The 71,617-nt window shown below is 40.4% G+C and overlaps 8 protein-coding genes across 8 annotated transcripts; 5 read left to right on the forward strand and 3 right to left on the reverse strand.

Annotated features, from left to right (window-relative positions):
• The first annotated feature begins 5,294 nt into the window (after positions 1 to 5,294).
• LOC114583063 (olfactory receptor 14A16-like) lies at positions 5,295 to 6,263 on the forward strand. Its single transcript, XM_028704410.2, has one exon. It carries the CDS (start codon positions 5,295 to 5,297, stop codon positions 6,261 to 6,263), a length of 969 nt encoding a protein of 322 aa, XP_028560243.2.
• Positions 6,264 to 11,464: 5,201 nt separating this feature from the next.
• On the forward strand, positions 11,465 to 12,454 carry LOC114583059 (olfactory receptor 14A16-like). The gene has a single exon (XM_028704406.2). It carries the CDS (start codon positions 11,465 to 11,467, stop codon positions 12,452 to 12,454), a length of 990 nt encoding a protein of 329 aa, XP_028560239.2.
• A 6,416-nt stretch (positions 12,455 to 18,870) lies between these two features.
• LOC114583061 (olfactory receptor 14A16-like) lies at positions 18,871 to 19,836 on the forward strand. The gene has a single exon (XM_028704409.2). It carries the CDS (start codon positions 18,880 to 18,882, stop codon positions 19,834 to 19,836), a length of 957 nt encoding a protein of 318 aa, XP_028560242.2. The 5' UTR covers positions 18,871 to 18,879.
• Positions 19,837 to 28,494: 8,658 nt separating this feature from the next.
• On the forward strand, positions 28,495 to 29,463 carry LOC114583058 (olfactory receptor 14A16-like). Its single transcript, XM_028704405.2, has one exon. It carries the CDS (start codon positions 28,495 to 28,497, stop codon positions 29,461 to 29,463), a length of 969 nt encoding a protein of 322 aa, XP_028560238.2.
• A 6,208-nt stretch (positions 29,464 to 35,671) lies between these two features.
• LOC114583057 (olfactory receptor 14I1-like) lies at positions 35,672 to 37,648 on the reverse strand. Its single transcript, XM_028704404.2, has 2 exons — positions 36,720 to 37,648; positions 35,672 to 35,699 (listed from the first exon to the last, which is right to left on the reverse strand). The coding sequence occupies exons 1-2, from the start codon at positions 37,646 to 37,648 to the stop codon at positions 35,672 to 35,674; spliced, it is 957 nt and encodes a 318-aa protein (XP_028560237.2).
• A 6,117-nt stretch (positions 37,649 to 43,765) lies between these two features.
• Positions 43,766 to 47,461, reverse strand: LOC114583056 (olfactory receptor 14A16-like). The gene is made up of 3 exons (XM_028704403.2): positions 47,368 to 47,461; positions 45,732 to 45,947; positions 43,766 to 44,739 (listed from the first exon to the last, which is right to left on the reverse strand). Exons 1-3 carry the CDS (start codon positions 47,459 to 47,461, stop codon positions 43,766 to 43,768), a joined length of 1,284 nt encoding a protein of 427 aa, XP_028560236.2.
• An 860-nt stretch (positions 47,462 to 48,321) lies between these two features.
• Positions 48,322 to 49,251, reverse strand: LOC114583055 (olfactory receptor 14A16-like). Its single transcript, XM_028704402.2, has one exon. The coding sequence runs from the start codon at positions 49,249 to 49,251 to the stop codon at positions 48,322 to 48,324; it is 930 nt and encodes a 309-aa protein (XP_028560235.2).
• A 6,885-nt stretch (positions 49,252 to 56,136) lies between these two features.
• Positions 56,137 to 57,090, forward strand: LOC114589701 (olfactory receptor 14J1-like). Its single transcript, XM_028716141.2, has one exon. The coding sequence runs from the start codon at positions 56,137 to 56,139 to the stop codon at positions 57,088 to 57,090; it is 954 nt and encodes a 317-aa protein (XP_028571974.2).
• The last annotated feature ends 14,527 nt before the right edge of the window (positions 57,091 to 71,617 follow it).

Here is a 71,617-nt window from a genome sequence, read left to right on the forward strand (position 1 = left end):
AAAGAAAGAAAGAAAGGAAGGAAGGAAGGAAGGAAGGAAGGAAGGAAGGAAGGAAGGAAGGAAGGAAAGGAAGAAAGAAAGAAAGAAAAAAAGAGAGTCCTTTTTGTTTTAGGGCAGAAGTACTGGGATTTAAATTCCTACAATTCTTACCAATAAGGCCCAAAAGAGCTAGGAATCTGACCAGGGGCACCGACTTGCTCCCCATCGAGGGGGTGAGGCTACGTGACATGTCACGTGACTCTACCCAGCTTGCCCAGCAGGATGCACGGAGGGCGATCTTCATGTTTGTTTGTCCCAACTGCTGCCCGGCTCCTGTGCTTCTAGGCTGCTGGGCAGAGGCTGGGGTGCACGGAAGGTGTGCAGCGGTGGCAGAGGTTGGTGGCAGCCCTCCCCCCCCCAATATTGTGGGGCACTGCCCCCTGCTGAAAAATAGTGGGGGAGCTGAAGCCTCCTCTGCCCCTTATACCCGGTGCGCCTGGATCTGACTATCTGAAATACCACTTCCTATTACACATGCCTTCACATGAAGTGCTCTTCCATCAGACACCAGTTATGTGGTGTTTGGTGTGAGGAAGATTCCATGCTTGTTGCACTTCTTGGTTTAAATACTTTCCCCAGAAAAGCTAATCTTTCACCATACTTACATTGTTTCAGCACCACTGAAAAGGCTTGGTTATTTGTAAACAAGGTTGGTTTACATTTTCTATTGACATTCAGAAACACCATATGTGTTCGTATGTGTTTGTCCATTTATTTAATTAATTACATTTATGAATCACTTTCCATAAAATATCTCAAAGTAATTTCACAATAAGAACATAAACAATAAAGAGATTTAAAAACAGGCTGCCATGAACCTGAATAATTGCACCCCCAGCCTCTGAAGATTGGGGGCTCAAATTGGACATAATGGGAGATAGTAGAGGCTAGCTTCCCCCTTAATTCCCCCAATGAATTTGGGGGGTGCCTTGAACCCACAGACACCTTCTGCTGTCAGAGTTGGAAGACTTCACCAAGAATGGAGGGACAGGGTGCTGTGTTATGCTGTGACTCCATTTTGAAGAAAGCCTTGATCAACTACCTAGTTCACTGTGGATCCCCTTCTATTTTGGATAATTGGGTTAAGTAAAAGGTACCCCAGCTGGCCTGATGTTGACAAAAGCAGCTGGCCTGATGTTGACAAAAGCTGATAACAATTTGACAGCTAATTTGCAGGTTAAATTGCTGCTGGGATGGGACTTTGAAAAAAGAGGGGTAGAACCTTTGACCACCATTTACTTACCTCCATGTACTTCTGAATCCTATCTGTCAGAAATGATGGGAGCCATGTCAATGAAGTACCCTCCTAACTCCCATTCCCTCAGGATGATCCATGGTTGACAATACAGGAAAACCAATGGGGCAACATTTCCCCTTCCAGCTCCTGGCCCAAAGCAGCTTCCATGCTGAAGGCTGGCCAGAAGCCAGAATGGAAAGGATCTCAATTATCAATTTCATATAGAAACATTTGGAACTATGTCAAACAAACAAACAAGCAAACCAACCAACCAACAAACAAACAAATCACTTGTTCACACAACTTGTTCAAAAAGGGGGTGTTGGACACAAAATGACAGTTCTTCAAATTGGAGGAGTCTGATTATGTTTTCGTTTTCAAAAGAGGCCATATTATCACCTCATTTAGTACTTCCCCTGAGATAAGTGTTTATAACTTTGCTAGCCCAAGTGCAGAAGTCTAAACATCCTGATTTCAATGACCAGGATGAGAATACAAGCAATTAGCTACACTTCTCCCAAGAGCCTGTCCACATTTGAAGGTCAACCAAGTACAGTAGAAGGTATTCAAGAAGAGAGTGAGGGGGCAGGGTAAGACAACATCAGGGCCTATCAGAATGACCCCCTCTTAATGCTAAAGGACACCATCTGCCCTGTGAGAAATGAGAACAGAGTGATATATGCAGGCAAGCAATTTCAGGTCCTCCAGTTGAACTGTCCTCTACCACTACCCCAATTCACCTTTATATTTTATATCATTTTATCATTTTAAAATTGTAAATGGTCTTGGCCTCAGCAGAAAGGTAGTATAGCTATATGTAACAACCCCCCCCCCTCGAAAACATAGCCTCCTCCAGAATAGCTACTGAAAAACCAAAATACAATCAAAATGGATCTCAGCAATGCTGTCTGCAAAGTGCTTTGCAAGCATGTGTCAGTGGGCCTCAGTGTCATCATCTATTTTCTCTTGAGAAGATAGCTACTGTCTCAAAGGCCTTTCGTAATATGGAGCAGCTCCTTGCAGCATAGAATCCCTGTACTCTAGAGTCTGAACCTGGACCTGAAGCTATGAGAATGAATTACTGACATAGGTCTAGCTCCCATGAGTTGAACAGTCCCATTAGCTTATCAGTGCCAATTATCTAGGCTAGGGTAAGGGAAATAATAATAAAGGCAAAAGATGAAGTAGTAACAAACTTTTCTGATTAGCTGCACTGAGCTCCTGGGAACACGTCTCCAAGAAACCAAAGACAGACATATAAATTCCTTTCCACAACTGAAAAACTGAAAAGCTACACTGAAAGACACAGAGTCTTAATTCAAATGAAGAATGGAAGTGATGCAATGAAGAGACAAATGCAAACACTTCACTGATCCAGCTGGAAGACAAATTGCATCTATTGTTGATAATACACAGTGCTTTTTCTGGGGCATGCAGTCCTGAAACTCATTCCCCCCCCAATGTTTCAAGTGTGGTACTTACTGTAGCAACCTCATGGTGAGTACCAGTACCATTTTTTCTTTAAAAAAGCACTGATAATATGTATGAGGAAAAGTAAATAAACAGTTTCTTATTCCCACCCCCTTTCTTCTTACCATCCTCATCCCCATTCTCTTGTCTCCATGCCCATTCATCTTCCAAGCACAATTTCTCCATTTTTACTTTTCCCTCAGATGCTCAGGGCAGACTGAAGACACACAATGAACAGAATGAGTTAGCTGAGATATATACGGGGAGAGAAAGAGAGAGAGAGAAGAATAGAATAGAATAGAATAGAAAATAGATAGATAAATAAATAGCCCAACTTTCTTGAAACCAAATGTGCTTGCTTGCTGTGTTTGTGAGACACTTTGTAGACAGGTTTTTAGAGTGACAAACTTTCCTGGAATGAGCAATTAAAGTAAATTAAAATGTTGTTTTCTAACTATGCAAAAGACCCCATTTGCACTTGTAACAGTGTGGGGGTCTTTGAAGACCAGGTTGTGTCTCAGCAGCACTTCCTGGAATGACCCTGTCACATCATCATTTCAGGAAAACCTGCCAGGCTAGAAGCCAGTTCTGAAATAGCCCAATGTCACTGTGTGTACGGCCAGGGCATGTGAAACACGTTTTGACCTTTTTTAAAAAAAGGAATCTCAGCCACCTCATTACATTAAAAAGGAAGTAACTGCAAAATACTCATAAATAGCATTTATATGAAGGTCTTACATTCCTAGCAATAGAGACAGAAAAAAATATGGAATGTTGCAGGGAGGTTTTTTGGGAGGGTGGGGAGAGGGGGGAGAAAGCAGGCTTTGATACAGCACAGCATGGTGTTTAGATCATGTAACAGCATTGCCAGAATAGCCAAGGGGAGAGTTGTCATCTGAATTGACCACAGGGCCTATATCCTGTGTCCATATCTCTGTACTGTGGCTTGTTGTTGCTGGTTATAGGTTGGGATGCTGGTCTTAGAAAGCAGACCCTCCAAGTGTCCCTTTTTTCCAGGGATGCCCCTGATTTAGAGAAGCCGTCCCAGTTTCTGATGTGATCCTGAAATGTCTCGCTTGTCCTTATGGTGTTCTTATTTTCATTGGAGAAATGTTGGAGGGTATGGTAGGATCTCCCTTTTTCATTTGTGAAATGTTTGAGAGTTTGGAGTTATCCAACCCCTGAGCCATCTGAAGGCAATCCTGTATAGGGAAGTTGTTGTTTTTTAAAAAAATGTTAAAAGTTTTATTATGTTTTTATATATGTGGGAAGCTGTCCAAAGTGCTGGGGCCACCCAGTAGGATATGTGGGGTATAAATATCAAAATTATCATTATGGAGTGGGGTGTCCCAATTTTGATCGGAGAAATGTTGGTGAAAGTAATGTGTGAGTACTATCAGCTGGGAAGTAAAAGTGAAATCAAGATATAGCACCTGTATAAGTCAGTAGGTTTCCTATAAAGTGGGGGGTTCCCATATATCTCCAGTATGTTGTTGCACTGTATTCTCCAAAAAGTGAATGTCTTCCATGGATTGGTCTAGGCTCGGGTTGTTGGTGGGTGTAATTGCTGTTGGAATAGCCTACATAACCCAGGTGTCAAAGGTCTCATCAAAGCAGAGGAGAGACTCTGGTGGGCAGAAGCTGAGAAAGTGATGTTCTAAGCCACTCATGAGGATGCTAACCTACTGCATGAAAATGCATCATCATCATCATCTAAGGTCCCAGGGTAGTAAACAACACTATAAAAATGCAATATTAAAATCACTTAAAACAATTTCAGTTTGGAAAAAGAGGTGTAACCCAAGATATGTGTATGTGTGTGTGTGTGAATATGTTTGTATTTGTGGTGTCAAGAAATAGGGTGAAGATATCTGCCTTCGGTATGTGGTGTAAACTCTATAATGAAAGTGTAAAATTCACCTTTTTTGAAAATGGTTTGTACAAAAAAAATACCCTATCCAAGAAAAGTCCCATGAACTTCTAAGGAGGCTGGAGCTACCAAGAGGGACACCTCTGCCATTCTTGACACAAGGCAGAGTCTTGTAGAGAAGGAGGTAATATAAGATATTAGGAGGCCAATTCACTTAGCATTCTAAATAGTAATATGAGTAGTTTAATTGTGCCCAGAAACTAATTTGTAAACCACTGAAGGTGATTTGTGAGTTCAGAATTGAACCCTAGTCAGTAATAAGACTGCTGCATTGTGAAGCAGCTGGAATTTCTGAGATATCTACATATTCTTCTCAAGGCTAAATAAGTTATATAGAATTTTCTCCTGTGCCTCAAAGCTTATCATCCATTCAAATGCGTATATGACATCCACTTTGTTGTACTATTCGGAAAATGTTGCAGCGGCAACAGGATTAGCATAGTCCTCCCTAGATAAAGCACAAATTTCATGGTGGATTGCAGCACTGCCCAAAACATTATTAATTGTGAATTTAAATTATCTGCATACAAACATTAAATAAAATGGAGAATCAGTTCTGATATTTGATGGGATTTTCTCTCACTCACAGGTAGCTCAAAATTTTGTGTGACGTGCAAAATGAATAATCTCACTTTCACATCTGGATTTCTACTTCTAGAATTTTCTCAGATCCGAGAACTACAGATATTACACTTCCTTGTGTTCCTAGGACTATACTTGATAACTGTAATTGGGAATCTTTTGATCATCTTTGTAATAGCCCTTGACCATCACCTGCATGCACCAATGTACTTCTTCCTCATGAACTTGGCCATTTCTGATATTGGCTCAGTTTCTGTCATTCAACCCAAATCCATGGTTAATTCAATCATGAATAACAGGCCCATTTCTTATGGTGAATGTGTCTCTCAAGTTTTTTTCTTTTTTCTTTTTGGATGCGCTGATATTACTGTGTTAACCATAATGGCACATGACAGGTATGTTGCCATCTGTAATCCACTGCAATATGAAGCAGTTATGAACAAAGGGGCCTGCATTCAGATGATTATCATTACATGGATCACCAGTATTCTCTATGCTGTCTTACACACTTCAGGCACATTTTCCATTACCTTCTGTTCCAATCGTGTTGATCAATTCTTCTGTGAAGTCCCAAAGCTACTAAAATTGTCCTGTTCTGACTTATACCTAGTTGAAGTTGGACTTCTTGTATTTAGCTGGATTTCTGTTTTTGGATGCTTTGTCTTCATCATTGTAACTTATGTGTGGATCTTGACTGCAGTCCTCAAAATGCCTTCTGAACAGGGACGGCATAAGGCCCTCTCCACCTGCCTGCCCCACCTCCTGGTTGTCTCTCTGCTTATGTTCACTGGACTTTTTGCCTACATCGGACCAGCTATTAATAGCTCATCTGGGATGGATGTAGTCTTTACTGTGATATATACAATACTTCCCCCTATGCTCAACCCATTCATCTACAGCATGAGAAACAAAGAGATCCAAACAGCATTGAGGAAGCTATTGAGCCTTAAACACTTTTGTGACACTGTTCCCAGATATATCCAGAAATCCTTGGGATTTCCTTGAATATTCCTGCCCAGGAGCTGAAAGTGTTGAGATCTGCTAAGGAAGTCCCATCTTTGGAGACAGATAAAGGACAGGAGTGGTCCTTCCCTGCGATGGCGCCCTGGCTTTGGACTTCTCTCCCCTTTGAAATTCCGTAGGATAGCAGCAGAAGTGAGGATGCTGCTGCTACCTAGAAATTCATGATTGTAGACTTGGTGGGTAGGGCTTGGTGTCTCTTTTGTATTTATGGATTTGTGGTCTCCTAGTTGTTTTCATACTAGAGACTAGGGCCCTGCAGGACCTGACATCTTTCCACAGGGCCTGCAAGACAGAGCTGTTCCACCTGGCCTTTGATCAGGGCACAGCCTGACCCCCTCCTCTGGCAATCTGCACAGAATGTTGCTTAATGGTTGCCATTAATTTGATTTTAATTAATTTTATAATGAAATGTTGGATTATTTTGATTGTTGTTAGCCGCCCTGAGCCCAGCTTCGGCTGGGGAGGGCGGGATATAAATAAAAAATTATTATTATTATTATTATTATTATTATTATTATTATTATTATTATTAGCTACTACATATTATCTCTTTTCGTTTATATTGATCTTTTAAGAATATATCTTATCTATTTGCTTTGTTTCGCTTTGTTTCTATGCTGAGGTGATTTCTTTATTATTGATGATGTATGTTGATGGTGGTATATTTTAGGCTCATTGATGTACAGTCTGAGATCTCTGCGTTAAGCATAGATGTAAATATTTTGCCTCCTATGTTTAACTATGTTTGCTTGCACCATTTTAGCTTTTCAGCACATGTATGTGCAATCTCCCTGCATTCCATGCATGCTTTTCTGGAGTCTTTAAGAAAGAAGGATTGTAGGATTAACTTCCTGTTTTTCTATTAATGTGTGATGTTGATGCCTGGTATTAATGGTGTATTTTCCTCAAAAGTCTTATGGGGGAACAGTTGAGCTAATGCCATTACTTTTCAAAACTGCAAGTCAATCGACCATACCAGCTATATTGTACCAATATTTCTGTGAAATCCAAAACTACTAAAATTGTCTTGCTCTGCCTTGTTCCTATTTGAAGTTGGATTTCTTTTATTTAGCGCTATCATAACATTAGGGTGATTTATCTTCAGTTTTATAACTTCAGCGTGGATCTTAACTGCTGTCTTCAAAATCCATTCAACAGTGGAATAATATTAATATTAATATTAATATTAATATTAATATTAATAATGTCACAAGGCCCTCTCCATTTTCCTGCTCCTCTGCCTTGTTTTCTCTGTGCTCCTGTTCACTGGACTCTTTACTCATGCAGGACCTCCTGGCAATAGCTCATCTGATCTGGATCTTGTCTTTGCTGTGATTTATGCTAACTAGAAATAAATAAATGCACAGGATGGTTATTAGAAGTAAGAAGCTGCACAGCTATCCAAGTCAAATTGTGTGTGTGTGTGTGTGTGTGGGTGGGTGTAGATGGACATACTGATACAGACTAATATTGTTGTAGGATTAAAGGATTTGCTTTGAATATTTGGGTCCTCTTTAAGCCCATTATGTTGTATTTCCATGAATGGACTCCGTGGGAGAAGGCACTGCAGTCCATTGAGTTGCCATAAAGAGACAGTGATTCATGCTTGCAGAAGGAGGCAGGAGGCTCTCCCTCTTCAGCTGAATGCCACATCATCCTAGTGGTAGGAAAACTACAGGCCAGAATAGGCTCTGGCCCAACATTTTTATGACTGGCAGGCACCTTCCTGAAAGGTAATGGTAAGGGTCACGCCAAATCACCTCCAGGAGGCTCTGCCTGCAGCCATGGGAAGCAGTGGTGAAGGAAGTTGCAAAGGTACAAGGGGGGAGGGAGGAAATAGGTGAGTGACAAGGGGCAGTGGCAGGGTAGTGGTGGTTGTGGGGGCATGATACATACCGGCTCTTATTTTTCTTTAAGACCAAACCAAAAAAAACACTTAATACAACAATGCTATATCTTTTTCTCATGTTATATTGCAATATTTTAATTAGTAAACAAAATGCAAAAAGCTAAGGTGGTTCAATGATTTTTCTCTGCAAGGGAAAACCAGTGCTCTGTTACAAAAGCCACCTTGTAGTTATTTTTGTCATGTTCCTGAAAAGGAATAACAGTCAGCACTCAAGGAACTACCATCAAAAGAGTGTCACCTTGTGCTTATTGCAATCTTTCAAGTGCTTGAAAAATAATAATAATAAAAGATTCACCACCCTTTTCTATTTTGCGTTTCTTTTAAATTTTGAATTGGAAGATTAGATGGAATCTGAAGATTCATGCTGTTCTCCCACAAAGCACTATAGAAAATGCAATGCCTAACTTTCTTTTTGAGAGCCAGTATAGATAGGAATGGCTTCAGATTTATGATTATGCCACAGTGACAACACAGCTGATTTTGTATCTCTAAGACTGGAGTTTGTATTGGGAAGCTTTTTGTTTGGTTGAGGGGAGGTTGTGGCCTCACCTGCCCCTCCTCAATAAGGGTATCCTGTTAGAGGGATCCGGGGTGTGATTTTTTTCTGGAGCCTTCGCATGGGCTAAGGCCATGTCACAGTTCCCTACGGGAACCCCTGGTGGTGTTACTATCTGACTTAAGTTATAGGGCATTCCCTAATGGTGGTTTACCCTTCCGTGGACTCCCTGCAGACAGGCAGGAGTCAAGATATAGTCTGGCTTCACCCAAAGCCTAAGCCAAACCACTCACATCTGTAACCAATAAAGCATGTGTGAATCCATGAACCATCATATTCTGCGTCAGTGTGATTTATTGTTCTCCTGGGAACTTTGTGGCTCAGCTGCCTTGGGATGCAAGGAACTGCTGAAGTGGTCAAAGCAGTCTCTTTGGTAATGGCCCTAGTCAGCTTGCTAAGTATACATTTAAAATGTCTTAAGTATCAAAAAGGAGAATTATTTTAGGGGTTTTTTTGGAATATCCCATACTTGTTTTTATAATATTCAGTACTTCTGTCCAGAAATTCTTAATTTTCAGTATTATTAAGGGTCCCTGAATGGATTCCCAGCAAAGTACTTTCACAGTGAAAATGACACAAAGCAAACATAAAACAGCAGTAAATTCATTCATTCATTTTATATGAATGATAAAATTTACATAAGTGTCATAAAATAAATAAAAAAGAGAACTGTCATTGTGAAGTTCTGTGTTTCAGGTTGTGTCACCACCAAACCCCTTTGCTGAAGCTTGGTCTTTATGCTGACTCAGCTCCTCAACAGTTCTGTCAGACAGATTAACATTTGGGAATCAAATTATAAAACCCTATGTAACATAGAAACAACCAACTGCATCTGCAAAATGCTTTGTTGAGCCAGCCTCTCAACAATGTTCTATTTTCCCTGGAGGGAACAGCTGTAAAAGGCAATAAGGAACAACTCTTTGCAGGTATAGTACTTGTACTGGAACATCAAGGGGGGGGAATAGAATTAGACATAGACATTCCTATTGCCTTATTGGTGCCAATCATCTATTTAGGATAGTGTGGGAACAAACAAAGAGAAGGTAAAGGGGGGGGGGAATCAACACCACTTTCCTGATCAGGTGCACTGGGCTCCTGAGAGCATGTCTCAAAGAAGTCAGAGAAAACAGAACTATAAATTCCCACAGCAGAAAAACCTCAGTGTTAGCAGATACATACAGAGGATCAATTTTAAAAGGAAGAATTAAGGAAGTTCAAAGGACTGGGTGAACTACGTCCCTTGTCTGCCCATTGAAACATTGTTGAGACAAGATAAAGTTCAATCTACACATACATGCAACATAATACTTCAAAGTCTTCTTCCTGAGCAACTGGAATATCTCTTTTGAAAACTGCTGCATTTGAGTTGATAGGAGACTTCTGCATGGAACCAGTGATGATAACTTTAAGAATGAAAGTGAGTACATCCATTTTCAATCATTTAATGATAAAACTCTATGCTCAAAGTATGTCTCATTAAATTTAGTGGGACTTACTCTCAGCTAAGTGTTCACAGTATTGCAGCCTACATTACTAAAATGTATATATGATCTGTTATGGCAAAAACAAAAGTTTTCTTGAGGACTAACAAATTTATTGTGCAGGGAATTTTCATATATAATACATATTGATCTCTCAAGAAGTCAAAGGCCAAAAAGAAGAATTAAAACAACAACCCTATACAAACTTACCATAACTTTTTGACTTCATGGTTAGTGCACAAACAACCGGACAAAATCGAAGATGCCATTGTAGGTTTGTCGTCACATTCCTGAACAGTATCAATAGTCTGTTGGTGCCTGAAAAACGTACACATTTATTATGGCTTTTTGGGAACAAAGGTCCACGAAGCATTATCTTGAGTATACATGTGGCTGTGGTTAGCTTTTGTGGCAGGGGATGGAGAGTGTAAACAGTGAATCGCTAAAAGTACAGAGACAGTGAAAAATAGACAATTAACTAAGTAGCTGGATTGGTAAACCATTTAATACATGTTTAGTTATTAAATAAATATATTGGAACAGTTCAATTTAGATGTTATAACACTATACCTCTTGCAATTTAGTAGTTTCATGGTGCAATCTCCTTTTGCAGTTTCTTTTTTTCAAGTGCAACCATATTAAGCTCAAAAAATACTCTCTCCAAGTTCGGTCGAATGAATTTCTATGGGTGCTGGAACTACTAAGAGGGAATCTTTTCCAATCTTAACACAAGACAGAGTCTGTCGGGAAAGAGGCAATCTCAGATAATAGGAGACCAATTCACTTAGCATTCTAATATGTAATATGAGTAGTATAAGTGTGCCCAGAAACCACTGCAGGTGTTTTGTGAGTTCAAAATTGAACCCTGGTCAATAATTACCTGACCCTGCATTTTGAACCAGCTGAAATTTCTGAGATATCTACCTATTTTTCTGAAGGATAAAGTAATTGTGCAGATTTCCTCCTGTACCCCAAAGATTATCATCTACTCAAGATGCATTTATGACATCCACTTTGTTGTACTATGAGGAAAATATTGAAGGGGCAATAGGAATATCACAGTCCTCCCTACGCGAACACACATTTCATGGTGGATACAGCACTGCCCATAATATTAATATATATGAATTTACATTGTCTGCATAAAGGCATTAAATGAAATGCAGAATCAGTTCTGATATTTCGGTGGGATTTTCTCTCCTTCACAGATAGCAGGCATTCTTTTGTGACATACAAAATGCATAATGTGACTTCCACATCTGGATTTCTACTTCTAGAATTTTCACAGATCCGAGAACTACAGATACTACACTTCCTTGTGTTCCTAGGACTATACTTGATAACAGTAATTGGGAATCTTTTGATCATCTTTGTAATAGCCCTTGACCATCACCTGCATACACCAATGTACTTCTTCCTCATGAACTTGGCCATTTCTGATATTGGCTCAGTTTCTGCCATTCAGCCCAAATCCATGGTTAATTCAATCATGAACAACAGGCAAATTTCTTATGGTGAATGTGTGTCTCAAGTTTTTTTCCTTCTCCTCTTTGGGTGCTCTGATTTTACCCTGTTAACCATAATGGCACATGACAGGTATGTTGCCATCTGTAATCCATTGCAATATGAAGTTGTTATGAACAAAGGAGCCTGCATTCAGATGATTACCATTGCATGGATCACCAGTATTCTCTATGCTGTCTTACACACTGCAGGCACATTTTCCATTACCTTCTGTTCCAATCGTGTTGATCAATTCTTCTGTGAAGTCCCAAAGCTACTAAAATTGTCCTGTTCTGACTTATACCTAGTTGAAGTTGGACTTCTTGCTTTTAGCTGTATTTCTGTTTTTGGATGCTTTGTCTTCATTATTGTAACTTATGTGTATATCATGACTGCAGTCCTCAAAATGCCTTATGAACAGGGACGGCATAAGGCCCTCTCCACCTGCCTGCCCCATCTCATGGTTGTCTCTCTGCTTATGTCCACTGGACTCTTTGCCTACATCAGACCACCTAGCAACAGCTCATCTGGCCTGGATCTAGTCTTTGCTGTGATATATACTATTTATCCACCTATGCTGAACCCATTCATCTATAGCATGAGAAACAAAGAGATCCAGACTGCATTGTGGAAACAATTGAATCTTAAGCAATTTCCTGACACTATTCCCAGGTTTATTCTGAAATGTTTGGGATTTCCTTTTATAGCCCTTCCTAGGAGTTGAGATCTACTGGGGTTGCCCTTCTTAGGGAGCAATCCAATATTCAAAAACAGGCATGAAAAGTATGCAGCAGATTCATCTGGTAGACACATTTGTTGTTGCTCTGTACCCCATAGATATTATTTCGTTGAGTTTTGAAAAATTAAACCATTATTACTGTTCATAGTAGTGTCACCCAGATACACTGTGAACAGGGTAATTATTCTATTGCAGCAATCCCTACCCTGGACCTTTCCATATTTTGTTGGTATCCAACTACTATCAGCTAGGACCACTTTATCATCCTGTTTTGGGTTGAAGGGAGATGGAGTCCAACAAAATAGTAAAGGCCATTGGTCCTCACTCACTAGACTACTGGAGTGCTACTTAAATGGCTTGGTTTTGTATTGTCATCTAAAAACAATGAATAGTATTAAAGTAACAGCATTTATTTTTCCCGTGTTGTTTTTTGTGTTGTTATTGGGTAAGGGTAAACGAAATGGAAAGGTATCAACTCTTTTGCTATATGGAGAGGAGTTATAGCTCAATACATCTGGAAGGTTGATCTTTAGTGATTCTTCCTCAATTCCAAGTTCACCCCTTCTTCCTAAATGAGTGATCAAGGTTGACCTTTGTGACTCTAGATTCACCCCTGACAACATTCCAATGTGATGTAGGCTACTGTGTCAATTTCACTAGCAAAGTCCCATGGCAGTTTAGCCAACCTCTGTGCTCAGGGTTTTCCTTTGGAGTTCACTGAGGAAACTACATGAAGCCCAGGATGTTCATCTCTTATGAGAGAAAGAGATTGCTGATTTTAGGTTGATTTAGGCCTGAAGAATGTAGTAGATGCTACCTGCCTATATTAAGTTTAGAAAGTAGGAGCTACATTTTATTTTACTTTTAAGTTCTGTTTATTTTGCAGATATAGGAAGGGTATCTTCAGGCATCATTTATGTAAACAAGCAAAATGGTGTTCTCAATTATATATGCAATATCATTTTCAACAGGTAGCAATGTGCTCTGTTCTGCGGGTCCAAATATAGACTAGGGCGATGGATTGACTGAGCCCTTAAAAGTCCCAGTTGCAGAGATTCCAAAGGAAGATTCACAAAACACCTGAGTGATCAGTTCCACTGCTTTATCATAAAGTTATATGAAGAGACTTACATACAGCAATGCAATGTAGGATTCCATAATAATAATAATAATAATAATAATAATAATAATAATAATAATTTATTATTTATACCCCGCCCATCTGGCTGGGTTTCCCCAGCCACTCTGGGCGGCTTCCAAAAGAATATTAAAATACTGCGATACATCAAACATTAAAAGCTTCCCTAAACAGGGCTGCCTTCAGATGTCTTCTAAAAGTCTTGTAGTTGTTGTTCTCTTTGACATCTGGTGGGAGGGCGTTCCCCTACACTTCAGATCGGACACTGAAGCAGCAAGCACCAGGGCTTTGTCTATGAGGGGCCAATTGGATATGGGCTGCTCTTTCTCCAAGAACAAAATGGGTTCTCTGAAGTAGCAACATACCAACAGTATAGAAGAAAGGTTGAATTTATTGAGCAGAATAGGCCTTTATACACACATTTTAAAAGTGCAGAAACTCACCCAGGATCAAATAAAGAGGCAGACAATAAATTCTTAACAAAGAAGACTAAACAGCCAACAACACACACACACAAACCATCCCAAACAAAACATTAACCCAACAGCCAACATCCAATAGCAGACAACCAACTGAACCCCTCCAGCCAGCTGCAGGGAGTCCCAGGGGTATCAGGGGCTATGCAGAACCAGCAATAGCATTGGCTTTAATCACGTCTCCCTCTTGTCTGGCTCAAACCCTGCAGTTTTTATCAGCTCCAGGCAGTGTCGTAGCTAGCCGCTCATGTGCTGGGGGCGGCACGTACATCCTGCAACCAGGAGTGGGACGAGGCGCCCATGGGGGTGGGGCGCACTGCATGAAGCCTCTCCACCATCACCCCCTCAGCCATAGGGCAGCTGAGGGAGAGGTGGAGGGCAGACACATGTCCCATGCTGCCATTTTAGGCTGCGCGGAGCCTGCAGGCCACCACGTCAGTCACTGGTGTGGCGACTAGTGCCAGCCACATTTCGTTACATTTGTTTACTGATCTAAAAAATTTCGTGAGCCCATTTTTTTAAAAAACACACTCATATGTGTGACAATTTGTCACCCCCCTCCCCTCAGTGATGACACCCGCGGCAGTCTGCACCCCCCTTCCTCCACCACTGGCTCCAGGCAGATGAGGCTTAATGACTCAACTGCCGCCACCTGGAGTGGTTGATACTATTTTCACCTGGCCTGTGAGTTCATGATCCAGGCCAGTGAACCAGCTAAACCTCAACTGCCCCCCCCCCCCCCCCGGAACAGGAGTGCTCCTGAAAGCATGTAAGTTGGTACTGAATCAAGGATTACTAGCACAAGGCCACCTATGCCTCCTCGATTGCGATTCTCCTGCATTTCCACTACAAATACTTATCCAAAAATCAAGCAATGCAAGCTTGCAAAAAGAGTCCAATTAAACACCCTTTGCTTAAAGGCAAGCTTGCAAAAAGAGTCCAATTAAACACCCTTTGCTTAAAGGTCTGTTCCCCACTGCTATTCATCTCTTATATAAGGGAGTCAGTGCCAGGCAATCAGCGTGAGAAGTCTCAACTCTCCCAACCAAAATTAAGACTTCAAAACAACCATATAAGAATATATGATCTCATTCTACAACTTGCATCAGTTAGTCACAGGGTTATCTCGACTACCAAGATGTTGTTTACAGGCATTCCAGGACAACACATCATTTGGTTCTACAGTCAATGGGCCTCTGAGAAATCCTTAGTTTTGTTAGGATAACTTAACTTTAATATGTCCTTCTTAATACAGAAAAGCTCCATGCTGATATAGCACCTGTTCCCATGCTTGAACTCCAAGTCTAAACCTGGACATCAGTAAGGAAATTAAAAATGATTGACATTTATTTGGCTCAGCAAGCTTTTCAGATCAGCTGTGCAAGGCTCCTGAGAACATGTCTCCAAGAAAGCAAAGCAAACAAAAATATAAATTCCATCCCACAACAGAAAAAAACACAGAAAATTGGCAGACACACAGAATACCAAGTTTCAAAGGAGCAATGAAAATGCTTCAGTGAACAGACAAATGCAAATATTTATTTTATGCAAAAGCAGTTGGGAGAGAAAATTAATCTTCTGTTCATGATACTTTGAGGAATAGTAAGTAAAAGTTTTCTCATCCCCCTTTCTTCTCATCATTCTTATTCCTATTATCTCATTTGTTTGCCCACTCATCCATCTTTATTTCAAAAAAACAATTTCCCCTCCTAGCATTCTCTCACACCCATATCTAAATATTTTTTATTGCATTTTTTAAGTCTCACACCCATATCTAAATATGGTAGTGGCTTATATTTGTGGTTAATGCACAATCAAACATATAGTAGTATCTAAGAGACACAATAAGCAGATTTTAATTTCACATTTTCAAGCAAAATCATCATTTTTGTAGCACCTGAAAGACTAACACATTTATTACAGCATATTCTTTTTGGGGGGGAAGGATTGCAAACAGTGAGGTCAGTGGAATATGAAATGCAGTAAGTACAAATAATGAAATTTATATTATCATGGTGGCAATTCACAGAACAGTTGCTGATAAACAAACCTCCTGAATTGTTAAGCAGTTTAAGGCATGCAGGATGTTCAAAGTCCACTGTTCTAATTCAGTCAACAAACCTCTTGCTGGATTATGTAGCCTAGTGTTTTCCTCTTATATTCAGCTTTTGAAGCCCATTTATTCTTCAGTGCAGAGACTGGCTAGTTCATCCAATGTAGAATTCAGAAGGGTGTGACCGGCATCTGATGACATATATCACATTGGAAGCAGGGTGAATGAAGCCCTGTTATTCTGGATAATACCATGGCAAACCTTTACACAATGTATGCTTCAACCATCCAGTATGTTTGTGTGTGAAGAAATGATGCTTTCAAAGAGCAGGTAATGGAGAGTAGCACTTAAAGAAGAAAAATAGTAATGCTGTATAACTAGGGCAGTGAATTATGCTTACGTTATAAATGCAACATGGCAGCTGAGGGATTTTTATTTTATTTTTTAGTCAAAATATGCTTGAAATTCTGTGTTATTGCTTCCAATTGTGACATTCTCTTTGAAAATAGGCTGGCAACACCTAGAGAGCATGATGTTGGGAAATGCTGGTTCACAGCTTTGTCATCTGTTGAAAAAATAGGACCAAGGAGCAAGTCCTACACATTTTGGATCACATTCCTGATTCTCCTGATAAATCTTTTCCAGTATGGTCCAAATGTTTTGTGTTACACTGGAAGGAAAGAAGTCTATTTTGGGGGTAGGGAGCAGAGGGAGTGGCAGTCAAGAGTGAGGAGAGTATCATGTCAAGAATGCTTTTCTGAGTGATGGCAAGGAGGGCAATTTTCCATTGACAAACACTGGCAGGATTTTCTGCAGGCATTCCCGGACCAGCCATTTTTTCACCAGAGATGCAGATAAAAGAATGTCACTTTTCCAGAGATTGAAGATAGTTGGGGAAGGGTAGGGAAAGAAAACAGCACTACATGTGGATGATAACTATTATATCCTATCATACTAGTGTTGCAAGAGTAGACACAGGAACAGAGTGGACTTCTGCAGTGCCCACACAGTATGGTCACTTTGTCTACAGTATATCCCTGTGAAGTGGCCTGCTCTGGCTGATGACTGGTGATAACAGCTTTAGTTTGGGACACTGTCTGCAACAAGTACAGACCTATTCTTAAAGACCTGTGAGAGGGAAGTGTAATTCAAGTGGTTTCAGCTGGGAACTATCAGGGCAAGAAGTGGTGTATTGTCATTTTCTCTTCTAGGCCTCTCAAGAGGTAGATTATTCCTGGATACATGTCTGGCCTTCATTATCATTTTTTTCCACTTCAATTGATGGACGTTTAACCCGCTTAGGCTGATGGTGGGTTGTTAGTGTTGTTCTAGATCAACTGTGATGATGCTAGCATATCCCATGACATCTCTTGTAATAGATGTCCTCCTGAAAATTTTAAATACCGTAATTGCGTAGAATGTCCTTCTGTATATCCCCTTTCTTGTACAATGAGGAAAATATTGATGATGCAAAACGATATCACAGTCATTCTCTCTTCAAGGAACACACATTTGCCAATGGATTATAGCATTACCCATCACATTAATCAGCATGATTTTAATGTCTCTGCAGACAAGTATTAAAATAAATGGAGAATCAGCTGGATAGCTCAGTTGGTTGGAACATATGTGCTGATAACACCAAGGTTGCAGGTTCGAAGTCTGTATGGGACGGATGTATATTCCTGCATTGCAGGGGTGGGCCTAGGTGATCCTCAGGCTTCCTTCCAACTCTACAATTCTATGATTGTATTATTCTAATAGATTTTATTTGCGTGTGTAGGTCCCCAGGCCACCCCTCAAATAACTTCACACATAACACGTAATTTAGTTTTGGTTTTTTGGGCACTATTTTGGCCACAACTTTATTAAAATACAAAATCAGTGAGTGGTTGTTTAGACATTGGTTATGACTATCTGTCCCCCCGCCTGGGACAGAACTGACATCCCGAGGTCCGATCGGTAGCCAGTAGAAGGGAAAGTCAAACTTGGGGGTCATTTGAGCTAAGCGTCGGACCCACGCCGCTCACCCCAGCAGCTCCCGGAAAGCTTGCTGGCCCTGGTCCTATGACAAGGATTCCCATGACAGGGATTGGGCGGCCCTGGTCCCATAACAGGGATTGGATGAAATCGTGGCAAGCCCCAGGATTCCTTTAACGGAATTCCCTTCAGCGCAATAGGAGGGGTAGGCACAGCCTATCCTGACCCCTCCACCACCAGCATATTATAACCATTGCCTAACCGCAACCTTACAAGTTGTGACAAATTGCTCAGTAGTAGGCAAAAACCAAATGGCACAGCCAATCACCAAATGGCAAAATTCCTACTAGGCCCCCGCGCCAAATCAGACGACCCCATGACAGGCAAAGCAAGGTCAACCAGAAAAGAGGGCGGGCGGGCGGGCGGGCGGGTGATCCGATGCACTCTGCAAAGAGAAAGAGAAACCAGAGTGCACCAATATTTAAAGACTATGGTCCCACCCACCCAATTTGCAACATACAATTTGCCCCAGCAACCCAGTTATCCAATCACAATGCCAGGCAACAACTATTAACCTGCCTGGCAACAAGAGGCCTGGCCCGGTGGCCCACACCGCAACACGTGTTCTCATTTATTGGAGAACACACTTTGCTATACATACAAGTATAAAAATAAATGGAGAATCACTTTTAGTATTCTTATGGGTTTTATTCTCTCTCTCTCTTTCTCTTACAGGTAACACACCGTTGTTTTCACATACAGAATGTCTAATCTGACCTCCACTTCTGGATTTCTGCTTCTGGAATTTTCTCAGGTCCGAGAACTGCAGGTCTTACAGTTCTTTCTGTTCCTAGCATTATACTTAATAATCATAATGGGGAATCTTTTGATCATTGTTGTGATAGCTCTTGACCATCGTCTACATATACCAATGTACTTCTTCCTAATGAACTTGGCCATTTCTGATATTGGCACAGTTTCTGTCACTCTACCCAAATCAATGTTTAACTTACTCATAAACAGCAGTCACATTTCCTATTTTGAATGTGTCTCTCAAATTTTCTTCTTTTTAGTCTTTGAATGCTTAGATTTTGCTATTTTAATAATAATGGCACATGACCGGTATGTTGCTATCTGCAATCCACTGCAATATGAACAAATCATGAATGAAGGAGCCTGCGTTCAGATGACAACCATTGCGTGGATTGCCAGTATTCTCTATTCTGTGTTACACACTGCTGGCACATTTTCAATGAACTTCTGCTCCAATCGTGTTGATCAATTCTTCTGTGAAATCCCCAAATTAATGAAATTGTCTTGCTCTGACTTATACCTAGTTGAAGTTGGAATTCTTGTATTTAGTTATATCATAGCATTGGGATGCTTCATTTTCATTATTAAAACTTACGTGTGGATTTTCACTACAGTCCTCAAAATCCCTTCCAAACAGGGACAGCATAAGGCCCTCTCCACTTGCCTGCCCCACCTCCTTGTTGTCTCTCTGTATGTGTTCTCTGCAACCTTTGTTTATGCAACACCACATAGTAATATCTCACCTGACCTGGATCTAGTCTTTGCTGTGATATATACTATACTTCCTTCTTTACTAAATCCCTTCATCTATAGCTTGAGAAACAAAGAGATCCAGACTGCATTGCAGAAGCTATTGAATCTTAAACACTTGTATGGCACTGTTCCCAAATTTGTTCTGAAAAGTTGAAATGCTGTAGAGCCCTATCTGGGAGGTGAGATCTCACATCGTGATGCTTATTAGTGTCCCATCACTAGATGATGTACACTGTGTCGGGACATGTGGGTGGGCCTGCTCCATGGTGGCTCCCAAGCTTTGGAATTCCATTTCCCTTGAGATTTCTCAGGCATTCATGCTGTTTCCTTTCTAATCTTAGCTTAAAACAAGGGTGTTTTTTTTTGGGGGGGGGTGCCATTGAATTGATGCTGAGTTGCTTGTTTATGTGTTTTTGATTTTAACTTGTGCTGATTGAATTCTGTTGTAGGTTCCTAGTTTTAAGCTCTGAAATTACTGGATAGGATTGGGATATTTATATTTTAAATACATAACACGTAATGTCCTTATTTTCTTAGAATACACCCTTACCAGATTGTTAACCTTACTTGTTTAAAAAGAAGCTGTAGATTCACACAGTGGAGGCATATGTTGTTCTCTACCCATATTATTTTGGCAATGCTGCCTTCTGTCCAGGTCTCCCAACAGTTCCAGCCAGCATGGCTCGTGGCTACATTTTTCTAAGGATTACAGCTTGAAAGTGAGTATAAATTTCCCTGAGCACTTGCTGAATTTGGAAATTTATACCATGAAAAATGAAAGTTGCTTTGTGGAAACTAGGGGTTTTTCTTGGTTATTATTTAGAATAAAACTCTTTAAATTTTGACGATATACACACTGTAAACATGAAGACGGGACTTAACATATTTTCATGTGTTGAGACTATGTGGCTCAAGAGATAAAGATTTAATTTACCAAAAATGTTAGTGAAACAAAGCACAATTCATGTGATATATTTATTCTAAATACAAAGTACCAAGGAACTGAACATTATATTTATTCATTCATTCCATTACCCCTTGCCAAGATACCTTTTGAACTAATGAAATACCTGTACATCTTTTTCCCCAGACATAAATAAATAAATGCACAGGCTGGTTATTAGAAATAAGAAGCTTTCCAGCTATCCAAGTTCAATTGTTTGTTTGTGTGTGTTTGTGTATAGATGGACAGATTGATACAGACTAATATTGTTAAAGGATTACTGGATTTGCTTTGAATATGTGCTTCCCCTTTAAGCCCATTATATTGTACCTCTATGATTGGACTCTGTGGGAGAAGGCACTGCAGTGTCTTTTTAAGCACCCTTTTTACATGTCTCAAGAGTCCATTGTGTTGCCATTAAGAGATAGTGATTCATGCCTGCAGAAGGCGACAGTAGACTCACCCTCTTCAGCTGGATGCCACATGATCCTAGTACAGTGGTACCTCGGGTTACAGAAGCTTCAGATTACAGAGACTTCAGGTTACAGACACCGCTAACCCAGAAATAGTACCTCGGGTTAAGAACTTTGCTTCAGGATGAGAACAGAAATCGTGTGGCGGCAGCAGGAGGCCCCATTAGCTAAAGTGGTACCTCAGATTAAGAACAGTTTCAGGTTAAGAACGGACATCCAGAACGAATTAAGTTCTTAACCCGAGGTATCACTTTGTAGGAAAACCACAGGCCAGAATAGGCTCTGGCACAACCTTTTTATGATTGGTAGGCACCTTTCTGAAAGGTGCTTTGGTGATCCTAAGGTTTACGCCAAATCTCCTCCAGCAGGCTGTGCCTTCAGCCATGGGAAGCAGTGGTAGAGGAAGTTGCAAAGGTGCAAGGGGGGGGAGCAGGAGGGTGACAAGTGACAGTGGAGGGGGGGTTGTGGGGACATGGTGCATACTGGCACCTGTTTTTCTTTTAAAACAATAACAAAAAACCACTGAATATAGCATATGTTTTCTCGTGTTTCGTTGCAGTATATTAATAAGTAAAACAAATGCAAAAGGCCAAGGTGGTGCAATGATTTTTCTCTGCAAGAGCAAACCAGTGCTCTGTCACAAAAGCCACCTTGTGGTTCGAGGACCTGACCACCGTGATGTGGAAAGAATACACAAGGGACACGTTATATAAGGTTAATGGGCAATGAAAGGCCACAACTTTATTGATTACAGCAGTGAAAAGGTATTGGCTTAGGCATTGGATCTCTCAAGCAAGTGGGTTTATTCACCAGTAGGTGGAGCCTGTTGATGCCAATCCAACTATAGGCTCACCCCTGATGTCACCGAGGGTCGTGCCATGGCCTCCCGCCAAGCAGGCATCGGACAGAATACACGACTGCCAGATTCCTTTAACGGAATACCCAAAAATTGAAGGCATAGGCGATGGCCACACCTAGCTCTTCGACACACCACACCACATTAATCCAATGCCTAACCTACCCACCAATACCACAAAAGTTGTGACGATTGCTACGATGTAGGCGAAAAAACCAAAAAGCCTAATGCCAAATGGAAAAACTCCTACCAGGCCTCCTAGGCAACCAGGGCGACCAACCTAAGGTCCATAGCAAGGCCAGTGACCTAAGCCCTAACTCAAAGGGAGTGGAGGGTGGGTGACTCGCGGCGAGACGACGAAGAATGAGGCCAGGCAGAGGCTGTCGCCGCAGCAAAAGGCTGCTGAACACGCCCCCTCTCAGGCACCTGGTTGGATGCCTGCCGAGGGGCGTGGGCGCCAGCCAGGTGAGATGGAGGCAGGGGGCTAACGCCCCCTGCTAGGGGCGGTGCTCGGCTCCCGCCCACAACCACTCCCCTCTCTTGCAGGGAGGAGAGTCTTTGTGGGACCCGACCACCGTGATGTGGAAAGAATACACAAGGGACACGTTATATAAGGTTAATGGGCAATGAAAGGCCACAACTTTATTGATTACAGCAGTGAAAAGGTATTGGCTTAGGCATTGGATCTCTCAAGCAAGTGGGTTTATTCACCAGTAGGTGGAGCCTGTTGATGCCAATCCAACTATAGGCTCACCCCTGATGTCACCGAGGGTCGTGCCATGGCCTCCCACCAAGCAGGCATCGGACAGAATACACGACCGCCAGATTCCTTTAACGGAATACCCAAAAATTGAAGGCATAGGCGATGGCCACACCTAGCTCTTCGACACACCACAACACATTATTCCAATGCCTAACCGCCACCCGAGCCAAAAGGCTCGCCGCCAATACCCTCACGGCTGTAACCAATCCCGGATGCAATTGATGACACTATCTAACCAAATGTCATTCCCCAGGTCTGATAAATGCACCCCGTCATTCCGGTATAAGGCTTGGTCACCGATCCGGATACGTTCTTGATAAATGACTCGGCCATCCATGAAGCGCACCCAACGGGCCACTGCCCGATTTACGAGTTTCCTGTTTTTTTCAATGGCCATACAGCTCTGCGCACCGCGCCAAAATATTCTCTTCAGCAAAGAGGACCAGAACACCGTCGTTCTGGGACATGAGGCTGCAAACGCATTCAAGTCTCTTTTTATGTTTGACAACAACTCCACGCTCCTTCTGTTGGCAAGGTCATTCTCCCCTAATTGAATGACAAGGATATCGGGAGGGCCGAACATGGCAACTTTCTCCCACAGCAATGGCATAAGCTCGTCCCAGCGCATGCCTCTTCTCGAAAACCAGGAAACTTGAACTTCAGGTGATAAACCAAGATTAGGTACGAGGCCGCAGCTGACCACCCAAACGCGGGCCCAATAGACAATACTGTGGCCGCAAATCCACACGCATTTCCTGTGCACAGCTGAGGATGAAAGGACAGAGAAAAGAACCGGTAAGTAGGGGTGATATATCCGGGCACAATCTAACGAATATAACTTTTATAAGCATTGGATTTCCACCGACCCAATTCTTTGATCTTATCCGCAGGCAGACCCAAGTGGGCGGCTGTTGTTGCGGCACCGATTCTGAATGAGTGTGCGGTATATTCAAGGGACGGTAAACCACACGACTCGATAGCTTTGCGGAGTACCCTGGTGAATTGGTGTCTCAACAAGGGTGACCCATCCTCGTGAACCAGGAGTGGACCAGGGCCGGGTGGTCTAAGGTAGAGGTACCGCCTAGTGTCCTTTACCGGGCATGGGCCCTGCTGAGCCGACGCTGTCAGCTCAGCTAGAACCCCCCTACCAGCCTAATCAGTTTTGGACTGGCGTATCCTGACCGTCAAAGTCGATTCAGACAACAGCACGTCCTCCATAAGGAGGCCACGCGTTGAAACCCTTGCGCCAGCTTCCACCACGACTTCGCCAACTCTCAGAGCGCCAAAAAAGGCGATGGCGTACGCCGCTGAAAAGAGGCGGGCCTCAAACTTGCTCCAGCAAATTGACGTGAGCTTCGTGTGTATTTGAGATAGCAACCCATAAGAAATTGGCTTATGTCCCTCGGCCCTGGGGGGTTGTGACCTGCCCCAACCTTCAATAGCTCTACGGATCAGAAAGTTGCTGCACGGGTCGTCAGAAAATGTGGCTTTAGAAAAGAAGCTGATGGCCGCTACGTGTATCTTTAATGTTTTGGGAGCACGTCGAGATGGGAAAGGTACTGAAGAACATCGTCAGAGGTGGGTGGTACGTTATGCGACAGCCCAGATAACCCAGACCTGAAACCCAGGAAATCGCACCAGGCCTTCTTGTAAGACCTGAGAGTGGAGGGTGTGACAGACGCTAATACTCCCTGAATCACTTTGCGTCTCCAACGTTCCATAGGTGCTCCGGAAAGGGCTCGGGCAACGGTTGTGCACCAGGTGCTAGCGACCAGAAGCGAGATATCTGAAAGCGAGACAAAGCATCGGCTATATCATTACTGGTCCCAGGAATAAATTTGGCTGAAAATATGTTGTACTCAAGGCACCGGAGGACGAACGCCCGCAGAAGGGAGGAAACCCTCGCAGACCGAGATGACTGCCTGGCTAGTATGTTCACCACTGCCAGGTTGTCGGTCCTGAAGCATACGCGGTGATTTCGAAACTCCTCCGTCCAGATGTGAACGGCCACCACTATAGGAAAAAACTCAAGAAAGGTGAGATCCCGCGTGATGGCCTGACCCTGCCATCCCGTTGGCCATCGTTGCGCACACCAACGTCCCCTGAAGTACAAGCCAAAGCCTAGAGACCCCGCCGCGTCTGATTGGACCTGGAAGTCTGATGACAAATTTAAAACATCCTGCCATAGAGATACCCATTGTATTTTTCCAAAAATGTCATCCACACCTCCAGGTCAGCCTCTCCCGCCCACAACCACTCCCCTCTCTTGCAGGGAGGAGAGTCTTTGTAGATATTATTGTCATGTTCCCGAAAAGGAATAACATCAGTCAACACTCAAGGAACTACCATCAAAAGAGTGTCACCTTGTGCTTATTGAAGTCTTCAAGTGCTTGAAGAACAAGAACAACAACAGCAGCAGCCACCCTTTTCCATTTTATGCTTCTTTTAAATTTTGAATTGGACGATTAGGCTGAAGTCATGTTGTTCTCCCACAAATCAATGTAAAAAATGCAATGCCAAACTTTCTTCTTGAGATTTAATATGGATAGGAATGGCTTCAGATTCATGATTACTGCCAGTGATAACAAATCTGATTTTGTATCTCTAAGATTGGAATTTGTAGGAGAAGGAACTGCTGAAATGGTCAGACCAATCTCTTTGTTAAGGTAATAGCCCTAGCCTGCTTGCTAAGTATCCTTTTCACATGTCTTAAGTATAAAAAAGGAGAGTTATTTTAGGGTATCTTGGAATATCATAGCCCATACTAGTTTGTATAATATTCAGTACTTCTGTCCAGAAGTTCTTAATTTTCTTTTTATTAAGGGTCTCTAAAGGGTTTCGAAGCAAAAAACTCTTACAGGTGTAAATGACATAAAGCAAACATAAAACAGCAGTAAATTCATTCATCCATTCATTTTACATGAATGATAAAATTTACGTAATTGTCGTAAATAAAATAAAATAAAATAGAGCACTGTCATCCTGAAGTTCTATCACCACCGAACTGTCATGTGACAAAGGTCTTTGAGAGCAGAAGCAGTAGAAGGAAGCAGTAAAGAAAAGCTGCAAAATCACTCTAGCTTGCTGAATCTCTGTGACTTATCCAGAGGATAACTCATTCTCTGTATAAATGTTTTGTATCTGTTTGCAGGCAGACTCTGTGGAGCCTCTGAGTCTCTCTGTGTGTGGAGCCTGACTCAGGAATGGAGCTTGTGCTCAGTGAAGCCTGTACTCTGTTTTATGCTCTGAATGTGACTTAATTTTCTGTTACACTATGCTGTTATTTGCAAACAAGTTTATTTTAAATCAGTAAAGCTTTTATTCTTTTACTGAAGAAGACTCTGCATTATTAATTTAAGCTGCGCATCACAAACCCCTTTGCTGAAGCTTGGCCTTTGTACTGGCTCAGCTCCACAACAGTTCTGTCAAACAGATTAACATTTGGGAACTAAAACTTACAAAGCGTGTTCTCCTTCATAGAGAGCATGTGTTGCAATGGGGTCTGACAGGCCACCCCTCTGTTGCTGGGTGGGTTAGTATGGATGACCATACACAGTGATTGGGCAGTTGGGTTACTGGGCAAATTTTGGTGTTGCCATTTAGGGGGATGGACCAAAGGTTATAAAATCAAGTCACGCACCACTGACTGTGCTTTTTCGCTGCGTGCATCGGATCACCCGCCCTACCTACCTAATCTAGGGCTATTGCGTTGACCTAGCTAAGCCTGTCATGGGCTTGTCTGCTTTTAGGGCAGGGGCCTGGTAGGAATTTTGTCCATTTGGCTGATTGGCTGGTGCCATTTGGTTTTTGCCTACTGCGTAGCAAATCGTCACAACTTGTAAGGTTGTGGTTAGGCATTGGTTTAAAAATTGGTTGGTGGAGGGGTAAGGATTGGTGGTGCCTTCTCCTCCAATGCTGCTGTGGCAAGGGAATTCCATTAAAGGAATCCAGGGGCTTGCCATTCTTTTGTCCGTACCCCTGAATGGGACTTGGGCCTCGCAGGGGAGAGGTGAGGGTCTGGTGCCCGGCTCCATGGTCCCCTCAATATTGTTTCCCTTTACTGGCTTTTGCTGGAATCTGGAAGTCAGTTCTGTCCTGGGGCAGGGGACAGATAGTCAGAACCAATGCCTAAGCAAGCACTCACATTTATGTATTTTAATAAAGTTGTGGCCATAATTATGCCAAAAACCTTAAACAAAAATTATGTGTGAATTGTCAATTATTTAGGGGTGGCTTGGGGGACCTTGACACACAACCCTATGTAACATAGAAACATCAACAACAACCACCAATGGCATCTGCAAAATGCTTTGTTGAGCCAGCCTCTCAACAATGTTCTATTTTCTCTGGGGGTTACAGCTGTAAAAGGCAATACAGAACAACTCTTTGCAGGTACAGTATAGTACTTGCATGTTAAGCCAAAACCGTAACATCAAGGGAACAAAATAGAATTAATTATAGACATTAACATTCCTATTGCCTTATTGGTACCAATCATCTATTTAGGTTAGCGTGGAAACAAACAAAGAGAAGGCGAAGGAAAAAAATTCAACACATTTTTCCGATCAGGTGCACTGGGCTCCTGGGAGAATGTCTCCAAGATGTCAAAGAAAATAGAACTACAAATTCCTTCCCACAGCTAATAGACCTCATTGTTGGTAGATACACACAGAGGGCTAGGTTTCAAAGAAAAATTAAGAAAGATCAAAGAACTGGGTGAACTACATGCCTTGTCTGCCCATTGCAGACATTGTTGAAACAAGATAAGTTCAACGTACACATACATGCAACATAATACTTCAAAGTCTTCTTCCTGAGCAACTGGATTCTCTCTTTTGAAAACTGCTTCATTTGAACCGATAAGAGATTTACACCTGAAACCAGTGGTGCTTATTTCAATAATGTGAGTGAGTACATCCATTTACAACCATTTAATAGTAAAATTCAACGCACAAAGTATGTCTCATAAAATTTAGTGGGACTTCATCCCAGCTAAGTGTTCACAGGATTGCAACCTACATTACTAAAATATACCTGTTTTGTTATTAAAATATAAATTGTAAGATTTCAATCCAGAAGTTATAACACTATACCTCTTGATGAATTGCAATTTAGTAGTTTCATGGTGCAATCTCCTTTTGCAGTTTCTTTTTTCAAGTGCAACCATATTAAGCTCAAAAAATACTCTCTCCAAATTCAGTCGGATGAATTTCTATGGGTGCTGGAACTACTAAGAGGGAATCTTTTCCAATCTTAACACAAGACAGAGTCTGTCGGGAAAGAGGCAATCTCAGATAATAGGAGACCAATTCACTTAGCATTCTAATATGTAATATGAGTAGTATAATTGTGGCCAGAAACTAATTTGTAACCACTGCAGGTGTTTTGTGAGTTCAAAATTGAACCCTGGTCAGTAATAAGACTACTGCATTTTGAACCAGCTGAAATTTCTGAGATATCTACCTATTTTTCTGAAGGATAGAGTAATTATGCAGATTTCCTCCTGTACCCCCAAAGATTCTCATCTACTCCAGATGCATTTATGACATCCACTTTGTTGTACTATGAGGAAAATATTGAAGGGGCAATAAGAATATCACAGTCCTCCCTACGCGAACCACACATTTCATGGTGGATTGCAGCACTGCCCATAACATTAATAAATATGAATTTAAAATATCTGCATATAAGCATTAAATGAAATGGAGAATCAGTTCTGATATTTTGTGGGATTTTCTATCCCTCACAGATAGCAGGCAATCTTGTGTGACATAAAAATGGACAATCTGACATCCACATCTGGATTTCTACTTCTAGAATTTTCTCAGAACCGAGAACTACAGATACTACACTTCCTTGTGTTCCTAGGACTATACTTGTTAACGGTAATCGGGAATCTTTTGATCATCTTTTTAATAGCCCTTGACCATCACCTGCATACACCAATGTACTTCTTCCTCATGAACTTGGCCGTTTCTGATATTGGCTCAGTTACTGTCATTCAACCCAAATCCATGGTTAATTCAATCATGAATAACAGACACATTTCGTATGCTGCATGTGTCACTCAAGTTTTCTTCTTTTTCCTCTTTGGATGCTCTGATTTTACCCTGTTAACCATAATGGCACATGACAGGTATGTTGCCATATGTAATCCACTGCAATATGAAATAGTTATGAACAAAGGGGCCTGCATTCAGATGATTACCATTGCATGGATCACCAGTATTCTCTATGCTGTGCTACACACTGCAGGCACATTTTCCATTACGTTCTGTTCCAGTCGTGTTGATCAATTCTTCTGTGAAGTCCCAAAACTACTAAAATTGTCCTGCTCTGACTTATACCTAGTTCAAGTTGGACTCCTTTTATTTAGCTGTATTTCAGTTTTTGGATGCTTTGTCTTCATCATTGTAACTTACGCATGGATTTTGAGTACAGTCCTCAAAATGCCTTCTGAACAGGGACGGCATAAGGCCCTCTCCACCTGCCTTCCCCACCTCATGGTTGTCTCTGTCTTCATTTTCACTGCAGTCTTTGCCTACATCAGACCACCTAGTAATAGCTCATCTGGCCTGGATCTAGTCTTTGCTGTGATATATACTATTCTTCCCCCTATGCTCAACCCATTCATCTATAGCATAAGAAACAAAGAGATCCAGACTGCATTGTGGAAACAATTGAATCTTAAGCAATTTCCTGACACTGTTCCTAGATGTATCCAGAAATGCTTGGGATTTCCTTGAACAGTCCTGCCCAGGCGTTGAAATTGTTGAGATCTGCGAAAGAATTCCTATCACTGGAGACAGATAAAATGTGGGGCCACAGGGGTGGTCTTCCATGTCTGCTAGTAGTTATCATGTTCGCTACATATTATCTCTTTTAATTTATATTGATGTTTTAAAATATATTCTATCTATTGGCTCTGTTTAGCTTTGCTGGGGTGGTTTCTTTATTATTGAAGATATATGCTTGTTTTAAATGATGCTGACGGTGGCATATTTTAGTCTTATTGATGTACAGCCTGAGATCTCTGCATTAAGCATAGATGTAAATATGTTGCCTCCCATGTTTAACTATGTTTGCTTGCACCATTTTAGCTTTTCAGCACATGTATGTACAATCTCCCTGCATTCCATGCATGCTTTTCTGGAGTCTTTAAGAAAGAAGGATTGTAGGATTAACTTTCTGTTTTTCTATTAATGTGTGATATTGATGCCTGGTATTAATGGTGTATTTTTCTCAAGCGTCTCATGTGGGAACAGTTGGGCTAATGCCATTACTTTTCAAAATGGCAACAGCAAGTCAATCTACCAATATTTCTGTGAAATCCAAAACTACTAAAATTGTGTTGCTCTGACTTATACCTAGTTGAAGTTGGACATCTTGTGTTTAGCTGTATATCTGTGTTTGGATGCTTTGTTTTCATCATTGTAACTTATGTGTGGATCTTGACTGCAGTCCTCAAAATGCCTTCTGAACAGGGACGCCATAAAGCCCTCTCCACCTGCCTGCCCCACCTCCTTGTTGTCTCTCTGCTTATGTTCACTGGACTCTTTACCTATATCGGACAACCGATGAGTAACAGCTCATGTGGCCTAGATCTTTTCTTTGCTGTGATATATACTATTCTTCCCCCTATGCTCACCCCATTCATCTGTAGCATGAGAAACAAAGAGATCCAGACTCTTGGACTCTGTGGAAACAATCAAATCTTAAGCAATTTCCTGACACTATTCCCAGGTTTATTCTGAAATGTTTGTGATTTCCTTTTATAGCCCTTCCTAGGAGTTGAGATCTGCTGGGGTTGCAGGCATGAAAAGTATGCAGCAGAACAATTTAGAATACACATGTGTTGTTGCCCCGTACTCCATAGATATTATTTTGTTGAGTTTTGAAAAATTAAACCATTATTACAGTTCATCGTAGTGTCACCCAGATAGACTGTGAACAGGGTAACTTTGCTATTGCAACAATCCCTACCCTGGACCTTTCCATATCTTGTTGGCATCCAACTACTATCAGCCAGGACCACTTATCATCCTGTTTTGGGTTGAAGGGAGATGGTGTCAAACAAAATATCAAAGGCCATTGGTTCCCCACTCACTTAAATTGATTGGTTTTCTATTGTCATCTAAAAGCAATGCATGGTATTAAAGTAACAGCATTTATTCCCCCCGTGTTGTTTTCCGTGTTGTTATTGGCTAAACCAAATGGTCTTTGCTGTGATGTATGCTATACTTCCTTCATCATTAAATCCCTTCATTTATAGCTTGAGAAACGAAGAGATCCAGACTGCATTGCAGAAGCTATTGAATCTTAAATGCTTGTATGGCACTGTTCCCAGATTTGTTCTGAAAAGCTAAAATATTGTAGAGCCCTGCCTGGGAGGTGATATCTTACACGGAGACACTTATTAGTGTCCCATCACTGGGGGACATGTGGGTGGGCCTGCTCCCATGGCATGTGGTTACATTTTTCATAGCGGAACAGTTAGGGCCAGAGGCGCTAGCTTGCGAGGGATGTGGGGGGACAATGTCATGAGTGTGACATTGTGATGTCCTGATGTCGAGCACATGAGCATTGCACCTCCCACCCTAAGCTGGGCATAAGCTTCCCAGGCTTTGCGAAGGAGGTGCTAGGGGTCTGACAGGATGCTGGAATCCTCCTGCCTCCTTCCAAAAGCCGGATAAGGTTTGGGAAGATGGCAGGATGGATCTTGGACCCATCGGAGCCTCGCGCCTAAATCCTAAATCCGGGCAGAAGCTTCCTGGGCTTCAGTAAGGAGGCACCAGGGGAACATCTAAGGGACTAGCCTAGGACTCAGCTATACAACTGAAAATAAAATATTTTAAGTGTGTTTTAAGTGCAATATACAATGTGACACTAGATGGTGATGGTGAGCCTTATGGAAAATTCAGTGTGTTTTTAAGAGAGCTTTTAAAACAGCATTTTCAGAATGGTTTTTATATGTGTGTAGATTCCACCCTAGTCCCCTTAGGCCAATGACTGCATGCAACTGGCCTGCTCCATGGTGGCTCCCCAGCTTTGGAATTACATTTCATTTGAGATTTCACAGGCATCCATGCTGGGGGTTTCCCCCTGACCCACCTCTGATTCATTTCACGCTGAGCTCCTTGTTTTATTATTGTTAGTATATTCATGTTTTCACTGCTGTTGATTAAATTTTATTGTAGGTTGATTGGATAACAGGATATCAGTATTTTAAATAAATAAATAGTAATGCCTTTTCTATATCAGAATACTCCCCCAGTTCACTGTTAACCTTGCCTGCAGAGTCACACAATAGGCGTGAGTCATCACCATCCATATCATTATGATGTATGCCATTATTATTTTTAAAGTGTGCCATACATGTATACCATGGACGAGTGGAACTTGTCAACACTCAAGCACTGCCGCCAATAGAGTGGCACCTTGTGTTTATTGAAGTAATAATAATAATAACAATAATTTTATTATTTGTACCCCGCTCATCTGATTGGGTTGCCTCAGCCACTCTGGGCAGCTTCCAACATACCAGTATATAAAAACATAATAAAACATTACACAGTCTTTCAAGTGCTAGAAGAAGAAGAAGAAGAAGAAGAAGAAGAAGAAGAAGAAGAAGAAGAAGTCACCCTTTTCCATTTTGTGCTTTTTCTTTTTAAGATTTTATTTATACTTTTAATTTTACGACAAACACAAAACAAGAATTTGAATTATTCCACATCATATTTTGACTCCCTTCCCCCCTATTTGTGGTTTCCTACATTTATACTGTTTTATACTGCAATTCTAAGTTAACCTTATTTATTGTTTATCCCAGATAGTCAAAATATGTTTTCTGTCACTGCACAGTTTTACTATAGTCCTGCTAATGTCTTAATTTGTTTACAATAATTTTGTAAATATCCAATAAACAGTTTCCATTCTACATTTAAAAAATTATCTTGATTTCTTATTCTAAAATTCCTATAATTCCTAAAAGAAAAGCCTCTGGTTTCTTAATAAAAGTTATTTTAAACATTTTTTTCAATTCACCATATAGCATTTCCCAGTAGACTTTTACCTTATTACAAGTCCACCACATATGGAAAAAGGTAACTTCTTTACTTTTACACTTCCAACAGGTATTTTGTATAGAGTTACACATTTTTAGAATCATAGAATCATAGAGTTTGAATAGACCACAAGGGCCATCGAGTCCAACCCCCTGCCAAGCAGGAAACACCATCAGAGCACTCCTGACATATGGTTGTCAAGCCTCTGCTTAAAGACCTCCAAAGAAGGAGACTCCACCACACTCCTTGGCAGCAAATTCCACTGTCGAACAGCTCTTACTGTCAGGAAGTTCTTCCTAATGTTTAGGTGGAATCTTCTTTCTTGTAGTTTGGATCCATTGCTCCGTGTCCGCTTCTCTGGAGCAGCAGAAAACAACCTTTCTCCCTCCTCTATGTGACATCCTTTTATATATTTGAACATGGCTATCATGTAACCTCCTCTTCTCCAGGCTAAACATGCCCAGCTCCCTTAGCCGTTCCTCATAAGGCATCGTTTCCAGGCCTTTGACCATTTTGGTTGCCCTCCTCTGGACACGTTCCAGTTTGTCAGTGTCCTTCTTGAACTGTGGTGCCCAGAACTGGACACAGTACTCCAGGTGAGGTCTGACCAGAGCAGAATACAGTGGCACTATTACTTCCCTTGATCTAGATACTATACTCCTATTGATGCAGCCCAGAATTGCATTGGCTTTTTTAGCTGCTGCGTCACACTGTTGGCTCATGTCAAGTTTGTGGTCAACCAAGACTCCTAGATCCTTTTCACATGTACTGCTCTCAAGCCAGGTGTTTTTGCTAATCCACTGGGTGTCAAATACCATCTATACATCATTTTCATATACAGGTAGTTTTTCCTCAAACCATAACTTGCTATAAACCTTAGATCTATATTCCACAACCACTCCCAAGCCAACATTTCAATATTATGACCAATATTCATTGCCCGATGTATCATTGAGGATTTCACTTGTTCATCCACTCTGTGCTTCATTTTAAATCAGAAGATTAGACTGAAACTGGAGATTCATGTTGTACTCCCACAAAGCAATGTAAAAAATGCAATGCTATGATGTAACTTTCTTCTTCAGATATAAGATAGATGGGAATGGCTTCAGATTCTTGGCACAATCAAACTCATCTGATTTTGTATCTCTAATACTGGAGACTGTAGGAGAAGGAACTGCTGAAATGGTCAAACCAGTCTCTTTGTTAAGGTAATAACCCCAGCCAGCCTGCTAAGTATCCTTTTTACATGTCTTTTGACCTGGACAAGTTTGTCTAGTCTCCAGTGGAGCTCTGAAGACAAAGAGATTTGACTTCCTCTCTGTGTTGAAGCTGAATTTATGGGTTTAGGGCTCTGTGGGAACCTAATAGAGGAGAAAGATAGATTTGCCCTCACGGTCACATAACGACCATGGCAGGTGAAGGGAGGGCCACAAGAATGAACACAGAAGACTGGTATTGGGTTGAATTAGGCCAAAACTTTATTAATTACAGGAAAGAGTTGGTTTGGCTAAGGCACTGGGCATGTATCCAGCATCAGGCAGACTACCTTCCACCTGATAGGAATGTGGTGGGGTTGAACGTGTGTTGGACAGTTGCCCCCAACATGGATTGGATACCACGACCCCACACAAGCCACCATTGTGAGAGGTGTATGGGCCCATTGGTCCCCCAGTGGACTTCTGGACAGAGTCACCCCTCCTGTAGGAGAAGGAACTGCAGTCTCTTTTTTAAGCACCCTTTTTTACATGTCTCAAGACTTTGTTCCTCATCCCCTACAGCTTGATGCCACGTAATCCTAGGTGTAGGAATTTGTCATTGTGTAGACTTATGTGGGGCTAGGAACACAAATACATGATTAACTGAAACCTAAATTATGGCATGAGGAGGGAAGGACTCTTTAGAACCCTAGAACCCTGAAGGAGGAGAAAGATGTGTTGGGCAGTTAATGTTATGGCCCTTCCATCCTTTGCTCAGGAGTGTGTGTGTGTGTGTATGTGTGTGTGTGTGTGTGTGTGTACCATATATAACAAAAGACCAGACTCCACTGACTTAATGACTTTCATTCTAAGAACACCAAAATTGAAGTTAAGTGCTTGTGTAACTTATTTTAAATATATATATTGTATTATTATTATTAATAACAATACTATTAATAATAAACACTTTTATTGATCTTATAACATTGCACTTTGTAGGCAAGACGTTGTACATCAAACAACCTTTCTTGTCAGGAAAAAAAGAAAATAAATGAAGTAAAAAGGGAGGGAAATAACATAAAGAAAAATGATGTGTGAATTAGAAAAGGGGCAACATAACAAAACAAAAAAATAGATTGAAAGGGAAAATATCATCATTTACATTGTAATTCCAGAAATGTAAAAATAAAACCCATCACTCAATAAATTTGTTTTCTTGATAATTATGTATTGTTTTATGTAATTATGTAAGTTTTATCATTAAGATAAATTTGCCAGGTTTTCCTTAGCCAATGACTTGTACCTTTTTCTTGATTTTATTTGTTTTTTTGTAAACTACTTTGAGTCTTGTTTTTTTAAATAAGTGTGGGGGGTATTTTTCCAATTTTTGTGCAATATACCATTTTGCGGTTAGCAGTGTAGCAACTTGCTGTAAATCAATATTACTAACTTCAGAATGAACTTTCAAAAAGAAGAGTTATTTTAGGGTTTCTGGGAAGATCATAGCCTGTACTTCTTTCAGTATTTCCCCTCAGAAATTCTTAATGTATTTTAATAAGGGATTCTTAGCGAAGAACTTATACAGATGTAAGTAATATAAAACAAACATCAAAGAGCAGTACATAAATAAGGCTCTTACATGAATGATATAATTTACACAAGTGTCATAAAAAAATTAAAACAGAGCACTGTCATACTGAACTTCTATGTTTCAGATTGAGTCAGCAGAAAACCTTTTCTGAAGCTTGGTATTTGTTCTGGTTTATCTCTACAGCAGTTCTTTCAAATGGATTGACACTTGGGAACTAAAACTTGCAGCTAAAACAAAAACATCAACTAACAAGAACTTACAGTGCTGCAGACATTCCTAACTCATTTTAAAACTTATGGGGAACATCATAAGATTCAGGGCCCTAGAGAAAGGAGACAACAGGCATAACCCAAATTACTCTGAGATAATGAATTTGCTGCCCATAATAGTGGCCACGTCTTGCCTCAAATTTCCCACTGAATATGTGCAACCTTGTTATAGTGCTATACATAAGTGGATTACCTTCTGCCCTCATAACAACATGTAGTAGATTCCAGGTCAGTATCCCAGAGGCATTAAAGAGATGTCAGAAATTTGTTCTAAGAGTGGCACTCAACCTCTCATGAAAAAAATATTTATTTGTTCACTGGCAATTACAGTGGTACCTCGAGTTAAATACGCTTCAGGTTACATACACTTCAGGTTACAGACTCCACTAACCCAGAAATAGTGCTTCAGGTTAAGAACTTTGCTTCAGGATGAGAACAGAAATCGTGCTGCAGTGGCGCAGCAGCACTAGGAGGCTCCATTAGCTAAAGTGGTGCTTCAGGTTAAGAACAGTTTCTGGTTAAGAACGGACCTCCGGAACAAATTAAGTACTTAACCCGAGGTACCACTGTAGTCTCTTGGTAGACTTGTCTTATCTGGAAGGAAGCGTTTACGTTTTTCAAAATGTCTCTGGTCTTTTAATGAAGGAATTTGGGGGCAATTGGAGAGAAACATATATATATACCAAAATGTTTATATGCATTCAATTTAGCGGATGCCAATGCTATAACCTAAACTCCCATCATCCTTTACCATTGTCCACACAGGCTGAAGCTGATGAGAGTTGAAGTCTAAAACAGATGGAAGGCATCAGGTTGGCTGAAGCATAAGTTTGTATGAAGAGCTATCACCAAGACGTTTGTGCTTAGGAATGAAATTCAGAAAAGGGATTCTTAGAAGAGCCCTTCAGATTCAGCATTTTCCACAGGGCAACCTTGATATCTTTGTTCCTCAAGCTGTAGATCAGTGGATTCATCAGGGGTGGAACCACAGAATATATAACTGCAAACGCCAAATCCAGATCAGATTGTGAATTAGCGGGAAGCCTGAGGTAGGCAAAAATTCCAGTGAATACAAACATGGAGACCACAATAAGGTGGGGAAGGCACGTGGAGAAGGCCTTTTGCCTTCCCTGCACCGAGGGAATTCTCAGCACTGTAGTGAAGATTTGCACATACGTTACAATGATGAAAATGAAGCAACCGAGCACTATGCTAACACTCAGCACAAGAACACCAACTTCAACTAGGTATAAATCAGTGCAGGAGAGCTTGAGCAACTGTGGGATTTCACAGAAGAACTGATCAACCACATTAGAGCAGAAGGAGTTTGCAAAAGTGCTACTCGTGTGTACTATTCCATAGACAAGGCCGCTTATCCACGCACTTGCAACCATTTTCATACAGGCTACTTTGTTCATTATTGTCTCATACCGCAGCGGGTTGCAAATGGCAACATAGCGATCATGTGCCATCACTGTGAGGAGGGCGAAATCTGATGCTACAAAAAAGAGTAGGAAGAAAACCTGGGCAACACATCCAGAATGAGAAATCAATCTGGTATTAAAGAAGGAATTAACTATGGATTTAGGTATAGCTACAGAAATTGAACCAAGGTCCAGCATTGCTAGGTTCATCAGGAAGAAGTACATGGGAGTGTGGAGGTGATTGTCAGAGACTATTGCAGATATGATGAGAAGATTTCCAGTCACAGTTGCCAAGTACAATGCCAGGAATACAAAAAAGTGCAAGAGCTGCAGCTCTCGGATCTCAGAGAACTCCAGCAGTAGAAAATGGGACATGGAACTCATGTTGGCTGTAGTTTCCATCATTACAAATTGCACGCTATATCAAAAAAAGGGAAAAGAAATAGATACATGTAACACTTCACTAAAATCTGCCAAGTGTACTTGATTTGCATTCATGTCAGCATTTGTTGTCAATGGGCTGGGTAGCATGGGTCTTGCTTGAGGATACTTGAGGAATTCAATTTCTGTGAATTCTGAGGTGAACTCAGTTGATCTACCCCTGCTAGACTCTTGCAGATCATGCCAAGATTATCCTTTACATTCTGCATTCCTTTGAATTCTGCAGTACAGTTCCAACTCAACCCCCCCCCCAAAAAAAAACTCTACTGGAATGTGTATTTGGATACAATATATTTAGAAATGCATATACTGATGTAAGATGTATAAGTATACATTTTATATCCATGTATGCATTTCTAAATATATTGTATCCAAATACATACCATATTTGGATTTAAGTAAATATATATGTTATATTAAAATACTTTACAGTGGTACCTTGGTTTACAACCATGATCCGTTCTGGAAGTCTGGTTGTAAACCAAAACAGGTTGTAACCCAAGGTGTGCTTTCGCCAATGGGGCCTCCCCAAAAGAATGTGTTGTAATCCAAAAAAAAAGGGGCACGCACTTCCAGGTTTGATGTGGTTGTAATCCAAAATGGTTGCAAACCAAGGTACCACTGTATATTAAAATAGACGTTGGAATCCAGATCGTAGTCTGGGAGTACTCCTACATTCCAATTTATCACTAGCAGTGGTTCCCAACCTTTTTTTGGGCCATGCTCCACCTAAGCATCTCTAAAATCCTGATTCCCTCCCCCCCCCATTGATATATAATTCTTATTATTCAAAAAGTGAACTCCTATTCACATGGAGGAAGTCTAAAAGGCCATTGACTTGGTTTGACTCATTCTCAGATTGCCCCCCTTAAAAATGAAATTGCTCCCCTCTTGGGTGTGTGCCCCACGTTGGGAACCACGGCACTAGAGTCTCAAGTCTCTGTAGCCAGGGGTGCTTATGCCTGGTTCTCTAGCTATGACCATTATTGAGCCATGATAGCATAGCCTCAGTTGTCCATGCTTTAATGACTTCCTATGTAAGTTATTTAAAATGTACTCTGCATGTGGCTGCTCTTGAAGATGGTCCAGGGGCTACAGCTAGTGCTGCTAAGCTGCTAAGTTGGTAAGTGCAGCAGTCTGATTGGACCATGTGTCCAAATGTGTTTTGGCTTTAACAACCCTCTGCACTGGGGTATGTATAATGTAAAAGCAGCGCTTTTACATGTTTCAGTATGTGTTTCAACAGCCGTCCTTTATTATAATATGATTATATATCTCCAAGTCTGCAGCAGCATGCGTGAGCCCAGTTACAACACAATATCAAGCCTAGTTTTCCCCAATAGCTCCTCTGGCATAAGTTACAATGCTTCCTATTAGGATTGCTCTGCCTATGCTCTGTAAAAGACCATTCCATTTCTATTAACAGAATGCTCTAATTAAACTAGCAGTACAAAAACAAAATGCTTCACTTGAGCCCAGGATAACCATTTTAAGTTTTCTAATTTCAGTGAGTTCAGCGTTAACATAAATAGCTATAGTTTTTCCCAAAATAGTTTTTCTGACTATAGTAGTTCCTAACTGAATGGATCTTGCCCTAATAGTTAAACTCAAAGTGTACTGAAAGTTGTGCAGAATGCGCTACAGCCCTAGCCCCACCAATTTCACATGGGTTCGCACCCCTTATTCTGCAAAGAGGCTTTCCATAGGTTACAAACTGCTGCCTGAATTTCCTTAAGGCAAATTATGTTAGGATTCAAATAAGAGTTTTTAGTGGCTACAAACTCACCAAGTCAGAACCACAAAGGCATACCATAATTAAGCTCCAATCAATTATAACCATTATAAGAATTTCCTTACTGCTTTTCCAAGATATCTGAATGTTTCAATTTCATTTCATTTTACAGTGCAGTCCAAACCCAGGCTTTAACCGAAATGATGTAATTTGGATTTGGTAGATCTCGGGCATTCCCATCTGAGCTGGGGCTATGCCAGCATATGTTCTTTACCCCACCTGAGCTAGAAGTATACTGGCATAAGTCCCTCAACCTCAGCTCCAAAAGGCAGATTTCCGTGAACCATGAAGCTGCCCACAGAAAACTACACTAGCAATTCCTAAATTTTCATTATATAAATAACTCACCATTTTCTTTCTAGACAATGCAATCATCAGATGCAGCTTCTTCATTTGCTGCTTCCAAGTGATGTGTATCTGTCTAGCTATCCGGGATGTTTTGAAGTTCTTCAGCTCTTCTTTGTTTTGAGACTCATGAAGATCTTTTTAAATGGATGATACAAATTTGTCACCCTGAGGCAGAGTTTTGTTAATCAGTTTATGTGAACCTTGAGCCTTGGTCCCAAGAGCCCCAAATAATTCCCCCAGATAAGCACACAGATAAAAGTTAACTTACTTGCACTGGGCACTATTTCAAAGTTATCTACTCCTCACAATGTCTCTTTCTGTACTACAATAAAGATGTGAAGGCTCATTGGTAACTAGCGTAAGGATGGCCCTCTATTTGAATAGTTGTCAGAGGGCAGTGCTTTTATGTTCTCTATTTGATATATACTTATAATTACTGGGTGCCAAGATCCAGGTTTGGGGCAAGTATACACTTCAGTGAAAGAATCCCGGCAGAGATTTAAAGTCACAAAATATGCAGGAAAGTAAAGTATAGAAATATAGGCTGCTTGACCTTTAAAATATACCCTTCAAAGTGAGTTCCAAAGTTTCATTTTCTCTCAGCATAGGAAAATACCACATTTTTGTAAGTTAAAAATTGGTTTCCATGTAAACTTTTCAAAGGTCAGGTTCACATGTTTTTCCATACATCAGTCAAAAAAGTTGCACACGCAGTAAAATCAGGCTTAGTTGCAAAGTGGTGAAAGTTATTGGTACAGAAACTCAATAGTTTATAGGAACTCAATAGAGGCTTGTTAGAGCCATGTGACTAAGCCATGTGATGCACCCATCACCCTATTTGCCTCTCTTCCTACACTGAGGGAAAGTTCCGTGCCTCTAATGTAATGTATAGTTTCAGTTGTAGATAAATATAAAACGTTATTTTTTTATTTTTGCATTTTTGCATTTTAAAATTTCATTGGTTTCCAACTAGTTATACATTTTGTCCATATTACAACAAATCTTATCCGTTTTGGACTTCCTTCAACGTCACTGACAAACATTCGTAGTCATATCTTTAGTACACATTCCATTTTCTCATATTGCCATTTGTTTCCCCATTCATATATTATTTCAAATAAACAATACTTATTGAATCTTTACAGTGCCTCTTTGAATCCCACTAGCGTTGTATTTACAGCACAGTTGTTTTCCAGATAACCCACAAATTTCTTCCAATCCTCAATAAACTTTTGATCTTTAGTATATCTGATTTTCCCGGTTAGTTTATCCAATTCCGCATATTCTATCAGCTTTGCTCTCCACTCTTGTACCGTTGGGACTTCTTCCTGCTTCCACTTCTGAGCTAACACTATTCTGGCTGCCGTTACTGCGTACTGGAAAAGTTTACAGTCCTTTTTCCTGATATCCTTTCCTACAATGCCTAGTAAAAAGGCTTCTGGTCTTTTCACAAAGGTGTATCTTAACATTTTTTTCATTTCATTGTAGACCTCTTCCCAAAAACCTTTTACTTTCTTACATTCCCACCACTGATGGTACAGTGTCCCTTCTTTATATTTACATTTCCAGCATTTGTTGTCTACCTTGTACATCTTTGCCAATTTTACAGGTGACATGTACCACCTGTAAAGCATTTTCATCATATTTTCTTTCAATAACGTACATGCCGTAAATTTTATGTTCACTCTCCACAACTTTTCCCAATCCTCAAACTGAATATTGTATCCAAAATCCCTTGCCCACTGTACCATCACCGATTTCACTTCCTCGTCCTTTGTATTCCACTCCAACAGTATTTTATACATATTTGACAGATTTTTACATTCATTATTTATGATATCTTTTTGGAAAACTGATTCTTTTTCTTCATAACCCCTTTCCTTCACCTCTTTTTTAAACATTTCGTTTATTTGGAAGTAGTGCAGCCAATCATATGTAAACATTTTGACCTGATCGTACGGTTTAACTTTCCACTTCCCACCTTCATTGGTAACCATCTCTCCATACTTTCCCCACCTTTCTCTCATATTGGTTTTCTTTACACCCAATATAAAACGTTATTAAACCCATTTAGAGAATAGGTTGTCAATGGTAGAAATCCAAATGAATTTCTCCCCAAATTGTCTATGGGGGGTATTACTTGAAATACTTAGGTAGGCAATAAATGAAACACCAATTTAATAATTAAAGGCATTTATTTGCTAAACAAGAACAAAACGAAGCAAAGTATATAAATTCAGATAGCTTTGAGTTACTGGGAAATTTCCTCCAGAGCAGCAGCACATCATTTTACTCCTTCGGTCAAAGGCTGGCATTGGTATCTCTTTAAGCAGGGGCACTACTGGTCCTAATATACTATCTGAGTGTGAGAATATGGAAGGCAGCCACATTCTTGTGGTCAACCAGGGAAAGGACCAATGACTTACATCAAAAGGTTGGCAAGCTGTCATCTCCACTGTCAGTCTAATATGCACTTATCGCTATCATGTCCATGATCTTGCTAACCCATAAATCAATGACAAATCTTGGCAATCAGCCCAGATTGACCCCATGTACTGATAAGATACACCACCACAATCATGCCAGTTATCTCTATAGTCCAAAAATAAGCTCGCATTCCATTATATGACGTCTACCACATATAGTTAATTCCTCAAAACATGCAGCTTAAAATGTCAAAAAATTGCAGTGGCTGTCCATTAGCTAAGCAGGTTCAAGTTTTATACATGTCCTACATAAGACCCCAGAGGTGTAATATGTTCAAATGCCACTTTTTCCACATGATCACAACATGCCTTGAATATTTTACAATACACCTACATCACCCTTTTGTTTTGATCATCAATGGGGCAGTGAGAACTGTCATGAGTTACTTGGACTTGCCTGTGTACTAAGAATGCCAGAGGAAGCTGTTCTTCATATTTCATCTTTAGAGGGAAAACACCATGTATTATTATTATTATTATTATTATTATTATTATTATTATTATTAAAGAATTTCAATTAAAAAGAAATAAAGTGATACAGAGAAAAAAGGGGGAAGTGATGGGGAGAAGAACAAAGATATGTATAAGAAAAATACACAGAGGTACCTTGGTTTAAGAACAATTTAGTTTATGAACAACTTGGATTAAGAATGCGGCAAACCCGGAAGTACATAGGTATTTTGGTTTCTGAACTTTGCCTTGGAAGCAGAACATGTTCCGCTTCCTGCTGAGTGTGTTCCATTTGTAAATCGAGTCCCCCGCTGCTATGGGAAAGCACGCCTTGGTTTAAGAAAGCTTTGGTTTAAGAACAGACTTCTGGAACAGATTAAGTTCATAAACCAAGATACCAGTGCATATAGAAAAATGCAATGTACTTTACTCCCATACATTCTTATATAAATAACCTCCTACATTCTGTATAAATTCATTCCAAATATCGTCATATTTATCCAAAAAAAGTCTAAGTCTGTAAACAGTCCATTCACTGTTTTGAATTTTGTTATATTGTTGATCCATTGATTAAAGGGTATCATATATTTATTCTTCCAATTCATGTATGATGTATGATTTCTGTGATGGTGACCCAAGTATGGAATCACTTCCAAAAATGGGTACTCTTAGCACCAACATAAAATTCTTTTTTTTTTTTTTTACAGAAGGTTAAAGCTTTATTGCTTTCCCAGGCATTTTTGATTATGATATTTCTAACCAGGTTGAATGTCTTTATTCCTCTTCATTTCATTGTATTGTTGATCTGTTATTTCTCAATGTATTTGTCATTTTACATTTATCTCAATACCCTCCTAAATTACTGATTTATTTTTAATGGAAGGGATGGATAAAATATAATTGCATTTTTTTAAAAAAAACAACCCACAAAACATGGTGCACCATTGCTTTGATAAAGGCTAAGACGTGTGGGTACACACACAGTTAAAGAAGAAAACTGGATGATGTGTTTTGGCTAAAACCTAATAGCTTTGACAAGGCAGCCTTGATCTCCTTGTTTCTCATACTATAAATCACTGGATTCAACATGGGTGGAACCATAGAATACACCACAGTAAATACCAGATCCTGATCAGAAGGGGTGTTAGATGTAGGCCTCAGGTAGGCAAAGAATCCAGTAAATAATAATGTGGAGATAACAATGAGGTGAGGAATGCAAGTTGAGTAAGCCTTTTGCCTTCCCTGCACAGAGGGAATTCTCAACACTGCATAGAAAATCTGCACATAAGTTACTATGATGAAGGTAAAACAGCTTAGCCCTATGATAATACTCAACATAACAGCTCCAATTTCAATTAGGTATAAATCTGAGCACGCAAGCCTCAGTAACTGTGGAATTTCACAGAAGAACTGATTGACAACATTGGAGCAAAATGGGGTTGCAAAGGTGCAGCTGGTGTGTAGTACTGCATGGAGAAGACCACTAGTCCATACACATGCCAGCATTTGTATGCAGGCTTGCTTGTTCATCACCATCTCATAGTGCAATGGATTGCAGATGGCAACATACCGATCATAAGCCATGAGTGTAAGAAGGGAGAAATCAGATGATAAAAAAAAGAAAAAGAAGAGTACTTGAGCAACACATCCAGAATAAGAAATGTGTCTAGTATTTAAGATAGAATTGGCTATGGATTTGGGGATAATAACTGAAATAGAACCAATGTCCTGCATGGCCAAGTTCATCAGAAAGAAGTACATGGGAGTGTGAAGGCGATGGTCAATAGCTATTGTGCAAATGATGAGAAGATTCCCTGATATAATTGCCATGTACAACACCAAGAAACCAATAAAGTGTAGAATCTGCAGTTCCCGAATCTCAGAAAATTCCAGGAGAAGAAATTCAGTCACTGAGGTGGTATTCCATTGTTTGCCCTCAACAGTCTGTTGCATAATTTCTGCAGAAGAAAACACAGTGGAAATTACAACACTTATGATCTACTCTGCTAACAATGTCAGTTTCAGTTTCCATAATTCAAATTATGATGATTTTGCTTCCAGCCTTCTCACTCTGTTTTGTTTTGTGCTTCAGGTCAGAGGAGGAGGAGGAGGAGGAGGAGGAGGAGGGGGAGGAGGAGGAGGAAGAAGAAGAAGAAGAAGAAGAAGAAGAAGAAGAAGAAGAAGAAGAAGAAGAAGAAGAATGTCAGATTAGCCTTAACCAGGGCCAGGGCCTTTTCAACACTGAACCAGGGCCTGGTTGAATGCTCTGTCTCATGAGACCAGGGCCCTGTGGGATCTGATTTCTTTCCGCAGGGCCTGTAAGACAGAGTTGTTCTGCCTGGCCTTTGGCTTGGAACCAGCCTGATCCCCCCACTTCCTTTTCCTTCTGTGATATAACCCCTATTTGGGGACTTCCCTGGCTTTTCTGGCCCACATAGAACCAGTCTGGATAGTTGGCCTTCATGAAGATTTGACATTTTCTCCCCCCAAACAGTTTTTGATCTGGGCTTCCACTGAAATGAGGCTGCATTTTAAGTAGTATTTTAATCTTGTTTTTAAGTTGTATTTTAATCAATTGTTTTTATACCTGATGTTAGCTGCCCTGAGCCCAGTCTTGCCGGGGAGGGCAGGGTATAAATAAAATTAAAGAAAGACAGAAAGACAAAAAGAAATAATAATAATAAGAAGAAGAAGAAGAAGAAGAAGAAGAAGAAGAAGAAGAAGAAGAAGTTGTTGAGCTACCAAGGTCAAGACTGGTGACTGCCTAAGCCAATACATTCTGTATTCAATAAAGTTGTGGCCTAAATTTGCCCATTAACACTTAAACTAAAATATTTGTGTCAATGTGTCTTTATTATTATTATTTGGGGGGGGGGCTATTCCGGGGCCTTGATGAGCAAGCAGTAAATGCATCAGGGAAAGAAAATTGAATCAAATTGTTCATCCTTACTTTTATAATAAGAATATGTATCATCATATGTCCAATCTACGAAATGAGAGCTGGACAATAATTCTTCATCTAGCAACAGCTTTGGGCAAGAAAGCTCTGAGGTTTTCCATCCAAAAGTGATTCCATTTACTTCAGTGGAGGAACTAATCAACTTATCCAAGTGTAAAAAATGCTCATTGTCTTCATTCTCAGAATATGCTTGTTGGGGGAAATCCACTGAATCAAAATGAATAGAGTATATGTATACTGTAAAGCACTGATGGGTGCAAAACAACAGAAATAGTAATAAAATTGATTGTGGAATGCCTTCCCTTCTCATGTTGGGCTTTAGACTGCAGTCAAAAATGTGTTTTTGTGCCTAGACTTCTGATAATCCTGTGATTGGATCCATTTGTTTTGTTGATGATAATGTTTTAATATATTACTTGTTTTATATTGTTTGTTATTATGTTTATTATATTGTACCCAACTATAGATTTATTCTTATTGAAGTGTGGGTTATGAAATATTTAAATAAAATAAAGCTGGTTTTATTTGCACCCATTGTACCCATCATACACTATCACTAACCTTAGTGTCATTACAGTAAAGTAAAACTCAAGAACTTGGAAAACTTGAAACATTGTTAGATAAGTTCTTTTCCCTTTCTGACAGGTGTTTCCAGATGAACTGGGAAAGAAAACAGCAAACAGCCTTAACTGAAACATTTCTGCAACATAGATCTCTTTATTCTAAGCCCTCTGAAAATATCCCAGCATCTAGACAGACAGCTGAGATACACTGAAAAGCTAAGACGCATTCCAGTCTACAGCAGTATCATTAGTGACACAAAGAGGGATGAAACAAAAAAGCACTTGAGAAAGAAAAAAGAGAAGATATTTAAAGGAGGTGATTGGTGTGCAGAAGGGTTGTACTGTTTCACATGGCATATCGACATGTTCAAAGAGCTCTTCATCCAGGAAGCAACCCCTATATGCACAACATTCACATAGCAGCAATAACGTATCACCTTGAAAGAAGTTGTGCTAGTATACAAAGTACTGGGAAGGAGCTGTCACTTCTTAGTAGGAGAACAAAGGGACATCAGTTCAGACCATTGGTGCATCTAGCTCAATGTCATCCACATTGATTGGCAGTGTCTCTGCAGGATTTCAGATAGAACTCCTTGTTAGCATTACCTGCAGATGCCAGAAATTTAACCAGGATTCTTCTGCATGATCTTCAATCCCAGAGATCTCTATTTAAATGTTCAAGTAACAGATGATGGTTAAGGTGTCTGCTGAAAGTCAAGACCCTAAGAAGATGCTGATACTCAGAGTAGGCAAAATTGGACTGGATGGAATGACTTAAAGTAAGGCAGCTTCATTTGTCCACTGCACACACAAAAACCAACACTGATTAAAGAACCATTTAGATGTGAGGCTGGCCCACATGGAACACATTAACAACCTTCTAAAGCCTTTGCATGCTTAGGATTGTGTTTAAATTGGCTCCTGTGCAGAGAAGAAGAAGAAGAAGAAGAAGAAGAAGAAGAAGAAGAAGAAGAAGAAGTAGAAGAAGAAATAATAATAAACTAGGGGTTTGGGGAGGAGGAATACACATCATACGTAATGCTAGTAGCATGAACAACACTCACTGTGTACATCATTAATAATACATGGTAATACCCACGCAGAAGCATCAAATATGGTGCTCATTTTTAGACTGTCTGCATAGTTGGAGTGATCCATGTTATAAGTAACTTGCAGGCATTGTGACAAATGCTCAAAGCCTCCCTGTCACAAGAAAACCTCTATCTCTAAAGTTATATCTATAAATAACTTACAATTCTTTTTCTTTGCGGATTTCTTCTAGCTTCAGATGCAGAATCTTCTCTCAGATTTTAGAGCACTGTGCCACTAACCAGGCATGACAACAAACAATTCTTTCTATGGTGACAGTAACTAATTTATACATGTTTTGTATTGCTGGAGACATATTCTCAAGAGTTCAGTTGAACAGCTCTAGAGACATGTAGTGGAAAAAATAACTTTGTGGTCTGTGGTTCTGCCTATATGATTTACAGAGATTGGTTCTATGTAGGGGCATTAGAATGACAGAACTTGTGACTGGTTGTCCCCCCACATATATGATGACAATTTTACATGTTTTAATATGCAATGTAGGAACATGTTCGATGACATGATGCATAGAAGTCTGAGCATTGCAGTGTTTCTCCCTTGAAACACTGAGCGTTTGTAGCTCAGTACGCAGTAGCATCTTTCTAGAGGTGATGTTGCTCTTAGTGGAATGGGGTAATGTGGTACCAGTGAGAATGGGGAAGCTTGGACTAAGCACTAACACTGCATCCTTTTTTGGGGGAGGGGGAGCAAGGTTAACCCATTTTTAGATTGGGGTATTTTTAAACAGGTTGAATGGTTTTGTTCCTCTTAATTTTTATTTTATTGTTGGTTTGTTGTTTCATAACAACAGGAATATTGTCCGGAAGTCCATTTTGAATAAATAAAAAAAGGGGGGACGATAAAAATGTAATAAATTTATTAGAAATCATTGTGCATCGCTATTGAGATGAAGACTTAAACACATACAGTTAAAAAAGACTTGATGATGTACTTTGAGTAAAACCTAATAACTTTGACATGGCAGCCTTGATCTCTTTGTTTCTCATACTGTAAATCACTGGATTCAGCATGGGTGGAACCATTGAATATACCATAGTAAATACCAAATTCAGAACAGAGGTAGACCGCAGGTAGGCAAAGAATCCGGTAAAGAATAACGTGAAGATGACAGTGAGATGGGGAATGCAAGTTGAGTAAGCCTTTTGCCTTCCCTGCACAGAGGGAATTCTCAACACTGCATAGAAAATCTGCACATAAGTTACAATGATGAAGGTAAAACAGCCTAGCCCGATGATAAAGCTCAGCATAACAGCTCCAATTTCAATTAGGTATAAATCTGAGCATGCAAGCTTCAGTAACTGTGGAATTTCACAGAAGAACTGATTGACAACATTGGAGCAAAATGGGGCTGCAAAGGTGCTGCTGGTGTGTAGCACTGCGTGGAGAAAACCACTGATCCACACACAGGCCACCGCTTGTATGTAGGCTTGCTTATTCATCACCATCTCATAGTACAATGGATTACAGATGGCAACATACCGATCATAAGCCATGAGTGTGAGAAGGAAGAAGTTGGATGATATAAAGAAGTTGAACAAAAGGATCTGAGCTACACATCCAGAATAAGAAATTTGCCTAGTATTTAAGAGGGAATTGGCCATGGATTTGGGAACAATAACTGAAACTTGTCCAAGGTCCTGAATAGCCAAGTTCATCAAAAAGAAATACATTGGTCTGTGCAAGTGGTGATCAGAAGCTACTGCAGAAATTATGAGAAGGTTCCCCATTAAGCTTGCCAAGTACAATACTAGAAATATAATGAAGTGCAGAATCTGCAGTTCCCAAGCCTCTGAAAATTCGAGGAGCACAAAGTCAGTCACTGTGGTGGTATTGAACATTTTTGCACTTTTTAGAAGGCCTGAAAAAGAAAGGAGGAAAATTAAAACTAAATAATTATGGCCAAAGTCCTTAAAAAAAACCCCAAACATGTTCTTGTATTCACTGAAATCTCCTTGTTCACAGAATTTCACACACGTGGGAACAGTAAAGCAATAATTGTCACCCTAGAAGACTAATACATTAGATTTGGCTGAATCCTGACCCAAATCAAGAAATTTTGATCCAGTTTGATCTTTGACCCAGTTAGGTGGATTTGTTGGGCTTACAGATTGAACAGCGGCTGCTGGGTTAGTGATGGAGGGTGCAAATCCGCTGATTGCAGGGTGCTGCTTTGTTAGCCCGTTCTCCACAAGAAATCCTCCACTCTGATGAGTATGTTTCACTCATGAGTGTGTTTAATAAAAAAATAAAAAAGGAGAAAGAGGCTGCATAGAGGCATGCCCAAGGCCATGACATGGGAACTGACATGTATGTACACACACAAGAGAAAGTCCTCCTCACCTCAGCTGGCCAAAAGCATTCTCCCAGATGCAGCAACATGCAGCTGACAGGACAGGGTTTCCCCAAAAAGAGAAAAATGCTTGATAGAATTGCCATGTACAAATATGCAGATATGAAGAATATGCAGATCCTGAACCTGTGAGAAATTGAGGAGCAGAAGCCGCCCAGGCCCAAGCTTCCCAGGGCAAGTCCAAGCCCAAGCTGCTCCCAAGCAAAAAAAACCCAGACATTTCCATTAAAATGTAAAAATTCAACTGGGTGGCATGTTGCTCCCCAAAATGATGACATGTCCAGGTTTTTCTGGACATATGGGAATACTACATCATTATCAATTCAGGGAAAGTATCCACGCTAGAGGTAATCTGTAATGAAGGTGCAGAATATGAATTTCCATACATATGAAATTCCTATTCACATGCTTTCTCATTATTCACATGCTTTCTCATCATGGTGCTGACTGAGATTATCTACACAGTAGACCTGATCTCTGTTACTAGCTTGCATGCATTACTCTGCCTAAAGTGTCCCTGCCACAAGGAAACCACTCTCTCGAAAGTTATATCTATAAATAACTTACAAGTTTTCTTCTTCATGGATTTCTTTCAGCTCCAGAAGCAGTATCGTCTCTACCATTTTAGAGTACTGTGTCCCTTACCATTCATGGCAATGAACAATTCTTTCTATGGTGACAGTAGATGTCACCATAGGACAGTGGCTAATTTATATACATGGTTTGTGTTCCTAGAGACTTATTCTCAAGAGTTCAGTGCAGCAGTGGAAACGCACTGAGGCATACACTAGGAAAAAAATAACTTTGTGGTCTGTAGTTCTGCTGATATAATTAGCACAGGTTGACTCCATGTAGGGGTATTAAAATGACAGAGAACTCATGAGACTCAAGTTCTTCTTGGCATGCATATACACACAACATTTTCCATTTTTTAGTATGAGATGTAGGGGCATGTTCTATGACTTGATGTGCAGAGGTCTGAGTACTGTCATGCTTCCCCTTGAAATAATGAGAAAGCATGTGAATAGGAATTTCATATGTATGGAAGTTCATATTCTGCACCTTCATTACAGATTACATTACAATTATGGTGCAGTGGGCTATGTTTCTACTATCATAATGGGATTTTCACTCTGAGTAAATATCTGAACTTGGCCAAGAAGGTCTAACATTTAGCTAAAACAAAAAAAATTCCTTCCAGTAGCACCTTAAAGACCAACTAAGTTAGTTCTTGGTATGAGCTTTCGTGTGCATGCACACTTCTTCAGATACACTGAAACAGAAGTTGCCAGATCCTTCTATATAGTGAGAAGGTGGGGAGGGGTATTACTCAGAAGGGTGGTGGGAATGGGTGATTGGCAGATAGCTGTGATGAGCCTGTTGACGACTCTTAACGACTGCAATAGGTCTTACAGTAAAAAGCAAGGGGTGAGAAGGTGAAAAATGGCTTTGTCATGTATAATGAGATAAGAATCCAATGTCTTTGTTCAGACCAGGTCTCTCCATGGTTTTAAGTTTGGAAATAAGTTGCAATTCAGCAGCTTCTCTTTCCAGTCTATTTCTGAAATTCCTTTGTAGTAAAACAGCTACTTTGAGATCTTGTATAGAATGTCCTGGGAGATTGAAGTGTTCTCCTACTGGTTTCTCTGTCTTGTGATTCTTGATGTCAGATTTATGTCCGTTTATTCTTTGGCGTAAGGTTTGGCCTGTTTGTCCAATATAGGGAGCTGAAGGACACTGTTGGCATTTGATGGCAACATTTAACATTTAGCTGCTTCAGGATTCAGGTGATAATAAAGATAAATTTGGGAATGTGGGTAGACCTGCCTTATGCTGACTCAAACCACAATATTCTTGTTGGCAACAGCTATCCAGGATTTCAGGTAAGGGTCTTTCCCAGCTGTACCTGGGCATGTGAATTGAACCCTGACTTGCAGAGTAAATACCCTGCCATTGAACTATAGACCTTTAAATTTCTGACCTTTCACCAGTAGCCCTCATTCTTGGTCCCTCATAAAACCTTATTGATTTGCGTTAAGTGGAAATGATTTGAACTTTCATGTTCTATTTGTAACAGAACAAACCAATGCCAGAACTTTAGAACTTTCCCCATGTAGACGTTTTAATGGCTGCACTCCAGTTACACAGAAGTAATAATAATAATAACAATAATTTATTTATACCCCGTCCATCTGGGTGGATTTCCACAGCCACTATAGGCTGCTTCCAACAAAATATTAAAATACAATAGTCTGTCAAACATGAAAAGCTTCCCTAAACAGGGCTACCTTCAAATGTCTTCTAAAAGTCTGGTAGTTGTTTTTCTCTTTGACATCTGGTGGAAGGGCATTGCACAGGGCAGGTGCTACTACCGAGAAGGCCCTCTGCCTGGTTCCCTGTAACTTCTATAGCCATAGCTTCTTTACACATACAGACAGGCAAAAGTCATTATCACAGTTCACTGACACATTTCCAGCTTGGCAAAAATACCAAAGGAGGGCTCAGAACAAAGTGAGTGAAGAATGTGTCCGGGAGTGGGGTCATTGATCTGATTTCTTTCCACAGGGCCTGTAAGACAGAGTTGTTCCACCTGGCCTTTGGCTTAGAATCAGTTTGATTCCCTCCCCCTCTTTCTTTTTCCTTTCTCCTCCTATGAAGAGATTGCACCCTAATGTTTTAATGTTGTATCTTAATCTTTTAAATTGTATTTTAATCAACTTGTTTTTATTATTGGTTGTTAGCCTCCCCGAGCCTGGTCTTGGCTGGGGAGGGCGGGGTATAAACAAAAAATTGTTGTTGTTTTTGTATGGAGCAAGGCCATTGTATGGAGCAAGTGTGTCTTTATAATTAGACATAGCCTAAGAAGACTCCTGAGGACTGAATAGAGAGGTTCCAAACTCTTGATGTATAGATAGCCAATGTCAACATGTGCAGCATTCTTCTTTATCTACTGTACTGCTCCCTGTATAATTCTCTTAGGAATGTATTTCTGAGAGGAATTCTTTAAAGAGTTTCCTTCTTGAATTGTAGGGAGAGAATTTGTTATTTGCTCGAGGTTGGGGATAAACACATTACAATCATACCTTGGATCCCAAATGTCTCAGAAGCCGAACATTCCATCTCCTGAACAATCAAAAACCAGAAGTGAGTGTGCTGATTTTTGAACTTTTTTTGGAAGCCAAACATCTGGTGTGGCTTCCACTATTGTTTCCAGCGCACCTGTACAATCGGAAACCAGTCAGAAGCTACACCTTGGTTTCCAAACCTTTCAGAAGTCGAACAAACTTCTGGAAATGATTCCGTTCGAATTCCGAGGTACGACTGTACGTGTAAAGTTTCTATGTCTGTCTTAGCAGCCCAATGTATTATACAAAAGTTCCCATGTCCTGTCGACCAGATATGCTAAAATGTATCCTAATACTATTGGACGCGGGTGGCGCTGTGGTTTAAACCACTGTGCCACTTAGACTTGCTGATCGGAAGGTTGGCGGTTCCCTGTGACGGGGTGAGCTCCCATTGTTCGGTCCCAGCTCCTGCCAACCTAGCAGTTCGAAAACATGCAGTGCAAGTAGATAAATAGGTACAGCTCCGGCGGGAAGGTAAAGAGTGTTTCCATGCACTGCTCTGGCTTCGCTAGAAGCGGCTTAGTCATGCTGGCCACATGACCCAGAAAAACTCTCTGCGGAAGCGGACAAACACCGGCTCCCTCAGCCTGTAAAGTGAGATGAGCGCCGCAACCCCAGAGTCATTCGCAACTGGACTTAACTGTCAGGGGTCCCTTTATCTTACCTTTACCTTATCCTAATACTATTTGTAGTTCTACACTTTTGTGATAACCAATGGTTCTTAGCAAATAAATTGGACTAAATGCATGAGCAGGGATAGATTTTGTTCCTTTCAGTGTCCTGACATCTAAGATAAACAAACAGAGCCAGTTTTTCCTAATTACATTAGTAAAAAATACAGACCAGAGAGTCACTTAATGTCCCTGCTCCTGAGCTATGTTGGACTCCTGAGAGCAAATCTCTAGGAACACAAGATAGATAGTAATAAACCTCCTTAGCATGTTGTCAATTTCATATTGCCTTCATATATCAAAGTGATGGTGAACATTTGTATAGTTTCAATGGTGACTAGATAGCTCTAACAGTGCTGAAGGAGAAGTGCATCTGAAGTTGAAAGAAATATCTGAAGGAGGAGGAGGAGGGACTGTGATTCATTGACAGAGGACGTGCTTTGCAGGCAGAGCCCCAAACTCAGAACCTTGCAACCTCCTGGAAATGCTGGGGAAGACACTTCTGTGAAATCTCAGAGAGCAGATGCCAACCAGTACAGACAATACTCGGGTGGATGTATTTGTGGTCCGACTCTTTATAAGGCAGGTTTCTTTTAAAAAAGGTAGGAATATATTCCATTAATAGTTTATGAATTGCTCACCTAATAAAAATAAGGTACCGGTATACTGTATACTCCTCCCCTCCAGAAAGAAACAGCTTGTTTTTTTCAATTAATACAATATCTTCCCCCCTCATCACTCTGTATGTCCATGGCTTACAGGCATATATCAGAGTACTTATATGAGTTGTATGCCTGAACACGGGAATATTCTTATACCAACATGTGAATCTTGGCATTCATTCAAGGTAATCTGTAATGTAACCACAGCAATTTGGAATAAGCTGGCTTTAAATTTACTTTACTTTCTTTTTGTTAAATTCCATTTTCTTAAATATAAAAAGATTTCAAAATACCAATTAATATTTCAACACTTAAAAGAAGAAAAGCAAAGAGAAGGAAGGAAGCATATGTAGGTCTGGAAAAATAAAAGTTAAGTAAATGAGTAAATAATGAATTGTTTAAACTATTCATAAATAAATAACCAAGTGAGAAGACAAATCCTTACAAATTTAATAAATGTTAAAAAAAAGAAAGACACAGCGGTTTTATAAATCATGCAGAATTCAGATCCACCTTAATTGAGGAAGACCATAACCATACCTTGCATTACATTCATTAAACTGGTGGTGAGGAACTGGTGGCCCTGCAGCTGTTGCTGGACTCCAACTTTGGTCAGCTCCATTCCTTAAGTCAGGGATGGAGGGAGTTGTTGTCCAGCAACATCTAGACGACAACTTGACTCTCTCTCTTTCTCATAAAAGGCAGAAGGGGATGGGGAGAAGTATTGTAGCCTATCATCCTTCACTAACTATTCCAAAATTTCTTGAACAATGCATATTTGTTTTTTCTCTCCCTTTTCTTACCCATAAGGTCCAGGTCTGTTTGCTTAAAGTTGCAAATTCCTATAATTTGATGTACAGTACCATCCTCTTAAGTGAGGCAATTCTCCCCCTCCACTGGCAATATTTTGCAATGAGTAGCAAAGCGGTTAATATCATAGAGAACACAGAAACTCACTCTCTTTAGGAACCATGCCTTTCAAACACAACTAAAGTTGGAGCCTTCAAAAAGCTTTATTAAAGACTTATGCAGTGGCAGACCTATATTTTTGGGGTCCTGCTACTACATCTCATATTTTGATTAAAACTGCTCTACTGGATTATCTCACGTGTCAAAGTCACTGGTGTAGATAAATATTTCCTATGCCTTATAGTTTACAAAGTTATTGGGGGGATGAAAAATAGAGAACTGTCATATACATGTGTGAATAAAGTCTCTTCTGAAGCCTCTCTGGGATTAGGGGTCCTGAAGCTGAAGCTTCATGAGTTTCATAGTAGATTTACACCTGGACCTATGACTCCCCCATCATGGTATTTGCTGGAATCAAAAAGCTATAGCAAAACAGACCTGATAAACCCTTAACACATGAAATATGTTGCTACTGTGCCCACTCTGATAAGGATAGGGAGAGCTGCTTCCCTGTCAGGGTCTCAATTTCTTGGCATGGTCCACACACCTATTGCTATTACAGCCTCCTTGTTTCATGCAAAATATACTCCTGCTAAAGATGCAAGCAAGTGTGTATAAGGTAGTGGATGAGCTAATGGGTATTTCTATTCAGAGCAAATCTAGAGCAAACCCTGCTATTCTATCATCTTCTGCCACACCTTCCTTCCTTCCTTCCTTCCTTCCTTCCTTCCTTCCTTCCTTCCTTCCTTCCTTCCTTCCTTCCTTTCTCCCTGCTTTCTTCTCCTTGCCAATGCTTGGCTGTCAGATTCAGAACGTGACAAATGCCTCAAAATAACAGCCATAAATTAGAATGAATTCTGCAGACATAAAAACAATCACAGTAATAACAAATTGAAATTTCCCAATCCAAGCAAGTGAAGCCTGTCTTCTTACAGCACTGTGCTATTATTTTAACAGTTGACTGCTTCCTTCGACAGGCAGCCCACACTTTCATGAGGCAAAAACCATGGTGAACCAGTCCTTTGTATCAGAGTTCCTGCTCGAAGAGTTTTCAGAGGTTCGGGAAATGCAGATTTTTCACTTCCTTCTATTCCTGGTTTTGTACTTGGCTACAGTAACAGGGAACCTTCTCATCATCTCTGCAGTAGCTTTCGACCGCCGACTGCACACCCCCATGTACTTCTTTCTGGTGAACTTGGCCATACAGGACCTTGGATCTGTTTCAGTCATTGTTCCCAATTCCATGGCTAATTCCCTCATGAATACCAGACACATTTCTTACTCTGGGTGTGTTGCTCAAGTTCTCTTATTTGTCTTCTTTTTAGTATCCGATGTCTCTCTCCTGACCATCATGGCATATGATCGGTATGTTGCCATTTGCAACCCATTACAATATGAGAAGCTGATGAACAACCAAGCCTGTGTCCACATGATTGCCTGTGTATGGATCACTGGTCTTCTCTGTGCTGTGTTACACACTGGAGGCACCTTTGCAACCCCCTTCTGCTCCACTGTTGTCAAACAGTTTTTCTGTGAAATCCCACAGTTGCTAAAGCTCTCCTGCTCTGGTTTGAACCTAACAGAAATTGGAGCTATCGTGCTGAGTATTTTCATTGAATTAGGTTGCCTCTTCTTCATTGTTGTAACTTATGTCTATATTTTCAGTGCTGTGTTAAAAATGCCTTCTATTCAGGGAAGGCAAAAAGTCTTCTCAACTTGTCTTCCTCACCTCATTGTTATCTCCATGTTGTTATTAACTGGGTGGTTTGCTTACCTAAGTCCTATGTATAGTACCACATCACAGCAAGATTTGTCTTTTGCTGTGATATATTCTGTGGTTCCACCACTGCTGAACCCAGTGATCTACAGCATGCGAAACAAGGATATGAAAATTGCCTTGTCAAAATTATTTGCATTGATCAAAACTTCTAAGAAAGAAATCTTCCATTTTCTTCAGTAGGTGTGGATTCCCTTTCCAGAGCTACCATTCCCAGAGTGGTTTAACAATTGATCCCTCATCACAGGAAACTCCAATATTGATTATATAAGTTGCAATAGACAAATTAGAAAATTTGCAGCTCCCGTTAGTATACTGGGTACAGGACAGGAGTCATTATCTTATCTGCATGGAAGCTTCCCTCATCCTTGGCAATAAATCTGTTTGTTTAAGATAGCAGAACCAGAACCACCTTCATATCCTCTAAACCCCTCATAAACTTGTTGTGAACAAAGTGTATTTAAGATACAGAAAAGGAATTGATCTGAGCTCCAGATAAGTACTAACACTCCCAAATGTTACATTCGGACCATAAGCCTGAAGGTTTTTGTTGCCTTGGGGCAAACCTGGAGGCACGGAAATTTTGTCTCCCACTTTTTGATCAGAGCACCTTTGCAGAAGTAGCTGTATTCCGCTACCCACACCACTGGGCCCAGAAGGTGTAATTTCTGACACTTGTTATTTTTTGCAGCAGTACAGACATTTTATTTCTTACTTTAGCATTATGAATGAGTTAGAATATTAATAATTATGCTGCCATGCACAACATTAACATGGTATCCTTTTCCTTATGATTGCACTAAAAAAGAGCTTTGTTTTAGTCTTGTCTAGACTTATATAATTGGGTTATATACAGAATGTCCCTATTTTCTGAGGAATGTTGGATGGTATGCTATTGACATTCAATGAATGTTATGTTATATGCTATGTTCACACTGGTTGAATAGACGTAAAGTTTTCCAGTACCTACCAAAAGTGAACCAGAAAGTATATTCACGTAAATCTTGTATTTTTTTAAAGTCATATTTATTGAAGTTTCCAAAAAATCCAAAACATAAAAAAGAAAAAAAAGAAAAAAAGCAATTAAAACCTTGCTTTCATTAACATCTTTCCAGGACTTCCCCACCCCCCCCTCTTGTATTCCATTTCCATTAGATTAGTTCCACAAGTTCTTACCCCAAATTTAAAACTTATTATATTTAGCCCAATATTCAATTTAGTTCATCTTATATAACCACTTTCCCTTTAAATTCCACCGTCTTTCAACATTAAATCCCCCCCCCCTAAGATCGACCCCAATTCCCTTCCACGAATTCCCCTTTTTAATACACACAGCAAAACGAAATAAAGAAATAAAAAAAGATTCAAAATATAATTTTACACCCTTTGGATTCCAAATCTCCCTCCCCCTTTTTCCGGTATCGATCCCCAATGTCCATCAGTCTATCTGCTATCAGCCTGGAGACCTCACGTCCATGTCCAAATCTCTCTCAGCTCCACTTTGCCGGTTTTCTTGGAATCTTTAGCTTCAAACACCCAATCTTAGAAAAGCTCTATCTCAAGAAAGTCCATTTTTCTTCCATCCAGACCTCTATATTTAAGAGTAAAACTCAAATTCTGTTTCTTAATCCTTTTAAGTCTGAATGTCCCAAATGTTCTAACTTCCAGCTTAGTCCAATTCTTGTTTTCCTTTGTGTCCTCCCTGACAGGCCTTTGGCCTTCCTTGGTCTTTTACATTAATATGGCTCCTCCTTCATTCTCTTCCAAATCATCATAAATCCCTAGTTCTCTTTCCTCACTTTCCTCAGGTTTCTTTTCCTGTTCCGCTGCCAAAACATTCTAATTCAAAAACTTCTGGTTCCTCTACAGAGGCTTTATTTGTTCAGGAACAAAAACTTGCGTCAAGTCCCTTCCATTCTTCAATAGATATATCTATTGTCTCCTTTAGTGTAGAAACCTCTGTAGACAAAATAATGTTTCATTTTTGCAGCTTTCCCAGGAGATAAAAAGTCCTGTTCAATTCCATGAGTATTTTTCCACTTACAGTCATTCTTGTAATGTCCCAAAACCCCTCTAGGGGGATTATGGTAACTTAGTTTCCTTCCAAATCAAACCCAAAAGTCAAGCTAACTTGTTATTCCTTGTTTTCAGCAATTTATATCCAAATTGTAACAAATCTAACCAGCAAAGTCCTCATAACAAAGTTCTCTTTTTATTCTCCAACTTTGACAGCTACTTTGACAGCTGTCAAAATCTCTATATCTCTTCACCAGGCTCTCTCACGGATCACTCCTGGTTCCCGGGGGGGTTGCACTTTAGCTCTCACAATCCACTCTTCTCCTCCAGCACATTTACTTGTAATTTCCCATCGTGAAATTAATAACTTTTATCAATAAAAAAACAGACTCTTCTCTCGACCTTAGTTGTCAAATCCTTGCTTTAAATTGTCTACAATAGGGGGGAGACGGACTTCCTTTTTGCACCTCCCCCGCTCGTACCGAATCCTAAATTTTTTTTTCCCTTTTAGGTCCGATTTCCAAATTACTCACAGGTTGTTATTTTTAGTCCAAATTTTCAAAAGAAGAAGTCAGCACTCTCCGTCGAATGGCATGCAGCTTCGCTCGGCAGGGGAAGCAGAAGACTCACAGCACCGCGCCACCCCCCGTCCCCTGCTCCGTAGCCTTTAAAAAGGCTCCTTCGCGGGTCAGGGGGTGCAAACGGTGCCCGCCGAGTCACCAGGTTCATGGGCATCCGCGCCCATGGTTTTTGAGGGTCCCCGCGTCGCCGGCGCGGCAGGACCCGACCCCTGCCGAGCAGACTCCCTCCAGAGCTCGGAGGGAGTCCGCCATTCGGCGATGGCGCCAACCCGGAAGTCCCTTCACGTAAATCTTGTAAACATGTTTTCCCCCCTCCCCCCAGAAGTAGAAACTATGGCCCCTGAAAGTTGATTCACTACTCTATAATTTTCAAAATAACTGTTATTAATCTTAATTTTAGAAGAATCAGGACACAATTTTTTCCCAGATTAGAGCCAGTATGGTGTAGTGGTTAAGAGCGGTAGTCACGTAATCTGGGCAACTGGATTCGCGTCTCCGCTCCTCCACATGCAGCTGCTGGGTGACCTTGGGCTAATCACACTTCTCTGAAGTCTCTCAGCCCCACTCACCTCACAGAGTGTTTGTTGTGGGGGAGGAAGGGAAAGGAGATTGTTAGCCGCTTTGAGACTCCTGAAGGGGAGTGAAAGGCGGGATATCAAATCCAAACTCTTCTTCTTCTTCTTCACATGTGATTAGATTCTGAACCTGGTTCTCTGCTGACGTCCCAGTGTGCCAATCAGAGTGGGACTGGATCCACTGGGAGGCATAGCTACATCCTCTTCTTTCATCGCTTTCAAGTAGAACATATTTCTCCACAGTTTCTGTGTTGATGTGATTCTTATGTGAATGTTTGGTTGTGTGCCAACTGCAGGGACCATTGTAGCAGTGAGTAGATCTGAGAATGTCAGTGTGTGGCTGTGGACTGGGCAGACTCAAGTGGCTCTTGGTGCTGCTGTTATTGCTGCTCCTACTCCCTTCTCTTGCATCCAAAGACATGAAAGGCAACTGTAGCTATGATAGAAGCATCCAAGATAAATGATACAATCCAGGAGAACTTACAATAGGTGGAATCTTCTCTCTAATATATACTCTTTCTGAAACCAGAAAGTAAATAAAATAAAATAAAACCAGAAAGGCATCATAGAACTTATAGGTAAGTTATTTTTTAACTAAAAAGTAGTAGCAGAAAATGTATTGACCATATAATGATTAGGGACATGATCTTCTCCCAAAAATTTTGAGCAACAGAGGAATACCAACACATATGAAGTACCAAAAATGTTTCATTACATCCCTCAAGGCTAGTGGTGAGGTTCCTTTTATGACATATATAACATTTTATAACATGTGCATAGTACATCTGAATAAAATTTAAAACAAAAAGCAAAAAAGAGGTGCAAAGGAGCAGAGTGAATTTGTTTGCATGCCCTTTCTTATCAGCTTCCCCCTGCCTCTTTGTGCAGCTGTTTGAAGCCCTTTGCAAACAGCTTTGCCCTGATCCTCTAAACCTCTGGTTCAGAGATGTGAAAGAACAGCACGAAGCTGCTTCTAAAAGCAGCACTCAAATGGATAAGCAATTTGCATTGATTAGAAACCACTTTCTCCTTCTTGAGCAAGGCATGCACCAAGAAGCAGTGTGGGCATTTGAACACCCTTTGAACTTCACAACCGCTACCCTGAAATTTGAAGTCCCAGCAATTAGGACTTCAAAGCACAGGATCACCTGTTGTCACAAGGTGATTGGTAGGTAGGCGACTCCATCCTCCTGTCAAATTTGGCCTGCCAGGAATCAGGGAGGTAACAATCTAGCCTACCAACAAGAAAAAGTTTCTCTGCTCCTCCCAATACTGTTTGCAGAACAGTTAAGTTTTATTGCCTTACGACTTATCCTGTAAGGGAACAAATGCAAATACTCATTTGCCCAAATATGCCAAAAGTGTCTGAATTATAAATAATTCCAGTATATTGATTTTGATGGACCACTTAAAAGGAAAAGCGCATTAGAAGTAGAGAGGTTTTCACACACAGGATGCGGAAATCAGGAAAACATTTTTCTGTTCAGTTCAGGGCTTGCCTCACAAATTTAAAACAGAACCTCCCTTCTCAGGTGCAGGCTACCTTATTTATTTATTTATTTATTTAGCAAAACCTAGGGGTTTTAGCTAACTCTTTCTAGAGGTTAGGCCCAATTGCAAGTATCAGGAACAAATGTTTTCAGAGCAATGTAATAGAAGTTAACTTCCCCAGATATTTTCTTATCATGGATGTAAAACGTAGCTGTTAAATAAATCTTGTAAACATGTTTTTTCCAGAAGCATAGGGAAGGAATTAATGAAACTAGGGAACTGTATCCATACCCTGAAATTTGCAAAACCACTGTTATTAATTTTCATTATTGTAAAGTCAACATCAACATCAAATGTATTTTTTTTAAGATGGGTGATTCAATTCTGAACTGTGCTGAAGTCACAGTGTGCACCTCTATTATGGAATATGCTCCCTAGGGAAATAAGACAAAATCTATCTCCTCTTCTTTAGTTGCTGTCTCAACAGTTGGTGCATTTGTGGTTCTTGTGAGAAATTATCCCGGTGTGCCTACTGCAGCTCAGAGGGGAATTGAGAATGTCAGAATGCTGCTGTGGGCTGAGGAGACATGTTGTTGTGCTTCGGTGGTTATTAATATTACTGCTGTTGCTTCTTCTTCTCCCTTCTCACGTATCTAAAGACATAAAAGGTGGATGCAATCATAACAGAACAATTCAGGACAGTTTCTATCATCCAGGAGATGCTGTAATTGGTGGGATCTTCTCTCTCACATTTCCTAAATTTATATGGCAGAATTTTAAAAATCCTCCAGAGAAGTACCACAGAACATTTAGGTGAGTACTTCTTCAGTGATTACAAATGACTCTTTTTGATGGAAAGGAGGTGGGTGGGTGTTTATGTCACATTAGAATAATGTATGTATTGCTCTGAAATAACTCCAAAGGAAATGAGTACTAGTAATATTGACAAATAATTTTAAAAAGTCGTTTGAGAGATGAGTATATATATAGTTAAGCTTTTAAAACAATGTGTAAGGTGTATTACCTTCCTCAAAAACATTTAACTTTCAGTTAAGTGAAAAGGTTGGGATGCCCAAAGGCAAGCTTTTGTCAAGAAGCGCTCCTGTAAATGGGTGAGCCATATATATCTAACTGCTGTGAAAGTTGAAACTTTCCAGGAGAAACACTGCCATCGATACACACACAGATCCCACTATCCAAATGCTTGTTATAAATAAATTCACTTATTCAAACATGAGGATTAGTACCTAAACCTCACTAAACACACCACTGATTCATATATCAAAGCAGCTGAATCTGCGTGCATACAGTAAACAAATAAGGAGCCTTAAACAAATTTTACTTTTTTATGTTTCACTGGTCTGCAGCAGTTTACCACAAAGTATGGTAGATGCAAGGAGCAAGGGAGGGGGAAGAAAGAGGGAGAGATTGGGCAAATCATGAAACATTTTTTCCTCCCTTGTTTGATTTTTCCAAGGTTTAAGAGGGTTTGAAGGGCGGGTTTCCCATCTTTTTCATCTTGTTGAGATCAGCATTTCATTGTCGGGAATGCATTATAAATTTCCCCATAGGAATCAATGGAAATTGTTTGACTCGTTATGTGAACACTTGCATAACAAACCATTTCCTGAGAATGCATTATATATAACTGTGTGCATGTAAAGTAGATGACTTAACCTATAGCACATTTTCAGTTGTTCTATTTTTGGCAGTCATTATGTTGTCATATTTTATTTCATATTTATTAATAAAAACAGAGGGAAGAGAAACAGAGGAATTCCAGAGGTGACCTTGACTTTTGATGTGTTGCTTTTGTAAAATCAGTATCTGGTATAATAATATTAATTCCAATTGTGGACTATGAGCCAAAGAAAAGTAACTTATCCTATAGATTGTATACTCAAATTTATGGATGTCTGAACACTAGTATGAGTTTCATATTGGGTTTTTATTAATAGTTCTTTCCAAATATCTTATCAATCCACCAAAAACAAAAGCAACAAGAGCATGACTCAGCTACTAATCTCTCTGGGGAACGATCAAGGACATGCTTAAATTTATTTCAGATATATTTCATAAAATTTATATACCATTTCATATTCACAAAAAACCTCAGAGTGATTCCTCAAAGGGAATTTATTTTGACTGGATCACGCCTCACCAAATATCACCCATTACTCACTTTTCCACACCTATAGCAATATTTTCATGTTCTTTTCTTCTTGCCATCCATTCATATTCTTGTGGAGATCAGGAAAGCAGCATTCAGCTTTCAACATGAAACTGAGAGTGAAAAACTGTATCTATAATAGATTGTGCCATGACTGCTTTTTTAAATTTAATTTTAGTTCAGTGCTTCAGAATTATCAGCATGTCCTCTCATTGATTTTTGCCATTCATGAGATCAATAAGAATCCCAGGCTCTTGCCCAATGTCACTTTGGGTTTCCACATCTATGACAGCTTTTTTGATGCAAGAACTATATATGAGACCACCCTGGACCTACTGCTCCCACAGCAAAGGAGGGCAATAAATAATTATGATATGAATAAGGATGTGTTGTCTGTCATTGGAGGTCTCACTGTAGAAGATGCCCATCAGATGGCCACCATCTTGGATCAGTACAAGATGCCACAGGTGGGTCTATTTGTGCGCACCTCAGCCTGTCCATGCATAAATATAAGCAAGGATAAGCAATGCGCTTATCACTGGTACTTGAAATTTATAGAATCTTGCTGAATCATGCCAGCTAGGCTATGAATATTATAACTCATCGGCCAGACTAATATTTTAACAATATATAAAAGTAGAAGTTTTGTGTTAAAAGAATGTCTGTAATCATGTGGATGGGGAAGTGGGGCTATGCCAGCTTCCCTCAAACCCACTGGTCACCTTTTCAGATGTTGCATGAAGATACAATGAGGATATGACGATGGGGGAAGATCCTGTGTGTGGGTCTCCAGTTTCCTTATCTAAATCTTTATATTGATGCAATTTTGACTAGGTTTAAATGCTGTGCAAACTGAAGGTTAGCTGGTTCACACATATGAACCACCTTATGCAGTTAGTAATTAACAGCATCAACCTTTATATATATCTACTCAGAAGTAGCCTATACTGCTTTATTATGAGTTTAATCTCTGAATTATGCAGTTAGAGCAACAGCCTAATATACTCTATTGGAAATCACATGGTGGGATGTGAGTGTGGAAGTTATATGGAGAATATTGAAAACATTATTTCTAAAGACAATGCTGAAAATTTAGTAGTAGATACTTGTTGAGCATTTTACTGTAAGTTCTCCAATTTCTAATAAGCTATATATCTATCATTCATTAGGTCAGTTATGGAGCCTATGACACAACACTGAACAGTAAATCAACTTCTCATTCAATATACCGAATGGCACCAAGTGAAACTATTCAGCCTCTTGGAATTGTCCAAATACTCCTTCATTTTGAATGGGCATGGGTTGGCATCATTGTTTCAGATGATGATGATGGAGAAAGCTTTGTGCATATTTTAACACCTCTGCTTACCCAGAATAGCATTTGTGTTGCGTTATTGCTCAAGATAGAAAGAGCATCACAAGACCGTAGTGAGGCATTCAATACACAAATGGCAAAGATTGATGCAGCACTTCAGTCTGAAGTCAGTGTGTTTATTGTCAGTGGAAATGAATATTCTCTATCGGACTTGAAATTAAGAGTAAGAGTGTGTGAAGTTTTCAGAATAGTTGATATTAGGAAAGTTTGGATTACAACAGCTCGGTGGGATTTCACTAAGGGAACAAGAGGATTCCGTGGTTTTGATTACAATTTCAATGGCACCTTATATTTCTCGGTACAGACAACTCCCGTGCCTGGGTTCCATAGTTTTCTCAAGAACTTAAAATCTGATGAACAACTGATGCACTTTCTCTGTTTATTCTGGGAATTTATGTTTCACTGTTCAATTTCTAGTAAGAACTATTCACGTTGTAAATATGGTCAAAGATGTACAGGAAATGAGAAACTGGAAAGACGGCCTGCGTCTGAGTTTGAGATGGATATGACTGGTGAGAGTTATACTGTCTACAATGCTCTCCATGTGGTGGATCATGCTTTACATGCTATTGATATGTCAAGTCAAAGACTCATGCTGGATAAAGGCAAATTCAAACACTTGAATATTCAGCCATGGCAGGTAAAGTCTATTTCTCTGATGTTTCAAATTTTAGAACACATCTGTAGCCAAGATTTTCTACAAATAATATTGAGTGGAGAATGAAATATTAGGGATGTGCTTTGGCTCTAAGTATTTCCTGATTTTACAGTTGAAAAGGTGCATTTTTCACATTCCCAGATTGGATTACGTTGTTAGCAACCTCAGAGTTATTAATGAGTCCAAAGCTGTTCTGTGCCACAGACTTTTAAATTGTCCAATACATTAAAACAATAATAATAATACAGAAGGAAAATCAGACTGACAAGGAAGATGTCCTGAGCTCAAGTGTAGAGGGATAGGGGAGGTGGAGTGTCTTCCATTTTGCTGGATATATATGTTTTAATTATGGGGAACTGTTTTCCCAGTGCACTCAGATAACTGACGTGCTTTCCATTGGAAAAGAAGCTGTGTCCCCACAATTACATGGTTGGAGTAGAAGTCCACTAACACCAACACTCAGTGGAGTAACATGGTCCTTCCTGGGTGTTGCATTTTCCAGCCCAAGTCTTCCCTGGAGATTTATGCTATTTCCCTACACCATTTCCTATATGCAAGCCAATAGAGAGATTTATCCCAGGAGAAGAGGTTGTATTCCCCAAAACTTCATGGGGCCAGACGCCACACCAGCCAATTGCCCACAGGGTAAAAGATCATTTCCCAGGTCAACAAAATTTTCTCCACCTGAGAATACTCTTTTTCCAAACTACCATTATGGACCTCTATGTCTTGTGTTGTACCAGTCCTAGAATGGTACATTCCACCCTTGTAAGATAATCGCTCTGGCTAACATTCTGGTTTTTTCCTTTCTAGAGTCATACCCTAAGGCAAAAATGTCATTGTTCCTAGATATATCTGTTTAAGATTTGACTTACTTAATCTACTCCAGGGGATTTTCATCTCCATTTTTAACATATATAGTCAATTCCTGAATAATAAAGCAGATTGGAAAGATACAGGATGGCTCAGGAACAGATTGGGCTTTCCCCCCAGTGCTATATATGCAAATCAAATTGTTGGCCAGTGCACACATCTACCAAATATTAGTAATTCACAGCGATTCTGACATTGTATATAGTCAAGGTCGGACCACCCATAACACAAGGTGAGGCAACTGCCTCATGCCACAGGCGCCACAGAGCCAGCATATCCCAATGTAGAACTTTATTTCCCCTTGTTCCTAATGTATATTTTCATGCCTCTTCCATGGTGGGGAAGGAGTTGCCAAAATGTCTTGGCCTGGCCCTGTATACAGTGGTACAGAAACATAAGCAGAATTGGCTGTGTCTTACTTCTGTATACAGGCAAGCCCCAATTTACAAGGGGGTTACTTCCAAGGCACCATGTGCATCAGTGAACGTGAGTATATTTGGAAGACCACTGAAAAAGACTGCAAACACCCCATTCCATCCTGCCCTCCCCCCACTGCACCTCATTTCACCCTTTTTGTAACTCTTTTTGAAATTTTTGGATTACTTCCAGATTCACGCATGTATTGAACGTCCATTAATTGGCAGTTGCCAGTACTTATGCTGCGTAGTAAAGTATGTTTATAAGATTAGGTATTATACAGACCATATGGTGGTGGGGCATTCATTTTATAAAGTTTGGGTGGAATCCAACATTTTCTGTGAAGAAGCTACCTCACACAATCAGGTCAGCCCTTGAAATGAGGGTGCGTTGCATGAGTGTCCTTCTGCTGTCTAGATCCAATTCCCTCAGTCAAGCTAAGGGCTTGCCCATATCTCCTTTATTCCTCCCTCATCCATGCAGCATTCTCCTCCAGTTACTGCTTTCCTACACTATCTCCTCCCTGATAGTGGAAATTCTCTATGCTTTGAAAGTCCAAATTGGTGAACTACATCAATTGTGTAAGGAATTTATGGATTTAGGGTGGGGGGAGAACATGTGGGACAGCAGTAGCTGGAGGAGAATGTTGCATGGATGAGAGAGGCACAGAGAGTTCACTATCTACATTCAGCCAAGGAAAAGACAGACTTTAACAATTAATTTTAACCTGTGTGATTTGCATAATGGAGAAAGCTCTCGCAAGGCTGGAGGAAATGTCCTGAGTTCTACACTTTGGCTTGATCCTGCAGGCTCTTCTTGTAATATCATGTATTAGTTGCAAAGTGATTTCCTCTAACTGTATGGTAATTTCAGCATAATAAGCTCAACTTTACAGACCCACAATAATGTTCTTTCTCACTTTAGGTCCATTCTTCACTGAAAAATATCCACTTTAACAGTAGTGCTGGGCATGAAGTCTTGATAGAAAATGGAGCCATTTCAGCTGGCTATGATATCATCAACTGGATTGTTTTCCACAATCAATCTGTCCTGAAAGTCAGGGTTGGAGAAATTTCAGCAAGTCACAGTTTCATTCTCAGAGAGGATAGAATTATGTGGAGTAGCCGATTAAAACAGGTAGGAATTTACATACTTTTAAAGTCCAAGGAATCAACTATTAAACCACAGGTGATGTTCAAAAGCAAAACACTACAAGCAAATTCCTTTCAGGTGAGGAAGGACACTGTGCAACACTTGTTAAAGTGCCAGCTTTGCTTATCAACACAGTTGGGGACCTATATGGAGTAAGGTGATCTTTTAAAGCTGTCATAGTTTGATCATTGTTGGCTTTCTTTAGCATTTTTAAACGCACACCTCCAAATCAGTTTTCAAGTTGCATCCTGGCCCCTGAAAGTATTGTTACATGCCACCCCCACCCCCAATGTCTGAGTGGTTCAAGTCTCCAGGGAGTTCCAGGATCTCTGTTTTGGATGATGAGGCACAATGGAGACTGTGGTGTCTTTATATTATGTGGTTTATTTACACATACATAAAACCAGGGCCTGCCATAGAGGGGTTCAGATCATCAATATTCCAAAAGGATTTTGCTTCTCCCACAGGTACAGCAGTAACCCTGGCCTATAGCTTGCCTTCATGGGTCAGACATAATGCCTCTCTTACTCTCCTAACTCCCCCTGCATTACGCTTCTGCCCACATTACTTCCAATTCTATATTCTATACCCCTGGCTTTTATATGCAGAGTGAGGGAGTGTAATTTAAATGTCTTTTTGCACTTTGCTCCTCGATACTGTCAACCTAGTAGTTTGAAAGCATACCAGCATGACTTGATAAATAGGTGCTGCTTCAGCAGGAAGGTAAATTGCATTTCTGTGTGCTCTGGCTTCTGCCATGGTGTTCAATTGAGCCAGAAGCAGTTTAGAATTCAGTATGCTGCCTTTTTAACTGCCTTGCATCACAGCAAAACACTAAGGCTGCTTGAAGAGGGATCAGAAGTCAGAATTTCCACGTTTCTAAGTAGAAAAATATAAATGCATTGGTGGGTTTGAAAAGATGGATGCCACCTTCATTTTTAAAAACTTTTTGCATGATCAGACACCACCCCAAGCAAAGTGTGTTGAGAGCTGCCCCTTTGGATACAGACGAATGGCTCAGGAGGGGAAACCATCTTGTTGCCATATCTGTGCCCCATGTCCGGAAGACATGATGTCTAACAAAACAGGTATGTTACGTCACTTTTCTTTTGGATGTGTTTCATATAGGTAGATATAGATAGATATCCATTTTATGGACTATAGAAACAACATGAAGAGCCATTAGATAAAGACTAGTGAATATAAAATGACATAAACATCACAACATTAGCAGTCAAAGCAAATATATTCACCCCTTAAAAACAAGTATTCGAGAGAACTAACAGAGCCAGCGAGGTGTAGGCTGGATTCTAAGCCCATTCAGCTGGATCACATGACCTGGCAAACTGGTGTAAGTTAAACTAGCAAAAAGTGTGGTGTCAGCCTAACACAATTTTAAAGGCTTGCATTCCCTCTACCAGACTGGGATCACGTCAGCCAGCAGGAACCCCCTTCTGAACAGACCTTAGATCTGGTGGACTTTATACAGTGGTACCTCGGGTCACAGATGCTTCAGGTTACATACGCTTCAGGTTACAGACTCCGCTAACCCAGAAATAGTACCTCGGGTTAAGAACTTTGCTTCAGGATGAGAACAGAAATTGTGCTCCGGCGGTGTGGCGGCAGCGGGAGGCCCCATTAGCTAAAGTGGTGCTTCAGGTTAATAACAGTTTCAGGTTGAGAACGGACCTCCGGAACGAATTAAGTACTTAACCCAAGGTACCACTGTATTGGCTTAACTTATGCCAGCTTGCTTTACACCACCTTCTGTTGTTTCCTAAATTTGATATGGAGAGACTCCTGTGCATGTACATTTTATCAACTTTGGCAAAAAGGAGAAGATGAATAGTAATTACCGTAAATGGGGAACACAGTTTCCTTTCGCATAGAATAAGCGGTTTAGATCCCTAAAAGCAGACCAAAGGTGAGAGGGAGCACAGCAGACTTGAAAACATACAATTTATAAAAACGTAAAATTAAAAGGAAAAATACAATTCAAAGCCCTTAGCATTTGCTGTTTACTTAAAAACCTTTCATCCTTCATCATAAATAACTTTCCATCTCTTCATTTTGATGCAGATCATGGAAAGCCAGTGTGGTGTCCTGCAGGTTTTGTCAGACATCACCTCCCATTGTTTCTGACGATTGTCAGGGCTGTTTGGGGCTCAGGGAGTCGAACATCAGGGGGCAAAATGCAGAGAGAGGCATATCTAAGGCATTAAGTCTTAATGTTTTTCTGTCTGCATGAAATGATATAGATATACTGATATAGAAATGGGATGGACTGGACCTAATGATACTTTGTTTTGTCCTTTTAGATGCAATTAATTGTGCCAAGTGCCCAGAAGACCAATATCCAAATGTGGGAAAGGATGGATGCATCTACAAAGTCAGAACTTTCCTAACCTATGAGGAGCCCTTGGGAATCGTTTTAGTTTCTCTTGCTGTTTCCTTTGCTGTAGTGACTGGTATGGTGATATACACATTTGTGAAGAACTGGAATACCCCCATTGTCAAAGCCAACAACCAGAACATTACCATCACTCTTCTCATCTCCATCCTGCTTTGCTTCCTTTCTTGCTTGCTCTTCATTGGCAAACCTGGGAAGGTGACTTGCCTTCTACGGCAAACAGCCTTTGGCATCGTATTCTCGGTTGCAGTTTCTTCTGTGCTGGCAAAGACCATCATTGTGATCTTGGCCTTTCTGGCCACAAAGCCAGGCAACACAATGAGGAAATGGCTAGGGCAGAAGGTGGCAAATGCTGTTGTTCTCTCCTGCTCCCTCATCCAAGTAGGCATTTGTACTGCTTGGCTGTCAGTCTCTCCTCCATTCCCAGATCTTGACACACACTCTCTGGCTGGGCACATCATCGTTGAATGCAATGAAGGTTCAATCACCATGTTCTACTGTGTCCTTGGCTACCTGGGCTTTTTGGGCATCATCAGCTTCAGTGTCGCTTTCCTTGCCAGAAAGCTGCCTGACTCTTTCAATGAAGCCAAGTTCATCACGTTCAGCATGTTGGTGTTTTGCAGTGTCTGGGTCTCCTTTATTCCAGGTTATCTGAGCACGAAAGGGAAATACATTGTGGCAGTGGAGGTGTTTGCCATCTTGGCTTCCAACACCGGCCTCTTGGCTTGCATCTTCTTCCCCAAATGTTATATCATTGTTCTAAGACCTGATCTAAACACCAGGAAGCAACTAACGGGAAAAGGGAATTAATTATTTATCCTTATTCTAAACCTTTAGTTGTCTGTGTTGTGTACATTCGGTCTGTTTCTCCTTCTTCCAATCCTGTTTATATGCATTGTAATCATTGAAATGGATTTGTAATACTAACTAGTGATTTTATTTCTGGGAAGTGAGTTGGATTGTTCATGCAACAGGATTGTCCCTTATTTCAG

Source organism: Podarcis muralis, chromosome 13 (assembly GCF_964188315.1).
Source record: "Podarcis muralis chromosome 13, rPodMur119.hap1.1, whole genome shotgun sequence".
NCBI lineage: Eukaryota > Metazoa > Chordata > Lepidosauria > Squamata > Lacertidae > Podarcis > Podarcis muralis.

Coding starts and splice junctions, on each gene's coding strand:
- LOC114583056 (XM_028704403.2), bottom strand. CDS start 47,461: ATGGATCACTCCAACTATGCAGACAGTCTAAAAATGAGCACCATATTT. Junction 45,948..47,367: donor TATTATTAATGATGTACACA/GTGAGTGTTGTT, acceptor ATTTTGATTCAG/TGGATTTCCCCCAACAAGCA. Junction 44,740..45,731: donor TACATATTCTTATTATAAAA/GTAAGGATGAAC, acceptor TTTCTTCTGCAG/AAATTATGCAACAGACTGTT.
- LOC114583057 (XM_028704404.2), bottom strand. CDS start 37,648: ATGAGTTCCATGTCCCATTTTCTACTGCTGGAGTTCTCTGAGATCCGA. Junction 35,700..36,719: donor TCTTCTAAGAATCCCTTTTC/TGAATTTCATTC, acceptor TTTCTGCTGACT/CAATCTGAAACATAGAAGTT.
- LOC114583059 (XM_028704406.2), top strand. CDS start 11,465: ATGCATAATGTGACTTCCACATCTGGATTTCTACTTCTAGAATTTTCA.
- LOC114583058 (XM_028704405.2), top strand. CDS start 28,495: ATGGACAATCTGACATCCACATCTGGATTTCTACTTCTAGAATTTTCT.
- LOC114583055 (XM_028704402.2), bottom strand. CDS start 49,251: ATGTTCAATACCACCACAGTGACTGACTTTGTGCTCCTCGAATTTTCA.
- LOC114583061 (XM_028704409.2), top strand. CDS start 18,880: ATGTCTAATCTGACCTCCACTTCTGGATTTCTGCTTCTGGAATTTTCT.
- LOC114583063 (XM_028704410.2), top strand. CDS start 5,295: ATGAATAATCTCACTTTCACATCTGGATTTCTACTTCTAGAATTTTCT.
- LOC114589701 (XM_028716141.2), top strand. CDS start 56,137: ATGGTGAACCAGTCCTTTGTATCAGAGTTCCTGCTCGAAGAGTTTTCA.